General features: G+C 33.5%; 5 protein-coding genes, 2 long non-coding RNA genes and 1 other non-coding gene across 9 annotated transcripts; 3 read left to right on the forward strand and 5 right to left on the reverse strand.

Annotated features, from left to right (window-relative positions):
* The first annotated feature begins 11,023 nt into the window (after positions 1-11,023).
* On the forward strand, positions 11,024-14,048 carry LOC102624657 (transcription factor bHLH63-like). 2 transcript variants are annotated; one of them, XM_006469083.4, is made up of 8 exons: positions 11,024-11,399; positions 11,500-11,998; positions 12,121-12,366; positions 12,467-12,601; positions 12,707-12,778; positions 12,905-13,126; positions 13,226-13,307; positions 13,845-14,048. In XM_006469083.4, exons 2-8 carry the CDS (start codon positions 11,519-11,521, stop codon positions 13,880-13,882), a joined length of 1,275 nt encoding a protein of 424 aa, XP_006469146.2. In that variant the 5' UTR covers positions 11,024-11,399; positions 11,500-11,518; the 3' UTR covers positions 13,883-14,048. The 2 variants fall into 2 exon arrangements, with proteins under 2 accessions (XP_006469146.2, XP_006469145.2); XM_006469082.4 differs by having other exon boundaries at positions 11,024-11,998.
* A 2,570-nt stretch (positions 14,049-16,618) lies between these two features.
* LOC102624375 (universal stress protein PHOS34) lies at positions 16,619-19,218 on the reverse strand. Its single transcript, XM_006469081.3, has 5 exons — positions 18,803-19,218; positions 18,097-18,176; positions 17,417-17,535; positions 17,016-17,092; positions 16,619-16,924 (listed from the first exon to the last, which is right to left on the reverse strand). Exons 1-5 carry the CDS (start codon positions 19,038-19,040, stop codon positions 16,899-16,901), a joined length of 540 nt encoding a protein of 179 aa, XP_006469144.2. The 5' UTR covers positions 19,041-19,218; the 3' UTR covers positions 16,619-16,898.
* Positions 19,219-20,400: 1,182 nt separating this feature from the next.
* On the reverse strand, positions 20,401-22,243 carry LOC112496714 (uncharacterized). Its single transcript, XR_008051320.1, has 2 exons — positions 21,598-22,243; positions 20,401-21,464 (listed from the first exon to the last, which is right to left on the reverse strand). It is a non-coding gene; the product is annotated as an uncharacterized LOC112496714 (long non-coding RNA).
* LOC112497378 (small nucleolar RNA U30) lies at positions 22,001-22,086 on the reverse strand. Its single transcript, XR_003064176.1, has one exon. It is a non-coding gene; the product is annotated as a small nucleolar RNA U30 (small nucleolar RNA).
* Positions 22,244-28,887: 6,644 nt separating the features above from the next.
* On the forward strand, positions 28,888-29,601 carry LOC127899132 (uncharacterized). The gene is made up of 2 exons (XM_052432109.1): positions 28,888-29,205; positions 29,278-29,601. Exons 1-2 carry the CDS (start codon positions 28,888-28,890, stop codon positions 29,599-29,601), a joined length of 642 nt encoding a protein of 213 aa, XP_052288069.1.
* Positions 29,602-38,576: 8,975 nt separating this feature from the next.
* LOC112497318 (uncharacterized) lies at positions 38,577-39,376 on the reverse strand. The gene is made up of 2 exons (XR_003064097.2): positions 38,978-39,376; positions 38,577-38,880 (listed from the first exon to the last, which is right to left on the reverse strand). It is a non-coding gene; the product is annotated as an uncharacterized LOC112497318 (long non-coding RNA).
* A 12,121-nt stretch (positions 39,377-51,497) lies between these two features.
* Positions 51,498-53,217, forward strand: LOC102621445 (putative pectinesterase 11). The gene is made up of 5 exons (XM_006469248.3): positions 51,498-51,847; positions 51,954-52,113; positions 52,202-52,390; positions 52,511-52,746; positions 52,862-53,217. The coding sequence occupies exons 1-5, from the start codon at positions 51,597-51,599 to the stop codon at positions 53,070-53,072; spliced, it is 1,047 nt and encodes a 348-aa protein (XP_006469311.2). The 5' UTR covers positions 51,498-51,596; the 3' UTR covers positions 53,073-53,217.
* Positions 53,218-62,205: 8,988 nt separating this feature from the next.
* On the reverse strand, positions 62,206-63,680 carry LOC102621163 (putative pectinesterase 11). The gene is made up of 5 exons (XM_006469247.2): positions 63,427-63,680; positions 63,141-63,300; positions 62,859-63,047; positions 62,529-62,764; positions 62,206-62,413 (listed from the first exon to the last, which is right to left on the reverse strand). Exons 1-5 carry the CDS (start codon positions 63,678-63,680, stop codon positions 62,206-62,208), a joined length of 1,047 nt encoding a protein of 348 aa, XP_006469310.2.
* Positions 63,681-72,089: the final 8,409 nt, after the last annotated feature.

The following is a 72,089-nucleotide window of genomic DNA, read 5'->3' on the forward strand; positions in this document are numbered from 1 at the left end:
AGCTTTTAGCCTTGAGGAACCCACAATATTTTATTAGCTTTCCCAATCTATGCACAGCCCCATTGTACTATCAAAACCAAGAAATCAATACTGAACATTTTTTTTTCTTTATTGGGGTCTTAGAGGAATCATTTTACAATCAATGAGCATGGATTGATGATGGAACGAATGAAATTTATTTACAATTGCGTCGGTTTTTTTTTTAAACTTAAATTAGTTCTATTATGTTGTAGTTTGGACATATAAGTTCAGAATGATCAGATCTATTTTTAAAATGGAAAATCTACATTGATAATAAATGTTAGACAACTCGAACTTTGATATAAAAAATAGAGTGAGAAAATACCCCGCTTGACTGAGAAAAGTGGTTTGTAGAATTGCATTGTTTTTGTAACTCAAAAAGAAAATTTTGATGGTTCATTGAACACTGCTCAACTTGTCGAAACTCTACACCTATGGGGCAAAGAATGGTATTTGGTGGGTGGGATTTCTCATTTTTATTTAAACCTTTTTTAGGAAAATAAATCAATTAAATTCGATTACCATAATTAAACATGCTATAGATCTAATAATCCTACTTTCTGTATTACAAATAATTGGGATCCCACAAACTGTATTTGTATTGATATCCTAACAAAGCTAGCTACTTGTGGGAATCGCTATTTGCTACCAAAGGGCACATAATTATGAGTTTAAGCCATATTGTCTAAGTTGTCATAACAACTCTACCTAAATAAATCTGTACAGCATTGTGAATTCATTGTTTATAATTTCATATTTGCAACTCATTTAATTAATAATAACAGTACTATGAACATAACGTGATAAGACTAGTTAATAATCAAATGGGTCAAATAAATACAGTATATGAAATCTATCTTTTAATGTAAATTGATTTTCAACAACCGTACCAATATATAATTAGATCAATACATAGACCATTATTACTACTCCTGGACTAGCAATTAAAGGATTTCAATTCTGTGGAAGTGGGGTAGAGGTGAGCTATATGTATTTGTGATTGTAGTTGTACAGGTTAAAATTTCTGACGCCTAATAATTTAGGACATATGTACCAATGCTACTGAGAGAATGGCCTTTAACATTAATGCATTCAAATTGAAGGCAGAGGGCAGCATATGTTGTAAGTCTTATCTAGTGGACATGCTTAGTTGTTGCTGATACATGTTGCGATTTGCTGCTGCCATAGGACAGCTTCACAAGTTTGTTGCCTAAATGTTTTCTCTTCTTCATGTGGTTCAGTAAGTTATGTTAATATTTTCCGCTTATACATAATTACCAAATTAAGAGATGAATATGTAATTTTCGCCAACATATAATATGCAAATTGTATTTGTTGGCACTTAGTGATCATTGGTAGGTATAGCGGTTTGGAAGGGGACATAATCAAGTTAAAAGAATGAGTTGGTGCAAGTAAGATAAGCAAATATTTGAGAGATTTGGTGGTCTGAACATGCCTAAAAAGAAAAGGAAAATAAAAGGAAAGAGGAAACAAACCCATATGGCCTTGTGAGAATTGCAAAGATCCTCCAAACAAACCCAAAGACCTAGTGGTCTCCTCATCTTCAATCACTTATCTCCTCATACTAAAATATTCCGATGTTGCCTCAATGGTCTCACTACAAAAATCCTCTTCATAAATTTTATGTCTTTTTTCTCAATCCTTAACTAAAGACCTCATGTGATTATGTCTCTCTTATATTGCTTAATACACATATACATATATTAAAAGATAATCCTAAGTTTATATTATTTATCAAAAAATTGGGTTACCTTCTTTTTCTGTCTTTGATTCTGGAAGCACCCTTTAAGTTAATTGGTTGAAGCTGGCATATCTCAAAGCATTTCTACTTTTATTAGGACACCTTTTTTAAAAAAAAATTAAGTATATATTCACAGATATATGAATCTACAATCACTCTGCAACTCCACCCGAAAATAAAAAGTTAAGTGAATGTGAATGTGAATTATTGGAGAACTAAAGAAAGCCAATTGATTTTTATGTTTATGAAGCCAATCCCTTTTAAAGCTCCTATATATATCTATATATATATATATATATATGCGCTAAGCTAGCTGGGAAGATTGATTCCCATTCCCTAGCTGGGTGGAATGTTTAGCTTCAGATTTTATATGAATGCGTCTCAGATGAAGATTTTATGCCATATTAATTACTTTATCTTGACACCCATAACTCCATCTTATTCTTGTTCTCTCAACGAATCAATAAAGTTAATTATCCTGAGATCAATCCATTACCTTATAATTAACTACCATATGTTACAACGATCGTGTATGGAAAACTTGAGGTGTACAATAACAACTTGAGATGCTTATAACATAATATATAATGGTTATAACATTTTTCTAAATAAGCTAAAGGGAGTAATTGTAAGACATGATATGGAGAAGTTAGGTCTAAGATACGGAAATTGTCTTGACTACTGTCTTTCGATATTACAGCTGGCAAATGGCATATATTGTCTTTGACCAGTCCATTCATCACATCGAATTCTTGACTCATTCTGTATCCATGCATGTATCCATGCATGTGTATTGTATTTTCTGAAAAAAAAAAAGTAATGACGCTTCTTTTGCAAATGTGTCTCTTCTCTTCTTATCCTTATACTATTCATTTTTAATTCTTTTGGCTAACTGTGAAATTTTTTTTATTTTTTATTTTTGGGAAGCCATAACTTTCCCCTTTTTCTTTACTTTATTTTTGATATATTTTCCTTTTCTTTGGTAAGTCAACTTTTATATTCACATTTCATCAAATTCTACTGCTTTTAATTTGTCCCTTCATTAAAATAAAATTTAAAAAATCCTCTACTTCTTAGTTTGTACAATCTTATGATAGAATTATAATTTAAACTATTTCTTTTTTTTTTTAATGTTTAATGATGAAAAATTCTTCAACCCACATTTTTGATAAAATTAGGACACATTATTGTATTAGTAAATCACTTTTTAATAACACACAATAATGGAGGTATAAAATATATGGGAAGACCTACCTTAATTTATCATAATATAAATGAGCCTAGAAACCCAACTTAAGATCAACTCCTAAAGAATGAGAAAATTTTACTCTCGTAGCATTTGAAAAAATTTGAATTCTTAATCTCAATAATGTGGGGATGAGGTACTCACCACTCGACTAAAGAGTGGTTTATTATTTAAATACATTCGTGTATAACTTATTCTATATTGATATTTTTAAGATTAAAAACACACTCTGGGATTAGTATAATAATTAATTGGATAATTTGCCACTTCATTGATCATTTAATTACATAATTAAATGTGAGATCACTAAAGTTTGTAGAAGTTTAAATCGCTTTTGTTTTCATACCTTATAAGGATAAGAGGATACACAAGCGCTCGAGGTTTACAACCTATCAACAAGGCTAGGTACCAAGTAAATCTAGACAAGTCTTTTGAAACGACTAGGCTAGATAATAAAAGGCTTATTATTCAAGAGAGTGGAATCTGACATTCCCCATTTAATGGGGCCGAACCTAGAAATTTCACAAGTTTAGACTATGAAAGGTTGTTTTCACTAGCTTTTTACAGGAACATGATTTATATTAAAGTCCATAATCGCAAAGAATGCTGTAGCTTACTGCCTTAGCACACGACCCTCTCTCCATAGGCCACCCAGTCTTGTCTGAGACCCTACTCTTGCCAAAATGTCACAGAAATATTTAATAAAATGTGAAAGAAATGACTGATACGAAGAAGATGAAATTCATCACAACCCTCCTTACATCATAAGGACTAACTGCACAAAAGGATGAATTTTCGGTCCAAATGATAAAAGATAAAATACAGAGAATTGTGTAAATTTAAATGTATTGATTTAGTAATCTTTTAGAGCTTGAACGTCTGTATTTTATAATATTTGATTTTTTTTTAATTTGATGTTAAATATGGCCTGTCGGAAGCGACATAAAAAATGTAGAAAGAAAAAAAAAGGGAAAACTGAAAAAAAAAAATCGTATTCGGTGGCTTGGCCTTTGAGTAAATGGCACTGCTATATTGATGGTGGAGGCTTTCTCTGTAGATAGAGGCATCAAATGTTAGAATGTGTTTCTTCGCCACTTGGAATGCATATATTATTAATTATTAATGCATGATGAATCCATTGATGCAAAAGTGCAAGTTCAGATTCAATTGATTATAATTTCAGATTTCAGTTGCACAATTTAAATAATGATTTTAGTATAAAGAAGTCCATCGCCAACTTTATACTTAAAAATTAGTTCAAGAATGCCTCAAGGTCATATTATTATTAAGTAAATCCTCTGAGTAGTAAAATAATATCCTCAACACCCTTTATTATATTGATGTGACTTGTGAGCTCATGTTTTGCCTGGTTCTTATCAGGTAGTAAGTTAGTGTGAGCTTATTATGTGGGAGATTGTCAATTTCTCTCATACAGTAATTAATATATATCATTCACCCCATGTTATTTTTATAATAACTAATAACCCCCTTGACAGTATAAGTTTATAATATTTCCTCAATTTTTAAATGCACTTTTATTTATATTTATTATAAATTAAATAAATCATATGAATAGAAAATAATTAAAAATTAAGTATTAAAAACAAGAGATATATGTTTTGATGTGAACAAAAAAATTAATAATAAAATTTTTTCTTGTACTTTTTATTTTGTAAACATTTTCGTATAATAAATAATTTATAATATTTTAAAATTAAATGTAAAAATTACAAGAAAAATATTTTATTATTTATTTTATAATGATTTTTTATTGATCATTGAAGTTTTCTTATAACATTTTTATCATTTTATAATAATTTTCTTATATATTTATTATAAGAAAATGTTTATAAAATTAAAAAAAAGTACATGAAAACTATTTTATTATTAATTTTTAATTTTTTTCACATCAAAACATATATTTCTTATTTTTATACTTAATTTTTTATTTTAATTTCCATTCACGTGATTTATTTAATCTATAATAAATATAAATAAAAGTATATTTGAAAATAAGGGTACTATTGTAAACTTATATTGTCAGGAGAGTTATTAGCTCTTATAAAAACAACGGGGGGACAAATCGTACATATTGATTACAGTGGGGGGAAATTGGCAATCTCCCCTTATTATGTTGTTAGTTTTAACTTATGTCAAATAAAAGCTCATAGACTTAACTCTTACTCAAAAACTAACTCAAGAGTTGAGGATTACCTCAAGCTAATTTTATTAGCCCAGTATCTATTTTTGAATGTCAGATAGTATCATCAACATAATATAATAATACTAGCTTATATAATTGATTTAATTTTATATAAAAGTGGTCTTTTGGAATGTATAGTCTGGCATAATTACTTGATTATCATATCATTATTTTCTAATATTAGTAAATAATGATTCTCATGTGAACAAAGTTCGAACTTCACCTCTTGTATTCTTAAAAAAAAAATTATTATTTCAATTAATTGATTCCTATATCATAGAGATCATTATTACAAATATTATCTTAATGTCAAAACAATAATGTTGATAGACAAGACAATTCTTAAAATTATTTTCAATCAGCATTCACTTATTAATAATCCATGATTATTATCACCGATTCTAATAATAGTCGACATCCTCAATGGTATTTTTTTCCATTAAATACGTGTAAGAATCGATCGCAATAACTTCTAAACCAAAAAATATCTTAAGGGGTATAATCAATTATCACTAATTAGCGGAATAAGTTCAAACATTGAAATATATAGAAAAAATATATATATTATATCTTTCATTTATATCCTCTAATTCATAAATGTTTCTATCCAAATCTCTGAAGTAAAAACCTAGTAGAAGAGTAGAACGTGCGGTGGCTAGTGATAATTTGAGCCGGCCATTAATGTTCTGAATATTATATGAATCATGCCAGTAGGTAAGGTGTCATTACTTAGGGCATGCCACCTAGCATTTGTTAACACTAAAAGTAACTGGGGCCATTCCTGAGAAATCTCGTCAGTTAAAAGCATTTGTGTATAACAAATAAAAGAAGAAAAAATAAATTTGAATGCACAAAGCAAAATTAACTCCTATTTCTATTTATATATTTCTTTTAATTAGAAGAAAGGATTGATAAACGTCATCGCATCACAAAAACCCACGCGGAGGCTATGAACAACAACAAAGTTTCGAGTTACTTTCGTTTATATAAAGTACAAGAATATGATGTGAACATAATAAAGATAAGCTCGTTAGTTTTTGTACTTGAAGCTTTAATTCTTGGAACTTTTTTCTTCAAGTGTTTGAATCAACAAGAAATGCTACCTTGTTTTGCGGGTTATTGCCTGCTTCACCGCTATTTCATTGCATAAATTACGGGATAGTATTTGGTTGATGCTGAAAAGAAAGATGAGGCCAAAAAAAAAAAAAAGGCAGCAATTATATGTATAAAGATTGATCATAGTACATAATAAGTTGTGGACTTGTGGTACCAGGATTCTGGGTCAACAGTACAGAAGTCATAATAGAGAAATTATAAGTTTAGATTGTTAGAATGGGAAAAAAAAATGTAAACTAAAAGGGGTCCTGTATCTGAGGCCTCAACATAGCTCCGCCTATCTTTCTCTTTTTTTTTTCAATGCTAGTTAGACAATTTAACTATATAGGAGAAATAATTGATGAAAAAAATAATACGGGCATTTGATAATTATAATTTGTATATATTAGTTAGAAGGAAGAGTTTGTTTCCTTAATAATATTTTATTCTAAAAACCCTTGGTTCTGGTATATCTGGTCTGGTGACACACATCTTTTTAAATATTATAGATCCTTCACTATGCACATAAATGATGGAACTTGAGAAATGATATTCATCTATTATTAATGATGAAGAGATGTTCAAACCATCCATTATGATAAAAACCATCACATATTTTGTTCTTAAAACGAAAAAGAATGAAATGATAATAATGAAGAAATGAAAATGAAGCACATTGGTGCAATAAAGGAAAGCAAGGTAGCCCATGTAATAGGTGCATAAATGATTAGAAATAATAACAGCCGCTAGTGGAGTGGATGGAGCAAGAGACACAACAATCACCAAACTCCCAAGTTCAGCTGATATAATTTCTCTCTCTTTCTCTCTCTCTCTCAATAAATCTGCTATATATAATATTAATAACGAGGGCGCCCAAGAACTATGATTCCCTACACATCGGATCTGCTGCAATCTCTCATTGCCTCTCAATACACCCATCTCTCCCCTCTATTATTCTTTGCCGATTTATCCATTAAAGATAAGATTGGAGCTCGTACTATCGAATTTTGGGCACATTAATTATTTATATATCATCATATTTATCAAGCTTGCAATAGAGAGACTACAAAAGAAATATGATTAAACAAATCGTGCAGGGAAAATTGATCTTTCGTATTTCGAAAGGTCACATAATATATATTTTTGGTGGCTGCCGTATGCCTCATTTTGGTTGCATGGGGATTTTTTTTTTGCATCAGTACTGTATTTGCCCACAACGGAGAAGAAGCTTGCTCGCCATACAATTTGATTGGACCACCGCGGCATATAATTCATATGAATTATATAATTAAGGCCGGAGAATGACATTTTCATCATTTTTTAAATTGTTTTTACAACTTGAAGTCTTGATAATTTTGAGTATCTCATGTCAACAATAGTGATAGAAAAACTATTAAAAGGTAAATGTAACATTTTATATAGAATTATAAATTAATTACTCAAGACCTCTACAAATTAAAATTAATTAATTTGTGTGTCAAAATGTCACATTTACAATATATTTTTTCTGCTATATTATAACATCAGTGATGAAATAGAATATTAAAAATTTATTAGTACCTAATTGGTAAAATAAAAAAATAAAGAGGGACCAAAGCGTCATTCTCAACATAATTTAATGGAGTCATGAAAAGCAATTATTACTAAGTGAAAGAAATATGAAGAAATAACTCAAAATGATGAATATCAAGATAAGCCCACTTGCCTAACTTGATTTTAAATGGATCCTACAAGGAATAATAGTCACTGTAATTGATGGTATGAAATCTAAATAGAATCCAAAGGAAACCATTAGGGATTAAAACACTGTACGGGAAATATTAGTCAATCCAAATATATTAAAAGTAGAAAGGAAATTGAGTGATCGTGAAAATGAAAGACACAATAAAAAAATTGGGGGGACACCCAATGGATAGTTTTCTGTTGATCAAGACCACATAGAAAGTGACATAAGAATTGAAATGGTGAAAATTAGGCCCCATTTTGCCTTTAGTTGTGGTACAAGGTCATGTGTATGTATATGCAGCTAGAGGGAGACTGAGACTTACTCATAAAAGTAGAGAGAAAGATGGAGTGAGGACCCCATTTGGTGATAATGCAAGTAGCCTTCATCCTCCCTGGACTTGTTCCCACAAGTCCAAATTAAATATTGTACACCTTATATTCCATATAATGCTTCAAAGCTATTTCAAATGATGCATAAATACTCAAGATTTGAACTTTAGGGTTTCTAATTGTCAATTCATCAAGTGGCTGCATACATTATTGTAGATGTGCTGCTTATGGTATGAGTACTTTTACTAGTAATAATAAAGGATTATAATTATTGTAGATGTGCTACTCATAAAGGATTATGAGTACTTGAAGAAGTATTGGAGGAAATTAAGTACGTAGTACAGTAGCACTCTCGACTATGCTACAATTAGTGAATAAACATGATCATTATGTCATATCATTATGGCAAGATTTTTCTTTTTTCTTGTAACATTACTGCGTAGCTAATAAGTCAATGAGAGTGATTGATTAGCTCATGAAACTGAATTTCAAATGTTTTACTAGGTAACATGTGGTGAAAAATAATCAAAATTAAAAAAAATCTCAAAATATATTTTAATTGTAAAAATACTGATGTCGCTTTTCTAGTTTAGATTAGGTATCGCTTCAAACCGACTTTTAGATTATATAATTTTTTTAATTAATCAATCACTTTCTTAGTCCTCTTCTAAATTTGAACTATAAATTTAAAAGTCTTCCTTAAAATTAATATGGATAATGTGAATGAAGTAAACTCCCACACAAAAAAAAATATGAGACTTAAATCTATCAATTGAATCTATCATATTCATGTCAATTGCCTTTTACATACCTTAATCATATTTTTGTTTTTGTTTGATTCACGTCGAGCAAAGACCATAATTAATGAATTTCAATCAAATAATTGGACTTAAACCCATTAAATATATATATATAAAAAAGAGGCAGTTAGTGCTTTAATTAGAAAGTTGGTTACATAAGCATACTAATCATTAACAAAGATACAAAATAAGTTAATAATAATAATAAAAGCAACCTGCTATTTTAGGAAGGGGCTGACAAATCCTTAATACGCACAGAATCTCAAGCCGAAGCCTGTAATAGTACTTTTGTTGTAAACACGCGCTTTTTGTACTCGTGAAAAGCACGTGACCAATAAATAACAGCAGTGAAGTACACCTACCCATGTGTAGAGTGGGAGGAATCTGTCAACAGTTAAGCTCTTACAACTTCCCAGGTACGAAACTGCCAATCACGATACTCTAGACCCCGTTTGAATGCGTCGAGTGACACGTCGTCGACCTGATATGTCAGATCGGAAGCACGAGAAGGTGCCACGTGTAAGAATCCATGTGGTTGGGGACGTAACAGACGACTGGTTTCCCGCCATCCTTCTGGGGCCCAAAATCCTAAACACACTGCCGCATGCACTAATTATAAGATGATCCATTTGTGAGTTCCCATGCAACTCCATTAGTTTTTATTTCTCAAAAAATAAAATAAAATAAAAGGGGAAAAAGAAATGATACCATTGTTGGGAATCATGAATCTTCGTGATCATTGAATAATAAAATATATTTGTCACAAGGAAGGATACTAATTCGTTCTATTCCGTATTTTTGAGTTATTTTTTTTAGTATTCTAACTATTCTCACTTGTATTTGGTATAAATTTCTGAACGATGCTAAAAAGTCTATATAAAATGATATTGTGATTATATGGACTTACACTCTCGGTAGACGTACGCTTGATTATAATGAGGATAAATTTAAATTAAACTAAAGAAAAGAATCTTTAAAGTGATCAAATGATTCGATTAATAAATTAATTTCCAATAATTATCATCTCAATCTAATCAACTAATATATTTGTGCTAAATAATGCTAAACTCAACCAAATCAACTAACAAATATGCCTTTTAAAGGTTTTATAATAGTTTGACCTATCTCTTTCGTGCATGTAAAAACGAATAATTTTTATCTATCTGTAAGTCAAATTCAAGATGTTAATATTTACGCATCTCTCATAACAGTCATTCTGCCGCAAATTTTCTTTTTTGAAAATCTAATTATATCTGTCTATCTTGACTTTGATTTATGAGCAATACGAGCACTCATCAGCAGATATTACAAGCTTAGTTTAGTAATAATGGATTATAAAGTTAACCAACATCAAAGACACATCACTTAAAAATATTTATATCAAATTAGATGCACCGATTTCATAATTCTTTCATATTTTTTTCCATAAAATCCTTTATAAACATAACTTTAAATATATTCCTTGAAATTTTCAAAGACCAGAGAGATGCACAAAACATTACTAAAAATTCAAATTTTAATACCCACTAGAATTTCTTTTCGAGAACTCCACTCATTTTTGTTGTTGTTCTTCTTCTTCTTTACCACGGTCAATGCCAAAGAAACAGCAAAAACTAACGCGACTTTCTCTCTTACAATTTACAGCTCAAAGCAAAGCAAAGCAAAGAAGTGGCAAAAAACCAAACCCAACCCCTCTCTTATCTCTCCCCACCGTCCATGCTTCGGACACTCCCACGTGGCAGTCATGTCAGTGGGTCCCATCTCCCACGGCCTCCCTGGTTATGGATGCATTCCCATGACTCTCTCCCCCATTTTCCCCCCCTCTCTTGTCTCTCTCTTCCTCCCTCAATAAATATTAAATAAAATACATACATTAAAAAAAAAAATCTTTTTTTTTTCATAACATTAATAATAATTCCGGTGGAGTTTCTGTCATATTCCGGCCACTCACTTTTTTTCTTTCTATATATACCCCACATTCACTTTCCCATCAATACCCTCACCATTTTTTTCTCTCTCTTTTAATTCATTCCATAAAGAGCCAGTACACATATACATGTATGCACATATATGTATATATAACACGCCTGGGGCTCTCGGATAATATATAGTACAAAATCTCTTCTTCACAATGAACTCGTGTTAATGTGTTAAAGCTCATCATCATCAGCAGCAGCCTTACGATATCGTACAATCACAAAACCTAACCCACCCTTGGTCGTCATCACCATTTCAACTTCTTCTTTTCTGTTTTCTTTTTGATTCATAATAATATTAGGAGTCTTGTAATTGTTTTATTTATTGGAATGATGAATAGAGGGACGTTGCTGCCAGAGATGTTGCACTGTGCGGACATTACAGTACTTGAGAGGCAACGTGCCCGCTTGAAATGGCAACAAGACCAGCTTCAGCAGCCGCAGCAGCAGCAAGAGCTTCAACAACAACAACATCAAGAGCAGCAGCAGCAGCAGCAGCAGGAAGTGCGTTACTTTAGTGAGTTGAGTCAGTTGATCAGCCAGGGTTTTGACGAGTGTGGCTTGATGATGGGACAACAAGTGAAGCCCGACCCGGCTTTTGAAAACGGGTGGCCTGACTTGGGAAAGATTGTTGCCCCTGCTGCCGGCTACGGATTTGGGCCTGGTTTTGAGGCCAGTTATGCCATTTCAAGAACCTCTAGTTCCCCACCGGCGGTGGTGCCAGAGGCCGTGGATGTGAAGGGGAAGGTGTCAGTGGCTGCTTTGAATGCGAAGGTGAGTGCTGCGGTTGGAAGAGAAAGCTTCAAGAAGAGGAAAGCTGATAAGGTTCAAAACACAAAGGTTTGTTTGACCTTATTTTTTTATTATTTTTTTGGCCTAATTTAATTTTATATGAATTATAAGGGAAAGTTTTGACAAGTTTGGTCTCTATAAATGCTTATTAATTGTTTAATTAATTATAGGTTGCTGTAGAAGAGAACACTAAAGACAAAAGGATGAAAGGATCAGCAGAAGAAGGAGACTCGTCAAAAATCACAGAGCAAAACAACAACAACAACAGAAGCAACAGCAATACTAATAATAATAATAAAAATAATAAAGAAACTTCTGCTGATACTTCAAAGGCTTCTGAGGTTCAAAAGCATGATTACATCCATGTCCGGGCTCGCCGCGGCCAAGCTACTGATAGCCACAGCTTAGCTGAAAGAGTGAGTTTTAATTTCACCAGAAAGTAAAATCTTATGAACAAACTTAAGTTCATTAATCTTGCTCTGTAAACAAGTCTAATTCAATTACCTGTATTGGCAGGTGAGAAGGGAAAAAATCAGTGAAAGAATGAAGTATTTGCAAGATTTAGTACCAGGATGCAACAAGATCACAGGGAAAGCTGGAATGCTTGATGAAATTATCAATTATGTTCAATCTCTTCAAAGACAAGTAGAGGTAAAAAGAAAATTAAATAAATAAAAATAATTCATCTCAATATTCATTTTGCTTATTTCTACATATTGTTAATCTTTCTAATCATCTATCTCAATAATTGAACAGTTCCTGTCGATGAAACTAGCTGCTGTAAATCCAAGGCTTGACTTCAATGTTGACAACTTATTTGCCAAAGAGGTGTGAGGCAACATTTCAAACTCAATCTCCCATGTTACATTTATATATAATTGCTTATAATTGATTGATTACTTGTTACATATATATTTATTTTCACTAACGTTTGATATTAATTTGACTCATTAGGCCTTTCCCGTTTGCCCATCAAATTTTCCCACAATTGGAATGTCATCAGAAATGACCCATCCCGCAGCCTATCTTCATCAGTTCAATTCTTTACAACAACAAGCTGTTTCATGTTCTGGTTTGGATTTGGGAATCATTAACCCTTCTGAAATGGGGCTCAGAAGAACCATCAGTGCTCCTGTATCGGCCCCGGAAACATTTATTGACTCATCTTGCTACCCTGTAAATAGTTTCCTCTCCACTCTTTAATTTTCTACTTTTCAATTTCTGTGCTGTATTAATTCTTTTTACTCACATAGGTAACACTTAATTAATTTACAGCACTTACAGCCCTCTTCAAATTGGGATTCTGATTTCCAAAACTTCTACAATGTGGCATCTTTTCCATCTCAGCAATTTACAGGTAATTAACTAAAGAGAAATTGCATATATGTGTCTTGTCAATCTTTTCTGTTGATTATTTTTCACGTTTTAAGGCAGAAATTGAATCAACATAGTGGGTTTAATTTAACAACGGACGATGGAGACCTTATAGAGCCCCACAATTGCTAATGATTTCACTTTGGAAAAAATTGGGTCCTCTTGCAAACTTTTAAATATCTTTCTCATTCTAAAATCATTAAACCCATAGATTTTTATTGTTTTTAAAATTTTTTGTAATATTCCCACAAATGTTTTTCAACAAAGGTGACATTAAAGGTTGTCGTGCATCTTGGCTACCCCATGACTCATTAACTATCTATCACTACCTATTAATGGTGGATGTACAATATACAAAGACATAAAGCTAACTGGGGTCCCCTTTTGTATAAGTGCTAATTCCATTATATAAATTATCAAAACGATCTTAAAAAATTTGATGAAATTTTACATTTCTCAAAAATTTCTAAAATGGGCATTCGTGAAAATGATCTAACTCAAGTCAATTGACCTCATGCAGGTACCCTTGAAGCTAGCAATCTAAAGATGGAGATGTGAATCAAGAGTATTCATCACACGATTTCTTATGACAGATTATTGCAGATGCCTTTGATTCAAATTCTTTTCTTCTTCTCTAAGTACATAGCGTATATATATTTTGTATGTATACTTGAGACAAGTACAACGAATAAGACTAATACCTATTAACTTTAACCTTTTTTCATTCAATTGTGTGATCACAGCATGCTGAGTTTTAGTTAAAATTGAATAGTTGAATGCAGTTAAAGATGAGAGCGATGGGATTTCAAGAAAATAAAATAAATAAAAGATGATAGCGATGGATGCAGGGGACCAAAGCTTAAGCATTAGTGGGGTTGGAAAAAAAGACTTGAGATAGGAAATGCAAGCAGGATGAGACATCTTCAATTCACATCCTCTGCAACTTATAATTTTTTTCTTTCCTATTCATCTTCTTAATTTTTTACTATATGCAAAATCATTTTGTGGACAAAATTACGCATGGAACATTACAGCAATCTAGTTCATTAACTTCGCCTACACCACTTTAATTTTTTTAAATTGTTATAAACTATAGATATATTACAATTTTAGGTATATACGCTTTGTTGTACAATAGAGAAGTCTGCTAAGCATTACCTTTAAAATCTGCTCCCACTAATGCTTGAGGAGTTATCTTATTCAAAGGGAATGAGCTCCATGGGGCTCAAACATATTCATGTCCTCAATATGTTAAGGACAGGAGTATTACAAACCCAATGGCTAAGTGTCACGTTACTTGAAATGAAATTTTTTTTTGAAACGTTATTTAAAGAAGCACAATATTTCTTCTTAATTTAATTTATTGTTTATCTTAGTTATCTTACTTAAAAAGAAAAAAAAATCATTTTTTTTTTTAAAAAGTATGTCTTTCATTAAAGATTAATACTAGTCAACAATACAGGACCAATAATAACCAACAATACATTGCCACAAGTGCGTAAATACAAGGCCACATGAATGCACGATTTTACTAAATTCTTGATGTGTGCATTTATATCTCGAGTCTCAACCAATCATAATATAACAAATGCGCACATGGTAAAAATTAAACTTGTGGGAATGTGGAGTGGTTTAGACTGCCAATCGATAAACCATGTGATAAATAAATAATTGAAGTAACCAAAGCTGTCGAGAGAGAGGCCTTGAAAGAGCTTAGGGTAACTATTTAGCCAAAGACGAAAAGCTTGCACGGTACTTCTTTTTTTATGGAGAGTTTGTACTGATGTTAATTGTCATAATGATGATAAAATACTACTGTTATCTCACTAGCAAATTGGCTTTACATCTTATATTACACAAATTTACTTTAAATTTCAAGTTTTACTTTTCATTGCAAAATGTTCCATCGTAAAATTTTGATGGTTGTATATGTATTTCATTTAGAAACTTCATTTATTGAGTGTTGTAACTTTCAAACTACCGTTATTGTGAAAAAAAATTGTAATTATAAAATAAAAATATATAGTGTATTGTAAATATATAACTTTTAAGTAATAATTTGGACAAACATAGTAAAAACATTATAGATTTTTTTATCATATTAGCGTGCGCTAAAATCAATTTAACTTTCAAGTCACAACTGTTAATTTTTACCGAATACTTTAGTGTTGTAGTTTAAAATTCAGTTTCAATACCAAATTGGGCATTAATGAATGAGAAAGGGGCTACTCGTGGGCTGCGGCGAGTGGGGGACCAATGAGAGTTGCACAACTAAATATTGAATGCATATTCTTCTAATTCTCACACAACAGCCTCAAGGTTTTATTTCATTTTCAAGCCATAAGTAACACCGAAGGAAGTGGACCTGGCCTCATCCACAGGCAAGATCTCTCTGATTCTCTTTGTTTTCTGTGGATGTTGAAATATGATATTGCCTTTTCAATTTCTCGGCCCCAATCCAGCTCTCTATGAAAAATTTTTCCATCCAATATAATTTTTGAGGTTTCTCCTCGCCTTTTCACATTGTGCAATTCCAAGGTTTTAAAAATTCAAAAAGAAAAATACTTCAAAGATTCTCTTGGCTATGTGTGTACTTTTGTGCAAGTGTGCTACGACAAAAATTTGTTTAAAGCAAGTAGCAATGAGCTTAGCCTTAGCCCCCCAAGTTTGTCTTTACCTTGACACAAACTCAATTTCTGCAAAGTTTTCATAGACAGAAAAAGCATAACTTTTGATTTATATAACCCAACAAGAAAAGGGTAATAAGGGTGTGCAAATAATGCTTTTTCTTTCTCACTTTTTGGGCAGCTGGAGGCAACTGAAAAACAACGGGCAATCCCAAAGCAATTATCTCTGCTTGGATTAACAGGATTGAGAGAAAATATTGAAGATAAATGTATGACCTCTAAAGGCACTAACATACAACAATATAATATCATTTTGCTTGCAGGTAGGATTATATAGGCACTAGAGCAGCATCTGTTGACAAGAACTCCAATGGTGCTCTCCAAACGAGACAGACACAGAATGCTTATGAGCATCAAAAGCAAGTGATATTGAACGATCGTCTGTGTAGAAAATACAAACTCTCAACTAAATCCTAGACTAAACAAGTGATTCGATAATGGCTTCTGAAGAAGGTAGAACAAGAAACAAAGAAGATCTATTTATTCAAGTTCAAAATGATACTCTGCTAAAACTAGACAGCTACAGTTCTGCCGTTTGTTCATAGAAGCTTAGCTGATCTAGAAATTATCAGAATGCAACTGAGTTTAGCATCAGATAATGAGAAAATGACAAGACACATGAGGCATTTATTAAAAAGAGTCATAACAGAAAATATATTACAAAGTTTTGAACTAAATTGGTGCCATCAGATACTTAAATTACAAATAATCAAAACTAAAGTATCAACAAGGAAAAAAAAGGACAATGAAGTCTTCTTTAGATATTACAGACATTCTTCCATGCAGCTTTCTTCCTAACACTAGCTAATAAAAACAATCAATTGAACGATCACACAATGCACACAAAGTTCATGACCTACAGATCCCCAAAAGTGTAGCTGGTTCCATCATATCAATGATGCATCTCCGGCTTCTGCCAATCCACAAAATACAATTCTACTTAAGTTACTCCTACGCTACAAAGCCATCTTATTAAAAGCAGGGAATGCAACTGGGACTAGTACCTTTTCCAGGAACAACTATAATAGGAGCAGTTTTACAATGGTGTAAACAATATTCACCCACACTTCCCTGCAGTACACTGTAGAGCAATCCAGCAATGTTAGAGAGGGGCATTAACACAATATGAAAAATAAATAAATAATTAGAAAAGAGGGATGTTCCAATAAAGGTTCTCCTAGTTTATTAAAGTAAGGGATCCCCTAAAAGACATGAAAAACATACACTCTAATGCAGTGTATTTTGTCCTATAATGTATTGGAATACCGTGTTCTTCTGTTTTTAACTTGTCCCTTAATTTAATAAAGTAAGGTCACTGTTACTTGATAATGACTCATTAGAAAAAAACATGCACATACACAAGAAGAGATAGAGAGAGAAAATAGATGGTAGGGAGAGAACCTACCTCTGTATTAGGCCTCTGCCTCGGCTACCAATCACCACAGCTGCTGGTTTTAACCTTTCAGCTTCCTTGCAAATTACCTTAGCTGCATCCCCTTCCACAATCCGAGCCTTAGTCCTCACCTGCTCCATATAAATTATTTGAGATTGATGCTAATGCTTCTCAAGACACCAACCTTGAACAATTATTGATTTGTCAAAAGTCATAATCAGTGTGCTATGCCTATTTGGCTATGAGGTCTTGTATTCCAAATTAAAAAAACTAGCTCTATTATATTTGTTACCAAAATAAAGGAGGAAAAAGAAAAAAAGGTAATGCTGGGGATGCAAACCATTGTGTACAAAATAATTTGTACCCTTAGTATCATCCAAGGGAAAATCTTATATTTAGGTACATGCAAGATGCGACAAAACAGTATGGGAAACAAATTCTGGTGTTGCATGCAAAGGATGCTTTTAGGAGCTCAATTACGATGGTAATATCATAATCAATCATCTTAAACTATTGCAATCAATGGTGTTTCAGAGAAAAATCAAGTTCACTGAAGCTGAAAAAGACAGGTACTGAGTTCACTAGTGATTCAGGGCCTCTCCTAATTCAAGATTTACATTTCTAACATCTTTGAAGCAACAATAAAACAAAGTTTCACCAGATGGTATTGAGAAATACTCAAAAGGACTGACCATAGCAACATCCATAGCCTCTATAGCAAGCTTCTCCATCAGCCCCTGGCTCATATCATAAACAATTTGATTCTGCACACCTGAAAGGATAAAAGCCATATGCCCCCATTTTTCATTAAAACTAGTAGAACATACAATTATAAATTCAATGCACACACGTCAAGATTTTAGTAGCAAATTCGCCCATACAGTTCCCCCCCCCCCCCCCCCCCCCCGGGGTGCCTCTCTCTGTCTATTCTTAAATATTAAATGACACGTAACATTTACAAATGGGGATGATTAATGACCATTAGAGGCATTGTTATAACAATTCATTTGTAACAAGAAGATAATCAAATTCAGAACAAAGAACTAAAACCCACAAGAACACAAAATAATCAAGTTTCATGTCAAGATTTTAGTGATGAACAAGAGCCTACACAAACAAGATTTCGGATCTCTCAGTTGTTTTCCTCTGTCTATTCTTGACTTTTAAAGATGAAATTAATGGTATGTTAAACTACTTAACTTTCCATTTGTAACCCTCAAATTTCTCAAAATTATTTTTTATGCATCTCCTTCATCATTGCTCTCCTGTACACATCTCGTTCAGGAATAGACAAGAAAGAAGAAACAAAGCATTGGTATGAATCCTTTTGCAACAAGATTGTATGTATGATAATAAAAAAAAAAGGGGGGGGGGGGGGAGGGGTAAATTTAAACATACTGGAAACAGCATGGACAAGATGGATGGTGTCAGCGAGTCTGCAGAGATGGATGAGGGCCCAATCGAAGGCGTGCTTGCTGTTGGGACCATGATCGACGGCTATCAATATGTCTCTGCCTCTCCTTCTCTCCCCTGTCTCTCTCTCAAGCTCTGGTTCTGCTGCCGCCGTGGGCGACAGAGCCGGCAGATTCACCTCTCTCCAGCTGTAAACTTCTTCCTCTTCCTTCACCGGTTCCATTGTCCCTGTTTCTCTGTTTCTTCTCTCTGTGTTAAATGGAAAGAAAAATAATAAAAAGAAACAAACCCCTTTCCGTGATTTCGGTAAAAGACACGTTCGATAATCTCTTATCGATATTATTAATATAATAATAATTTCAATACATTAATGGAAGAGTCGTGTCGAGCTGACCATCTTTGAATGGTCTTCTCCAAATGTGTAAAATAAGTGTTGGATTTGTTTACGACAAGACAAAGTCTGTGAGAGCGCGGGAATCTAGAAATTTTTTGGCATCTAAAACGGTAAAATTCCTCGTGATTTTGGTAATTTTATTAATTTATCCTTATCTTTGGTTAGAACTTAGAAGAAATGATTAAAAAAAGAAAGAGTAATTAAAAAAAAAGGGAGAGAGAAAGGAAAATACAAACTCTCAACTTATATTATTACATTTTTATTCTATGAAGTACATGCTCATCCCAAATACCCCTCACGGAGGAGGGATGTCTCTACTCCACTCGCATTTCGCAAGGGAGAAAGACGTTTATGGAAATCTCCACACAATTATATTTAATTGGAGGAGGTTGAGTCCGTGGGGACTCGAACCATTGCCCTCATAGTCATGCTTAACTTTGAGGGCAATGGTCCACCACTGGGCTACAAGCCCAAGTGGCTCTTACTTTCGTTATTTAGTTGGATAAAAGATTTATATTTCTCTCCTCTTTTTCTTTCTTCTCCTTATATTTCTTTAAAATAGTTCATGCCGTCCACATATTTCTCAATTCTAACACTAAACATATTTTTAAAAATTACTTAATAATTACTTTTGTTTGCCACATCTTAAATGTTGATTGGTGTTAGTTGACTTAATTTTTTATTGTTAATGTAATTATCTTATTATATCTATCCACGCAACATGTTAAATGTTACGTCACTCGGTATTTTATTTTTAATTATTGATGTAACTACTTATGTTAAATGTTACATCACTCGCTATTTTATTTTTAATTATTGATGTAACTACTTTTGAGGATTACGCAACTGTCCTCACTCCCCGACCCAAATTCAAATTGCTTATTTTATTGACTTCACCTTTGCTAACAGCGTAAAATGTGACAATAGCCCACTTAATTTGACAACTTAGGCTCGGGTAAGCTAAATTCACGCTTAAGATTTTGGTAGATGATCAAACAATCATTTATTTAAGAATTTATGAGATTCTCGTAAGTACATATGAGTTGTCAACTTATTTTAATCAAATAAAGACGATTTAAATCGTTACTTTGTACCCAATACATTAACAAATCCTCATAAGACTAATTAATAAATAATATCATGTCCAACTTAGTCCAATCTGACATACCAAAAAGTGTAAAGGTCTTGATTACATTAAAGAGCCATGTTAATGTAGATTTATTCAAATTTCGTATGAAAACATAAATATATTATTATTAATGTCATTAATGGGCTTATTTAAATAATTAATGGGCTTATTTTATAAGAATAAATATATTAATAAATCTATCCAATTTTTTTTTTGAATTCAGGACTCCAATCTTCTGCATCCCGATCTACAGTATGTTTTCATCTCCTAACAAAATCCGGCAATAATATGTTTTCTCTGAAGCAGTTGTGATTGCGTCTGCCCAAATCCATCCAATGACACATCTACAAACAAATATTGAAGCTCTACCATGTGATATGCACTTTTTGCCAGTCCAAATCCTTTTCCTCAAACAAAATTCTATCCTCAGCCTGCTCTCCAGCTAAAGATTTAAACTTGAAATATTGCAGTCCAGCAAATGCAAAACATAGTACTTCTAGTTGTCAATGTACTACATTTTTCAAATGCATAAACCGACTCCAGGTTCGAAACTATTCAAGTCATGGCCGGAGCCGGAGAGTAAACTTGCCAAACCAATCACAACATTACAATTAATCAGCTTACCCTCCGAGGAGGAGCTACACAGATGCTAACCCACTGATGTAATCATCACACATTTCAGTGCAGGCGAGTTCTAGTTCTGTTTGAAAACAGAACTGCAAAGCCCGGGTGTTAACTTGCAACATTGGTTGTTCTGCCTACAATGGGTGCAAGGATTCTGCCGTTGGCAATAACGTGTCCTCTTCATACATTCTGAAAAGCCAATCATCTGGCTTCTCCCTTCGTGTGTAATTATGCAATGCACAGGCAACCACTACCAACTTCACCTGTGTTTGTAATGGGCATGGAGGAGCAGACAACAAAATGGTGAACTGCCCCTTTAGGGCCCCAAAAAATACGATCAGTGGCATTCCGTAATGATGAATACCGTTGATTAAATAGCTCTTTGGCATCTTGTCGATGATAACCGCTGGGAATTTGGTTTGTGCGGTAGGGAACACCTTGATATGGGGCAATGAAGCCTGGCATATTGGCGTACTTGTTATCCACAAGGTAGTGCTTTCCTGGATCATTAAAGGTTTTATTCAATAAGAACTCAAGAGAAGGGACTTAAAAGGCAAACCCATAAACACATGCCACTCTCTCCGCTATCGTATACGGGATCCCAGGGCCTATAGAATTGTCCCAAAACCTTACATATTTAAGCACCCTAGACCTCATCATCTTCTGTGTTTGTATGCAATTAATTCGGATCTGCAAAAAACATTCTAGTGAGTCCCACGTAACCATAAACAACATCCTGGGGGACCTTACTGTATATTGCGTCTCGTGAGCGCTGAATTTAGAACTCGCAAATCTGACGCTGAGCCTTCCCAACCAGCCAGGGACATAATGAAACTTCAAATCAAATGAGCAAGCCGCCGGCACGTTTTGCAGAAAGTAATCCACTCTGGTTACGGAAAGGTCCCCGCTCGTCTACACGTACCATAACTGGAATGTGCATACCCATCAACGGCTCCAACACAATCCTGGCATAAGATCGTTATTATTTAAAAAAAAAAAAAAAGAGAAACGGAAAGACTAAAGAGGAAGAGAAGGTGCTCAGGATAATTAAGAATGGATTGGAGAATTTTTCCTCATGTTAATCTCAGATTAACGAGATTAATTTCACTCATCATCATCGCACTTTCTCTTCCGAAGAAGTATAAAATTAAAAAAAAAATCATATTAAGAAAAAAAAAGAAAGAAATTTTGAGAAAAAGTATATACGCAGACGGCTGAATTGGGGTTTAGGGTTTCGCTTTTCGCATTACTACTATTTATAGGCAGAGAGAGGAGAAGAAGACTGGAGGAGGCGTGCTCATAAATTTCATTGATACCCTTTTGTTTTTATAATTCGTCAGATAATTATAGAGTTTTTATATTACTTCTTAGTATGTCCAAAATTCAACTCTATTTTTTAATTAGAATTATAGATTTTTTAATTAGAATTATAGATTTTTTAATAAAATGATTAAATTATATATTTATTAAATAAACTGAAATCATTAAGAGGATAAAATATTATTATTTCTTTAACTTATTATAAAAAAGTATTACGAAAAAAAGTATGTCAATATATTATAATATCGTTACTAATATTTGAAAGTTACAGAATAATGCAGTAACAATTAACAACATTTTTATAATTTCATGGCTTATTTCCTTCACAATCATATATGCTTATTCTTTTTCTTCTTATTAAATCAAATTATTCAAGGATTATTGCATTGTTGTTACTCTTTTATTAAATATACGTTTCGAGTGCTTTGATGGTATATATGTTGTATTTACTCTTTCATATGGATCAACATTCACACAAATATTTATTTATAAATCAGCCTAGGTAATAAAAAGTCCTGTATTTTCTTTTATTTAAAACAAAGTAAAATAGAAATTCAAATTTATGAAAAAAATGGGGTCTTTTCTAATAGAAAATTCAACATTCATTAACTCAAAGAAACAATAATATATAATTTCTGTTGCGAATGAACATTATCACTCTTTTTTATTGTACTTAGAGAATGCCTTTTAAGGAATGTAAATGGTTATCTATATAGCATCATTCTCACTTTTTTTGTGAGACGCTCTAAAGTTAAAAGTAGCACCATATTTAACCCCCTCACTTTATCTCATTAATCCCTACTATACAATTAGTTATATTTATTTTCAAATTATTTCAAATTATCTTTACTTATCAATAACGATATTCATTTTTAGCATAGCATCGAAGAAACAAAACATAGATCAATAACAAATTTGACACAAGTAATACAATTATTTAATTTACATTACAATAGAACATTTTGCAATCACATATCAGACCCATCAGTAAGTGTGCGTTAGGAAAGAAATCTATGCAGCAACAAGATAATGGAAATTGGTTGAGAAATTACTTAGCACAAGCTTATTTTAGGGCGATGTTGAGTCAAACGCCAGTGATGAAAAACTTATTGATGAAATCTTACGTTTTGATGGCTATGACCATACTATCATTTTTGTGTCAACTGATAAATTACTAAAATCAATTTTCGCTTGAGTATTACTTCTTAAAGTCATGATGCTAATATTGCACTTGAAGAATTAGTATAGTCTTTTAGGCACAAAAGCACAAAGAAGGGACGAGGTGTCATGATAGCCTCACTCCATTCTATTCATCCAAAAGGGTAATTTTCAATTTTATCCCCTGAGGTTTAAGGTCCCTTCACTTAGATAGAATGTATAAGGCACCTTCCTTTTATACCCTTACCCTTAGTATATAGTTGATTATATATTTAGGCTCCGTTTGGTACAACTTATTAAATAGAGCTTATAACAGTAGAGCTTATAGCAGTAGAGCTTATACCAATAGAGCTTTTGGACAAAAAGTCATTGGGTGTTTGGTTGGCAATAAAAAAAGCACTTTTGAACTATTAAAATGTGTGATATTTTTTATATTATATATTTTTAGAAAAGCTCTATAGCCTTTACTCCCAAAAGCTCAAATTTTGGGCTTTTACTAGTAGAGGTAAATTAACTTATTTAAGCTAAAAAAACTCTATTAAAAAAATAACCAAACACCATAAAAAATTTTAAAAAGTGCTTATACGATTAAATAAGCACTTATGGCTTTTAAATAAGCCATACCAAACAGGCACTTAGTATGTGAGGGCATATAAATAATTGCATGCTAAATTGCTTAAATACTAAAACCATTTTGAATTTTTGCATTTTGGACACTGTCTAAAGCATCATAATGCCCGCTGGGTAACAATAGAAGCATGATGATGTCCAACAGTCTTTACACCAAAATAAAAACAATGATATGGGTAACTTTCATCTTCACAAATCAAAAACACATATTCAAATCACCATTACAATTCTTAAGAAATGCATTGAGGAAACTCGTTGTAGGAATTAAATATACCTAAAAAATAGGATATTTAATAAAATATACCACATGCTTGATAATTATGTGGATATGTCATTTTGTGTGATGTATTATCTAAAATGTCTTTAAAGAAAAATATAAAGTACACACACAAATCACCTCCAACACACACCCTTTTACTTCCACACTATTTCACTCTTCATTCAATTTTACTCCACACTCTCAAAGTCACTCCACACTCTCAAAATCACTCCTGAACAACCAATGTATTGAGATTTTGGTTTGTAATTAGGTGCATTATTCATTCAATGAATAAGGTAATTAAACTTTATATTTATTTTGTGTTATTTATTCATTTTCTTAACATTATATTATTTTTAGGGTTTTATTTGATTTGTGATAAACAATAAAACAACTCACATTTTCATTACATTTGCATCATATCGATGTCTTGTAATGGATTTTCTAACTATATTTGTTGAAATCTCATTTTGTTCTCAAATATTTGTTCTGCACATGATTTACACAACAACAATTGTGTATGTATGAATTTACATGATTACGGCCGTACAAGTGTGCAAAATGTTCCAATTATTATGAAAATTTGCTTACCTTTTATAATGTGTGTATTCAAAGTGATCTTGTGCTTGCTAATGAATTAATGCAAATAAAGGTTTAGGTATTCAAAGACAAGAAACACATCTATCTCACTCCTCTATCTAGCAACCTACATCCAAATTGTAAAAAAATTTAGGCAAAAAAGTTGCTAGAATCTTAGTAAGATCTATTCAGGCAGTCTTCCAATTATTAAGCATATATTTTAGAATAGAATCAAACTCAACAATGTATAACTGTTAAGTTTGGATGTGGTAAATGACCTTTAATTTGGCCAATTTCCATTCAAGACAGTAGATTTGTGGTGCTAGAACAAGCAGTAACAAAAGCGTGAAGTAACAGCAATAGAAGCGTTGTGAGTGTTGGCCTCATCTAATAGCCCATTGTTGAATACTGGAGAATGCATATTTATACAGGAAAAATTATCATTTTATGCTCCAAGTCTCACTAATATTTTCACTTTCACGTGTTAAAATACTCTAAGCTTTTATTATGTGTGTTTTATTATAATTTAAGTATTTTATGTATTTCAGAGATATTTTGGCTATTTCACAACTAACGAGAAGTTAGACAGCGAAACATATGACATTCTTAAACTTGGAACGGTCGAAAACCTCAGGAAAAGCATAAAGGGTATTAAGTACTATTCACGTATACAGTACTATTCATATATACGACATTATTCATAAATATGGTACTGTTCACATATACTATACGATGATGTGGCATTGACTGATGATGTGACAGTATCCTATTAGCCAATTGATAAGGCATTGGTTGATTATGTGGCGTTGACTGATGACGTGACAAAATGCTATTAGACCAAAATATTGATGTGGCATTGACCGATAATATGACAACATCTTATTAAACTGAAATGTTGCTGTCGTGTTGACTGGTGATGTGTTCCAACCAATCAAAACTTGCCACGTGACGCAATCATGAGCGTTCGAATTATTTTTATCCAATGGCCATGGTTTATCCATCATATCTATAAATAGAGGGCTCCTCCCCTCCTAATTTGATACCCTTTAATCTATTTTTAGCTCCATTTTCTGTAACTCTCTCTCCATCTTATAATTTCTATGTATTTTAATAAAATTACTATTTTATCCATAGTTCAATTATGAGTAATTAGTTTAGTTTCGAGCTTGGGTTGAATATGAAGTCTCAACATGATCAATGAGTTTAATTAGGTAAGTTTATTTTCTTTTCCTATCTAATTTATGTGGTTGTTTTGATCCATTGTCAACATATAGTGTATTCTGTTTAGATTTTGCACAATATACCGGTTCTCTAATGGAAGATCGTTACTGTCTGGAACAATGAGCATTTAGCACCATATTAATTAGAGAGAAAGTTTTCCTTTAGTATTTTGTGTGTTGTCTTGATTCAGTGTCAACAAAGAATGTATCTAAGCTATTTAATGGATGATCTTGCCACGTTGTCGAGGATTACTATCGTATGGGACAACGTGTTCTTGACACCACACTTAGTGGAAAATCATTACCTCTGGCACTCTGAGTGCTTGATACTATATTTATTAGAGTGAGGATTATGAGGAGTGGAAATACCCCCCTCATGAATTAATTAGAACTAAAATGGAAATATTAAGCTTATGGTGAATGTTGAGTGTGAATCTAGAGACTCAAGCGTTTTATTTGCATTTGTTTCATATTTAATTCATTCTCGTCATTTTAAATTCAATCTTAAGATTTAAAAATTAAAAAAAAATTCACTTCCAACCAACTTACATTTACACCAAAAAATTAGCCTTTTGGCATAATTAAATCTACCTCCTCGTAAGATCGACATTCGTCATTACAAAATTATTCTACAATAGATTCGTGTGCTTGCGAGTACAACAAAATTTGCACAACATCCGTTAGAGTGTCTACACTAAAGACCCTAATGAATGACACTTCACTCTTTTTCTCCTATTTTTTAGGTATGGTGGGGACAAATTCCTAATTCATTAGTGTGACCAATAAGATGTCAGGGAAGCAATCAGAATTGACCATTAGAGTTGGCAAAATACAGGCTTGGGCCAAGCTTTTCCAAGCCCAGGCCTAAGCCCATATTATTTATAACAAGCCTAAGCCCTTCAAAAGCCCATCCAACTAGTGTTAAGTCAGGCCTAGGCATAAAAAAATATTTAAATAAACAATATGTATCCAATACATAATAGAATAATAGTCTAATAAACAAAATATTAGTAACACAATATAATAAATCACAAATACTAATATAAAAAATATATTAATTTAAAATTTTGACTTTTTCTTTTTTTATTAAATTAAATTTATTTTTTATTTATAAAATAAAAAGCCCATGCTAAGCATGAACTTTTTTCCTAGACCCTTACCCAAGCTCAATCTGTGCCAGGATTTATATTTTTTGTCCCATATCCATGCCCAACCCATGTGGGCCAGGCTTTAGACCCCTAGGCCTAGGCTGAGCCGGGCTTTTTTGCCAATCCTATCGACTACGACAGAAACTGATGTAAGAGTTCGAAATAATTCAATGGCTATCAGCAAATACCGGTGATGGCTAAGAATTGACCAACTCGCAATGAAGCCGCATGCCAGGTAACCATTGTTTGTTGTTTTTTTTTTTTTTTAATTTTACGGTGTTGAGATGAGCTAAAATTGAAGTTAAGGTTGTATAATATTACTTATATGAGTCTGCAGAGTTGAGGCATGTGCGTCTTTTCTTCAAATCATCAAAATGCATGACAATATTTGTTATTTTTGTTGACTATTGTTTCGTTGGATAATGATTTTGGAGGCTGATTACTACTAGAATTAAGAACTTGGCATGACTATGTTGAGATGGGTTATACGCTTTGTTCTTTAAGATATGAATATTCATGACATAAACAGCTGTTTGGTTGGTTAACACCTTGTTGAAGAAGGATATTTGAGACAAGATTTAGAGCAATAACATGGAAATTGCATGGGTTTATTTAAACTTGTAAATGGTGTACCCAATGTTATGTTTTTCTAAGTGATGTTGGTTTGTGGGTGGAACTGAGGGTTTGATCTTTATTTCATAAACTTAATGAAGTAGAACTAATGTTTAAATTGTCTTTAAAAATGATTTTTGCTTTCATTTTGAAGATGACAATGCTGCTATTGAATACATGACAATTAAGTTTTGTTTATAAATGGTGCTTGAGTGAGTTGTTAGGTTGACTAAGTAGTCACTATGAAGGGTATATTCATCGTTTGAGTCTAGAGTTGTTTGGATTTATTTTAGCTTATAAATTATACACCAGATGTTCTCTTTTTGTGAGTAGTTGATCACTGTGCAGAGTGCTAAGCTTAGTAACGTTAGTTATTGCTGGGATTTGGAGATTGAGTTTTATTTTTATATACTAAATTAAGTAAAACTAGTACTTATATTGTCTTTACTTAAGCTGCCTACATCCATCCTCCTCTGATTCATGCCAACTTTTATCCTTTGTCCTGTATAGCTGAGCATAGTTGCTGCATACTTAAATGAACAATCTTTTACCTTTTGATCTCAATTTGGGTACCTACTTCTTTACTAAGCACTACAAAAAATGCCCAAATAGAAGAAAAAAGAGTAAAGCAAAACCCAACAAGTTAATCATGTCTTTATTTGACTTTATATCAGGCTGATAACATGCATGAGGTAGATTTATTCAAAATTTTAGATATCTAGTTAGGATGTTAGTATCCCAGTCTCGTCAGTATTGCTTGTGGTTAACATGCCTTTTTATAGAAGTAAGTATTCAAAATTGTTATGTCTTGATGGGTTTTTCCTTCGAATAGCTCTCTCTCTTTAGAGAGGCTTGAATGGAAATATTAAGGGGTCGTAAGGACTCATGTGGTCACTCCTAGTGAGTGGAAAGTAATCCAAACCAGCAAGCTGTTGGGATTGGTGTGCTGGTGGAGAAAGTTTCGAAGAGCCAAAGGTAGTGTAAAGCGTTATTTACCATGGACACTGAAGAGCTAATTCGCAAGTGTCAAGCAATAAATATCAGAGAGGAAGACAAAGCCAAAATAACACTGGAGGTGAATTTGGAAAAAAAGAAAGAACTAATGATGGAAGGCTGCTTAGTGGGTAAAGTAATGCTCACGAAGGGAGTAAATAAAGAGGGTCTAAAGGCTGCGTTACAGCAGGTGTGGAGGACCTTCAAAGAAGTCCAAATCGAAAGTGTGGGAAACAACATCTTCATGTTTAAATTTGCTGAGGAAGCAGACAAGAAAAGAGTGCTAAAAGGGGGACCATGGCACTTCGACAGGGCATTGATTGTACTCGCTGAGCCAAGGGGGATTGGGGAAGTCGCAAAACAATCCTTTACTCATACATCCTTTTGGGTGTAGATTCGTAATGTTCCACTAGCGTGTATGGATAAAGATTTTCTCCGGGAGCTGGGTGAGAAGCTAGGATCAGTTGAAGAGGTCCAAACTGATGATAATGGAGATTGTATTTGGGAATATGCCAGAATAAGAGTTTCAATTAATATAACACTGTCGCTAGAGAGGATACTATTTCTAAAACGAGAAGGTGAAACTGATATCCCAATGCCAGTGGTCTATGAACGTTTGCCGGATTTTTGTTATTGTTGCGGCATCATAGGACATCAATACAAAGAGTGTGGCAAATACCAAGACCAACCAAGAGAAGATTTACCATATGGGAGCTAGATGAAAGCGATTACGGTAGGGGGCTTCACAAAGAGGAATCAGAACAAGGGAATGTGGAACTATGGGGCTGGAAAATCGGATGAAAAATCAACAAGCTCAGAAAATCACAGCTTCCAGCAGCAGAAAGGGTAAAACAAAGAAAACCCGATAGAGGCAAACGGGTCGGTGCAAAGTGAGAAGGAAATGGGGCAAACCATGGAGCATGCTAAGAATGATGTGATAGGAGGAGTAACTGAGCAACAATTAATGCAAGGAGGGACACAGTCAGCGGACAAAGAACAAAATGACGGCCACAAGCAAGCTGAGAAAAGTGGCAATGCAACAGTCCCAAGGAAAATGGGCACACAAGCGGGAAACGGTATCCTAAAAGAGAGTGAAAAAATGCAAATAAGTCATGAAAAGGAAGCTGGAAAAAATGATGGGCCGGAAGTCTCTCAGCTACAGCCCAATAAGAAGAAGTAGAAGAGATTAATTAGCGAGCTAAGTAAAGGGGGGGAAGAAATGGAGGTACAAACTCGGAAAAGGCCAAAGGGGAAAAAACTCGGGCAAAGCCCAAGGAAAAAAACAAAACTCTCTAGCTCAAACAAGCTCGAGACAAAAAATCTGATGCATGGTTCTTCAACAGCAAGCCTTCAGCTGGGGTGGGAACCGCTGATGCTAGAAGAGATGGTAGTTATGGAAGCAAACAACATGGAGATATCGGCGGAGGCTGGTGGCCAGCCCCGCCGAAAACCATGAATATCCTCAGCTGGAATGTTCAGGGTTTGGGGAATCCCCGAGCATTTCAAGCCTTACGAAAAATCCTCCAGTTGCATGGTGCTCAGCTGGTGTTTTTGTGTGAAACAAAGGTATCAACCATGCAAATGAATGTAATTGCAAGTAAGCTGAGCTTTGAGAATTGCCTTGCGGTAAACGGTAATGGAAGAGGAGGCGGAATAGCAATGCTCTGGAAGTCAGATATTGAGGTGCAAATCAAATCATACAGCCAACACCACATTGATGCCGAAACTCAAATGCGAAATGGGAATCAAATGTGAATTACAGGAGTGTACGGGCATCCGGAAATAAGCCAGAAAAAGCACACTTGGACGCTCCTCAGGTGGCTGGCGGTTTTATCTTCTAGTCCTTGGTTGTGTTGTGGAGACTTTAACGAAATTTTACATCCGGATGAGAAGAGGGGCGGCAATGACAGAAATGTGAATTTAATTAATGAGTTTAGAGAAGTCTTGAGAGATTGTGGCTTAAAGGATGTCGGGTTTCGGGGGTATGCTTTTACTTGGAATAATGGAAGATATGGGGAGGGTTTTGTGGAAGAAAGGTTGGACATATTTGTTTGCTCTAAAGCTTGGAGTGACAGATTTGTGGACTGTGCAGCAGGTAATCTGGACTCCTGGACTTCGGATCATTGTCCCGTGCTGATGGTTGTTCAAGAGAGAAGGGAGGGTATGATCCAAAAGGGTAGACATTCCTCGCGAATCCATTATGAGGATATGTGGAGCTCGTATGACAGATGCAAAGAGATAATTAAGGAGGAATGAGGGCTGTATAGAAACTGGAGCAGTGAAAATTCAGCCCAATCCTTTCAACAAGCAACAAAAACTTCGATGGGTAGGCTGTTGGGGTGGAGCAAGAGGGAATTTAGAAAGCGTGACAGAAAATTGGAGAAGCTAAGGTTCCAGCTGAGGGAGTTAAAACAAAGAAGGGTGCAATTTGTAGATGGTGAGGAAATTCGGAAGATGGAGAAGCAAATTCAAAATATTCTCATGGATGAAGAAATCTACTAGAAGCAACGTTCAAGAGCAAATTGGCTCAAGGAGGGGGACAAAAACACAAAATTTTTTCATGGCAAAGCGACGGCAAGAAGAAAAAAAAACAGAATTTGGGGGATTGAAGACAATTTCGAGAGATGGATTGAGGAGCCAATCAAAGTAGAGCATGAGTTTTGCAACTATTTCACCAAGCTTTTTACATCAACCCAGCCGAGCCAAGATCAAATTGCAGCAGCTTTGGAAGGAATAACTCCAAGAGTTTCAGCCAGTATGAATGAAAGTTTGGGGGCACCTTTTACAGCCGAGGAAGTGTTGGAAGCGCTGAGCCAAATGTGCCCAACAAAGGCTCCGGGGCTGGATGGTTTGCCAGCCGTGTTTTACCAAAAGCATTGGCATACGGTCAAGGAGGGAGTGCTCACCAGTTGTCTGCATATCCTTAATTCTCAAGGTACCATAGGCCCTCTAAACCACACTTACATTGCTTTGATACCAAAAATCGGAAAGCCTAGGAAAGTGACAGATTTTAGGCCTATTAGTTTGTGCAATGTCAGCTATAGAATTGTTGCTAAAACAGTTGCTAATAGATTTAAGCAAGTTTTGCACAAAATCATCTCTCCGTCGCAAAGTGGCTTCATTCCCAATAGGCTGATCACTGACAATATAATAGTTGGCTATGAATGTTTGCACAAAATTAGGCACTGTAAAAGCAAGCGAAATGGATTAATTGCCTTAAAGCTTGATGTTAGTAAAGCTTATGATAGATTGGAATGGAATTTCTTAGAGCAAACTTTGGAAAAATTAGGCTTCTCGCAGCAATGGATTAGCTTGATTATGAGGTGCATTAGTTCGGTTTCATTTTCAGTGTTAATAAATAGTGCAGTGAAAGGCTTAATTAAACCTCAAAGGGGCTTACGTCAAGGATGCCCCCTCTCCCCATATTTGTTTATTACATGTGCAGAGGCCTTTTCATCTTTGCTGCAGCAAGCTGAGCAACAACAGCTCATTCATGGGCTATCTTTTGGAAGCAATCTAAAGATTTCGCACCTCCTTTTTGCTGATGACAGCCTGGTCTTCAGTAGAGCCTCCATGGCCGACTGTCACAACTTGAAGATGATCCTTGAGTGTTACTCCACAGCTTTTGGCCAAATTTTTAACTTCGAGAAATCTTCCCTTTTTATCAGTGGCAATGTACAGTAAGATCAAGCTGAGGCTATTGGGAATCTATTTCAGCTCAATATTGTGTCGAGACATGAGAAATATCTAGGCTTGCCATCGATGATTGGGAGAAAGAGAAGCAGCTTTTTCAATGACATCAAGCTGAAGGTTGCTAATAAGCTTTCAAGCTGGCAGCATAAATTCTTTTCTTGCGGAGGGAAAGAAGTCTTAATCAAAGCGGCTGTTCAAGCTATCTCAGCCTACGCAATGAGCGTCTTTAAAATTCCAGGGGGTGTTTGTGATGATATTCAAAAGATGGTGGCAAAGTTTTGGTAGGGCTCCAAGAGGGAAGGGTGGAGTATTCACTGGGCGAAGTGGGAAAAACTGAGCCAAGCCAAGTGTTTAGGAGGGATGGGATTTCGTGACTTCTCAAGTTTTAACCGAGCTCTTCTAGCAAAGCAAGGCTGGAGGATTCAGCAATGTCCAGATTCGCTGGTGGCAAGGGTCCTGCAAGCTAAATATTTCCAGTCAAAAAATTTCTTGGCTGCTAAACTCGGCTCAAACCCCTCATATATTTGGAGAAGTCTTCTGTGGGGGAGGAAAATTATTTGTGTGGGCTCTAGGTGGAGAGTTGGCAATGGTCAGAAAATTCATGTTCATAAGGCTAATTGGATCCCACGGGCTTCAACTTTCCAGCCAATAGTTAAGCCATCTTTATCCCTTGATGCTATGGTCTCGGAATTAATAACTGAAGCAAACTGCTGGGATGAAAAAAGGATTTATAAGCATTTTGACCAAATGGATGCTGATTTAATTGCTAAGATTCCCCTGCCTCGAAGTCCAAGGGAGGATGAGTTGATTTGGCATTATGGAAAAAATGGCCAATTCTCGGTTAGAAGTGGATACTAGACAGCTCTCCAAATGAAATTTCCAGCCATGGCTTCAAGCTCAGTAGTTTCTAAAAATGAGTGGAATATTATTTGGTCCCTTGCTTTGCCTCAAAAGATCAGAATTTTTGCTTGGAGGGCAGCCAAAAACCAACTCCCATCAGCTGAGAATCTGTGGAGGAAAAAAATAATCCAGGATCCCACTTGCCAAGTCTGTAAAATGGGAACAGAAAATGTCTTTCATGCTCTAGTAGCCTGCAAATCGGCTGAGAAGGTGTGGAAGCTAATCCATTTTGATGATGACATTCGTGCAGCTCACAGTCAAGATATTCTAAGCATACTTCATGCTATGAAAAGGATGAGAAACAGAGACGACCTGGAGCTGTTGGTAACAATTTTTTGGGTTAAATGGAATGCTAGAAATCAGATGATCTTCAAAGGGAAAAGGGAAACCCCCCAGATCATGGTAGCTAAAGCTGAAGCTTTGATTGCTGCTTATAAGAGGGTGCATTCTCCAGATGAGGCCTGCAGTGAAACAGAGCAGAAAGCACCCCCCCAGAAATGGAATCCCCCTCAAGCTGGTTTTGTAAAAGTAAACACTGATGCAGCCATTTGCTTTGAAAAGAACATGTAGGGCTGGGGGCAGTAATCAGAAATGTTTTGGGGCATGTTACAGCAGCTGCTATCAAGGTTGCTAAGTTTCATGGAGATGTTTCTTATGCAGAAGCAGAAGCCATGGAATGGGGTATGTTAGTGGCGAGAGAGGCCAACATGAAAGCTGTCATCATGGAATCAGATTCTCAAGGTGTGGTCAATTTAGTTAACAACAAGCAGGGCAGCAGATCAGAGATCTATTGGGTTGTGTCAGAAATTCAGAATCTAACGGAAAGCTTTGAACGTGTTAGCTTTAAATACACGACTAGATCTTGTAATGTTATTGCCCACTCTTTAGCTAAACTAGCTTTAGAGAAGTGCGAGAATGTTGTGTGGAAAGGGTCATACCCTTCACAAGTGATGTATCTCTTTTCTTCTTTAGTTTAATGGAAATCGCTTTTCAAAAAAAAAAAGTATTCAAAATTGTTAAAAAGCGAATGGCAGTGGCACTTCAAAAGTAGCTATAGTGACTATTCTCTGAGTTGTCTACGCCTAGCTTCTTAGTTTTCTCCAAGGATAAGAATATGCTCTCTAGCTTTATTTTGTATTCTTTATTCACATCTTCGTTTATTATGTTTTTGTAGGAACATAAGATGCATCTTGGAAATAAAGCCAAATTTCACCTTGAGGTACTTAATCTTTCTAGAGATTATCATGAGACAATCTACTACTGGCAAGTACCGTGTGACCACCAATCGACAGCATAATAATTGAACTTTACTGGCTTGAAATTTTCCTTTTATGGGCGTGATCTCTCTTTTTTGAGTTTGAATGTTTCTTTTGTCAAAAAAACAACTCCTCTTGATCTTATTAATGCTTCATTTACTGAATTAGAAGTTCACTATTTGTAATACAAATTTACTTGAAGTGGTGTATTTTGCTTTTGTGATGAACCAAATAACCTCTCTAACGGTACGCCTAGTGATAAATTTTTGCAACATTTGCGTCCAAGATCATGAATATTTATAAGGTTTTCCTTATAGCAACATTTGGTTGAAGACTACATCACATTTGTCAGAGAAGTTAGTTTCATTTTACTTGATTTTAGTGTTCATCAGCCTCTTTTAATTGTCCTATGAAAAGTGCTTTCTCATATTTGTCGGTAGACTAATTTTGTTCAACTGAGATGTTGAGGGCTCTTTATATTTATGTCTTTTTGATTTATAATTGCATTTGACAAATAAATAGACTAACCACACTACTTCCCTCAATAAATCCAATACTAAAATTTGAATTCTATTTAAATTTTATATAACCTACTTAATCGTCAAATATAGCCTTTTTTTGTCTTAAACTAATTTTAGTAATAGCTTTAATTTTTTTTAACAATTGAGCATTTTATTATGATTTGGCGTCAAATTCGTTAATGATCTAGTGCCAGTACATGTCTAAAATATTGTTTGCATATTGCTGACGCAAGGGTATTTTAGTCATTTATTCAATCAATAAGCAGTCAACTAGAATTTATACTAACGGTAGGGGTGCAGAGTAGCGATACCCTTATACAATCTATTCAAGTGAAGGGATCCCAAATCTCATGGGAATGAAACTGAAAATTACCCTCATCCAGAATCTCACATTCAATTTTGAAATCGAATTACATAGTTCAAATATGCCAACTGCCATAGGGTATTCGTTATTTTCATCTCCAATCCAAACACAATTCTTATTTATTTTTCCCCTTAAATAATTTTCTTTTCATTCCCCCCTTTTAAGCTTTAAAATTGGTCTACACTTTATAATTCTGGGACCAAGTTTCTCTAGACGTTGAAATAAGAAATACTTTATAAAGTAATTTTGAAAACAATTGAAAAATTGGGTGTTGATGAGATAATTTAAAGAGATCATAAATGACTACTCAAAGTTAAATTTACTTTGTTGCCCAAACCACAAAAATTTAGAAAAAGTCAAATTTAATATGTTGCCCAAACCACAAAAATTTAGAAACAAAGAGTTAATAGGTTATATTTAGAGATGGCAATGATAACCGCAAGCTGGCAAACCCGCCAAAACCTGTCCGCTGTGGATAATTTTGTAGGTTGCGGACGAGTTTGTTATTATAAATTGAAACCCATACTAGGTTGCCGGTGGATTTAATATTAGTCAAATATCCAGTATATACTTGCATAGATATCTGCTAACGCTCAACTTTTTTTAAAAAAGTATCTTTAATTTCATTTTAATTGAAAAATATTTAAATCTAAAAATATATAAAGTAAATAATGTAAAGTGCAAATGTGTATGCAAGTTGCAATGTGTGTAAGTCCTAACAGGCTTTAATTTAAGAGTAATGATACAGCCACAAACTCTTGTACAAACTTATTTTGTACAAACTGACGTGACATTAATTCATTGGTTGAATGAAAATATAAATTAATAAAAACAAATCATGTGGGCCAAGTGATATTTAATTCAACCAATCTTATCATGCCACATCAGTTTGTACAAAATAAGTTTGTACAAGAGTTTGTGGCTGTATCATTACTCTTAATTTAATGCATGAATTATTATATACTTATTATAATTTTGTATGGACTATTATTCTTTAAATTAATGTATGGATTATTTCATTATTATAATTTTGTTCTTTGGATTTGTATTTAAAAAGTATTATTCTTTAGAAAACATTCATTTTAATTATTATTGTAGGAATTGTGTTGGATGGGTGCTAATGGTGGTGAATGAAATGAAGAGTTCTTTTGGAGCTTGTGTTGAATGATAATATGAAATGATAATTGTTATTTTTAAATACTAGTTTATGATTTTTTATGAATTTGTGTAAAAATTTGAGAATTTGAGTTGGATTGACGTTGAAATTTTAATTTTCCATTTATATTGGTTAAATTTAGAATTGAGTATGTTATGTGAAATTTATATTATTATTATACATTTATATATTGAACATTTGTGATTTTAAATGTGGAAACCCGTAAAAAATCTGCCAAATACCGTTGCGGATTTGGTAATTGTCAAAACCCTCAGAGGATGAATTTTCTTAAAAAAATAAAACCTGTAGCGGGTTGTGGGTGGGTTTGGTAATTTAAATTTTATGTAAATTTAGATTTGGTAATGACAACCTACTGCGGGCGGTATCCATTGTCATGCTTAGTTAAATTTACTTTTGCAGTCGTTATTGTATTTAATCTTTTTTAATAAAAAGATAGGGCTGTTTAACACTATTTTTTTATACAATCAACCCCATTTTTAAGATCGTACTGTTTAACTTAATTTTACAATGTATCATCAAGTGGTTCCCAGTTTACTCTTGAGAAGTTATATTTCAAAACCCAGATGAGAAAATCTAACGCCACAAAACTAAAATCCTTCTCCATTACACAAATCCAGCAGGTTATTCTTTAGGAATATATTTTCATGTTGGCCTCAAACAAAGCCAACATTGCAAGCAAATTCAAATGACAATTTTTTTCATAGCGAAACTGCCAAGTCATCCGTTACGTGCTTTTGTTTTCTACACCTAATCACCTATGGTGAAAGTCTGAAAAAGGACCATAAGATAATTATATGAAGAATTCATTTTCGTAGTTTTCACGAGATTATTATTATTATTATTAGTATTATTTTTTATGCATGAGATAAACGTTTAAATTATAAAAAAATTGATATGTAGGGTGTGAAATAAAAGGAGGAAGCTAAGTAGAGCCACTCTAACCCAAATCACAAAATTTAACTCTTTTAACTAAGGTCATCCCATTAAGTTTAGTAAAATAATTCTTAGCAATTCCTCAATTTTATTATTATTATTGTTGTTGTTGTTTTGAGTATACCATTTTCAGCCAAATCAATAATAAGGTTTTGGGGTTATTTGGAATTTTGTTGCACACAAGACTAATAGAAAGAATTTTTTTTAAAAAAATTAATAAATACTTATTAATAGAAAGAAAATTGAAATTATCTAGTGTTGAATCTGTTTTCCCCTTCTACGTAATGCTAAGATGATTACAGCACAACATCAGATATATGGATGGGAGACTTCCACATTCCAAGACCAAAATTTCGTTAACTTCACTTATTTATTAAAATGATTAAAAGTATTATTTTATTAAAATAATTAAAAATATTATGAGTCATAATAGAACCACAACTATTTTATATAAATAAACGTGCACAAACTGATGTGACATGGGGAGATTGGTTGTATAAAACCATCATGGATTCATATAATTAAAAAAATTATTGTTATCACTTTTCAACCAATCTTTTCATACTACATCAATTTGTATACAATAATTTATATAAAATTATTTGTGACTATCATTATTGAGAAATTTATAGTGATTTATGGTGGAAAATCATGTTGGTATATAAACTTACTTAATAACATGACTATTTAAAAGGCTGAAATGATAAATTTACATTATACATTTAATAAATTATGATCCACGAATCACATGCTAGCTACAAGAATTGGATAATCAATTCATGGAGTTTATTGTAGAAAAATATTCAAGAAGAGATTCGAGAAGAGAGAGCATAATATAGATCAACATAATTAATTTTAAAACATTGGCACACAACAGATTTTATTTATTTATTTTATTTTTAAGAAAACGCGGTACATGTAAATAAACAAATAAAATCTCTTGAATATCTCAAGAGATTTTATAGCAGTACCCATCATTTTATTTATTTAAACATAATATAAAAAAGTGAGACTTCATGCGCTTAACCAGTGTGGTTGGAATTTCTTCCATATTGAGGAGGAACAAGAAGATCAAGGCTTTCATTCACAATTTCATCATCAACGATACTGCCACATGGTGGAAATTGGAGACCCTCCAACCAATCATTCTTACCTGAAAAAAATAATTACATATATTAAAAAATCACTCATAAATGCGTATATTAGAATAAGAATTTTAACTGATATTCAACTGAAATTGGCTAAAAAACCTTCGCAAAGAGATTCCATATTCTTCAAAGCTTCTAGTGAACCGTAATGCAAAGTATAAGAGCTGCTTCTGGACTTGTTAGCTTCTGGTTTGAGAGTATATACACACACACACACACACACACATTCACACAAGTAACTGACGTGCGCGTGATTGGGGCGTAGTTAATGCATGCAATGTTAATAGATAAGGAGGGTCAAATGGTGCAATTAATTAATCAATTGTAGATGATAAGATATTGAATGGAGGCTATAACTTAATCGCATGGTTCCCTTGGCTTGCTAATAAACTAATAACCGTAGATAAGAAGATGATACTGAATGATATAAAGTTTGTCGGCAATAATTTAATTACAAGACAAGCTAATACATAGTAATGGACACACTATTTTCTTCCAGAATGGAATGATGATACGTTGTAATTCTTGCGGAAAGATTAATTTAAGATACAGGACGAAGTCGTGATATATAAGAGGCGTATATATAACCTAAAAATATAAATAAAGCATATCTTATTAAATGAAGATATGGGACCATAACAATTTAAGTAATAATTAATTTTCTTAGATATAGATATGACTTCACGTAATCAAGTTATTGGATAAAGTCATAAGAGGTAGTGCATGAACTACCACGTACATTAACCTCATCATTTTTATTTTATCAAGTGAATGCATTGGACAATAATGATATTATTGTATGACCTATCTATCTCGTAAGCCATATATATGAACGATTGAAGATATGATATTTGACAGCAAAGCTAGCTAAAAACTATATCCTTTGTATAATAGCAAATATATAAATTGTAAGTCCTTAGATTTAAACAAAATAAACGGCTGAGATCTTATGGATTAGATGATATTACATATCAATTTCAACACATTAATTGATGCTATGACCTTTAATTTTCTTTATCCCCTCTCCTCCTCATCAAAGTTCTTCTTTTTCTTTATTTTTTCTATTGTTTTACCTCTCTTTTTTTACAACTTCGTTTCTTCTCTATTTTTTTCCTCGCTCTCTCTTTTTTTTTTTTTTTATAATTTCATGATCTGTTTCCTTCAAAAATCATATATACCTATTATTTTTCTTTTCATTAAATCAAATTATTCAAGTATTATTGCATTGTTGTTATTCTTTTATTAAATATACGTATCTAGTGATTTGATGGTATATATATCGTATTTACTCCTTTACATGGACCAACATTTATTATAAGTCAGTTCAGGTAATAAAAAGTCCTGAATATACCCTGGTAGTATCCTAAACTCCAAGTGTATATCATTGTTAATTTTCTTTATTTAAAATAAAATCAATAAAAATTCAAATTTATAAAAAGGAAATAGGGTTTTTTAATAGTAAATTCAACATTCATTAACTCAAAGAAGAGGGTAATCAAGTATATAGTTTTTGTTGGGAATGAGCATTATCACTCTTTTCGAGTGTAACTTAAAGAATGCCTTTTAAGGAATGTAAATGTGTATCTATATAACACCATTCTAAAGTTTAATTTTTGTGAAATGCTCTAAAGTTAAAAGTGATGATATTTGACACAAATAATACAATTATTTAATTGATTGAGAAATTACTCAGCACGAGTAGGTGTGCATTAGGAAAAAAATCTTCGTAGCAACAAAATAAAGGAAATTGATTGAGAAATTACTTAGCACGAGCTTGTTGTAGGGCGACTTTGAGTAAAACACCAGTTATGAGAAACTAATTGATGAAATCTTACGTTTTAGTGGTTATGACCATATTATCATTTTTGTGTCAATTGATAAATTACTGTAATCAATTCACTTGAGAATTACTTTTAATGCTAATATTACACTTAATGGATTGGTAGAGTTTTTTATGCACAAAATCACAAGGGAGGGATTGGGTGACATAATAGCCGCACTCCATTTTTTTTTTTATATTAAACCATCTGGTATCCGAAAATTAAATTGGACCATAACTAATCCATATTCCAGCCAAGTAGGATCATTAGGGTGGCAAAGCTTTTCCAACAAGTATTTAACGCATCTGCATTCTCAGACCTCGAATTAAGACATTGGTTGAGTTAGATAAACAGCCCCATGTTAGTTGATTTATGTGCTTGTTGGTGCCGCACTCCATTATATTCATCCAAAACCTCACATTCAATTTTAAAATCGAAATACACAGTTCAAACATGCCTACTGCCAATGGGTATTTGTTATTTCCATCTCCAATTCAAACACAATTCTTATTTATTTTTCCTCTTAAATAATTTTCTTTTCGTTCTTCCTCTTTTTTACGCTTTAAAATTGGTATACACTTGTGGATTCTAGGACCAAGTTTCTCCGGACTTTGGGATGGGAAAAGCTTTATAAATAAAGGTAATTTTGAAAATAATTGAAAAATATGGGTTGATGAGAAAATCTGAAGAGATCAAGTGTGGTCGCTCAAAGTTAAATTTACTTTGTTGCCCAAACCAGAAAAATTTAGGAGTGAATGGGTTAAATTTACTTTGGGGGGCTTTTTTTAGATTTGGGTTTGAGTTGGTTCGTATTTAATCTTTTTCAATAAAAAAAGGTGGCTGTTTAACCCTATTGATCCTTTTAAGAACGCTCTATATAAATTAATTTTTTCAGTGTACTATCAAGTAGCTCTCGGTTTACTCTTGAGAAGTTATATTTCAAAAACCAGATGAGAAAATCTAATGTCACAAAACTCAAATCCAAAATCTCATGCCACAAAACTCAAATCCTTCTCCATTACATAAATCCATCAGGTTATTCTTTAGCAATACAATTTCATGTTTTCCCCAGACAAAGCGAACATTGCAAGCACATTCAAATGACAATTTTTTCATAGCAAAACTGCCACGTCATCCGTTACACGCTCTTGTTTTTTTTACACCTAATCACCTATGGTGAAAGAGGACCATAAGATAATTATATAAAGAATGTATTTTGGTAAAAAATTCTTGTTGTTGTTGTTGTAAATAAGTGTGTACAAACTATGTGGCATGAGGAGATTAGTAGTATAATTACTATTATTTTTCAACCAATCTCTTCATGTCACATCAATTAATACTCAATAATTTATACAATTTTTTTTTGTGACTCTATCATTATTGAAAAATTTATAGTGATTATGGTTGAAAAGCGTGTTGGTATATATAAACTTACTTAATAACATGACTAGTTTAATGACTATTTTAAAGGCTGAAATGATAAATTTACATTATGCATTTAATAAATTATGACCCATGCTTCACATGCTAGCTACAAGAATTAGATAACCAATTTGTGGAGCTTATTGCAGAAAAATATTCAAGAAGAGAGAGCATAATGTAGATCAACCTAATTAATTTTTAACACATTGACACACAATATTATTTATTTTTTTTTTTTTTTAAGAAAACACGGTACATGTAATAAACAAATAAAATCTCTTGAATATCTTAAGAGATTTTATAACAGTACTATCATTTTATTTAATTAATTATAACATAAAAAAGCGACACTTCATACACTTAACTAATGTGGCCGTGATTTCTCCCATACTGAGGAATAACAAGAAGATCAAGATTTTCATTCATAATCTCATCATCAATGATACTGCCATATGGCAGAAATTGAAGACCCTCCAACCAATTATTCTTGCCCGAAAAAATTTACATATATTAGAAAACTTACTCACAAAAGCATATATTAAAATAAGAATTATCAATGATATTCAACTGAAATTGGCTCAAAAAGCTGCGCATAGAGTTTCCATATTCTTAAGAGCTTCTAGTGAGCCGTAATGCAAAGTATAAAAGTTGCTTCAGTGAGTTCTTGCTAGCTTCTAGTTTGAGAATATGTATATATACACACACGTTGATGTGCGCTAATTATGAACTATAATGGTCGGTTATTATTTGTGTACGGTTTCTTGTAATTTTAATGTTGTAGTTATATTGCAGTAGTGGTTTGTGGTAGTTATTGTAACTGGTCTTTTGTAGTTATCTTATTAGTTGTATTAAAATGGATGGTGAAAGAAAAGAAGTAGAGAAGAGTTTTATTATCTATAGACTGTGTTTCTTATCTAGAGAGTGATTATCTCAAATCAACCTTCTTTATTTAATTTTTTCTCTTATTTTTAAAATTTACATAACACACGTATACACACATTCACACAAGTAGCTGACGTGTGGGTGATTGGCGCGTAGTTAATGCATGCAAGGTTGATAGATAAGGAGGATCAAATGGTGCAATTAATTAATCAATTGTAGATAATAAGATATTGAATTAAGGCTATAAATTTAATTGCATTGGTTCCCTTGGCTCACTTATCAACTAATAATCGTAGATAAGAAGATGATATTAAATAATATAAAGCTTTTTGGCAATAATTTAATTACAAGACAAGCTAATATATAGTAATGAACATACTATTTTCTTCTAAAATAGAACGATGATGTGTTGTAATTCTTACGGAAAGGTTAATTTAAGATAAATAATAAAGTCATGATGCATAAGAGGTTCATACGGAAAGGTTAATTTAAGATACATAATAAAGTCATGATGCATAAGAGGTGTATATATATATATCCTAAAATTTAATTAAAGCATATCTTATCAAGTGAAGATATAAGACCGTGACAAATTAAGTAATAATTAATTTCTTAGATATAGATTTGTCTTCACGTAATCAAGTTATTGGACAAAGTCATAAGAGGTAATGAATGACCTATCACGTAAATTAACCTTTTAATTTTTATTTTATCAAGTGAATATATTGGACAATAATGATAATTAATGTACGGTCTATTTGCCTCGTAAACCATATATATGATCAATTGAAGATATAGTATTTGACAGCAAAGCTATCTAAAAACTATATCCTTCCTATAATAATAATGGGACAGATTCAAGAGAAGTAGATTTATACATAATTTCATATATAAATTGTAAGTCCTTAAATTTATACAAAATAAACAGCTTAATTGATGCGACCACATTTCGTTTTCTTTATATCTTCTCCTCGTCATCATCATGAAAGTTTTTCTTTTTTTAAATTTCATTTATTGTTTATTTACCTCTCCTTTCTTATAACTCCCTTATCTATTTTTTCCTCTCTCCTTCCCCTCAACATTTTTCAATTTTTCTTAATCTCAAATGTTGAAAATATTTTCACTTGCACTGTTGCACAAAGCAAAATAAGATCCAGTGAAATGACGAAATAAAAAAAAAAGAAAAGACAAATCCATTGATTGTTGAAGTATGTAACTTTCAGTTAAATTTATATAACTTTCATATTTATATATATACATATGTTGTGCAAATTCCTCTCTATGCGCTTAAGTTAATGAATTACTTCTCTACAGAATTCCATTATCTTTAAATTTCCTTTAGTGATACAGCTGTTTTTTTTTTTTTCCCTTTAGGTGAAAACTGAAGGGAATTTGCATGGGAGAAAAGAAAAATGAAAATATAAGAAAATAGATGAAAAAATGGTTAAGGAGAGGAGAGATCCCAAAAAAAGAAAAACAAAAACGCTCTATCACTAATGTCATGTAATCCATTTGATCTCAGCCTTTTATTTTATTTTTTAATCTAAAAGCTCGCAATATATGTCTAAAATTATATATAAAATTTTGTCCCTTAAACTTGCCCCAATAATAATGTAGGCTTTGATATAGATCCATCTAATTAATTGTTTTGGGATTCAAAATGTGACTATCCTTCACGTTATTGATGAATATCCTCTTTGGAGGTCCTGAAAATCGTAATTAAGAAAATAAATAAGTAAATTTATTGTGATTTTTTTTATTATTCAATGGAACCAGGAGTGGCAAATGGATGGGCCAAGCTGAGCTAGGCCAAGCCCAGTCTAAAGCCCGTGATTAAAAAAGACCTAAGCCTATGTAGGCCTATCCAAGTTTACGGGCCTCAACTTCCAAAGTTTTCAAAAAAAATTTAATAGTTCAAGTAAATAAAGCAGAGGCTAATAGGTAAAAAACAAATCAATTGAAGAGAATTTTATTAATTTTACTTCCGTCAAACTAATTAAACAGTAACATTTATTTAAATAGATTGACATAACGTCCAAAAAAAAAGGGAATTTTGAAACATTTATAACATGTAAAAAATAAGTTTTTCTTAAGTGCTCAAAATAAAACGAAGAAAAACAAAAAAACAAAAACAACACGATTATATTAACATCACATTCCAATACTCGGATTTCCATAAACACTAATATACCAATTGGCAAACGCTAGCGAATATTAACATCATAAGTTTCTAGTTATAAACTCATAATAAACCACAATCCACATACACCAAAGCTTTTTTTTTTTTTTTGTCCTTCGCCCTTTCAAGGTTTGGTCTAATTCACAATTAGTTGAACACCTGATGGAGAGCGAATTACGAATGGAAAGACCAACAAAAAAAGATTTTCATGAATTAAAATATTAGGTTCAATCAGAATATTTTATTATAAATTGAGCTTGAGATAATTATAATGTGAATTAAAATTTTTAATATTTAGTAAAATAATAACAAATTTCAAGCATTCAATATTATATTTTAATTTCTTTCCATCATCAAAATTTGTGTAAAAAGTGAGAGGATATGACAGAGTAGGGAGCAAAAAAATAGAGGTGAGATATATACAAACAAAGAAATATAAATAGAGATGGATTCTATTGCTCAGTTGTTGCTTATGACGGGTTCGTGCCAAGATGCGATTTGGGCCATTTGGCTAATCATAGCATTCCTTCTGATTCCTATCAAGCTCTTAAATGTCAAAGTCTTCATTCACGTAGTCTTTCTTTCGTTTGGCGTAAAGTTAACACTGATGGCCTCTCTAAAGACAATTTTCCTGTGCTCAGTCCATGATGCCATTTTATATAGGGATGGGGATACGTGCACTCTAAAAATTAGTCTGAGTACTCTATTATTATATACATTTATCTGTTAATTTTAAAAGAATGAATTATACTTTGTACACTCTTTAAAATATTAAAAAAATCCTCACTTAATTCTTTTTAAATTAATTATCTTTACTAACTCTACACACTCATGAAAATGCTATAGTCAAATAAAAAAATCAATTGATAGTTCTTCCCATGCTAAAGGTATTGTTCTTGTGAGGTATTGAAGTTAAACAACCTAACTCTGCTATTCGTAATTGAAACTCAAGAAATATTAATACACTTAAAATAAAACTTCTTTTTTTCTTTCTTTCTTCCTCAGAAAAATTAGGGTGAAGAGAAGAAAGAGGTTGATTAAAACTCATTATGGCTGGAAACAAGCAAAATAAATCTTCTCTCTCTAGGCAACATGTTCAAATCGCGGAGGACTAATCGAAGAGGGGAAGATCTGTGGGATGATGTAGGAAGCACAACAAGAAAAAATTGCCCAAGTGATGAAGAAAAAGGTGCTTATGTTAGGAAATTGAGCTTCCTCCCAAAATCATTCCAACCAATTTATCAAGTAATAAATTAACAGAAAAAATTAAATGGAGAATACACCAATCACACAACACAAAATTTACGTGGAAAACTTTAAATCCATAGAAAAACCACGGCTGTTGTCAAAAGACAACCAAAAAAAAATATTCACTATGTGGAAATTTATTACAACCACACTCTCAGAAATAAATTTATCTCACCCAAGTCCCAAATACATAATCCTGAGAAATATCTCTTAACAAAGCAAACCAGTAATACCCATATTGAGGAGTCAAATTCTCCTTCAATATAACTACATGGTTAAGAACATTTCTCTCTTTTAATTTCTCACCAAAACTTGGATTCCTTATCTGGGATTTGGGATACCTAGCTTTCAAATGAGAGCTTCCTTGTTATAGGCAAAATTTTGCCTAAAATCAAGCCAATTTTTCAACATTCAATAGCCACCATTTCAATAGTTTTGACCACTTCCAATTGCTTGTCAAACTTCTCCACTATCTCCAAATTGAATTCAAATGATATTTTCTAAATTGACTTTTCAACTCTTTTTTTTTATAATCAATTTTCAACAGCTTATTGGGTTGCTGAGCTTGGAATTGACAGAAAAGCTTGAGCTTTTATTGCAAAATTTCATGAAACTCTTATCTCAGAATCCGAACACCATGCAGGTTATCAAGCTACCAAGATTTGATGACAATAACGCTGATTGTAGTATGTATATAACCTTAATTCTAATTTATGTTAATTTTCTTGTGTTTTTGGTACTATTTGTTTCAAAATATGTGTATAAGAAGCTTGTAAAATCACAATAATAAAATGTCCTTAATAGTAATTTATGATATGGATATCTTTGTAATAAATTTTTTTATAAAAATATGAGTGTTCACAGTAAGTTTTAGAGTGTATATAGCTCCATCCTTTATATAATTATGTTAGCAATTATCTGCATAGTTTTGGTTTTCCTTTTGGACATCAAACAGCTGTCTATGCTAAATTCATGGCTGTGATTTAGCAGCTGAGGAGGCTTTTAAATATTGACGGTTTTATTCGTATCTGGTTAGAACGCCATTCAATTCTGGTATTTCAATATCTAAGACGTACAACTTCTATCTAGGGATGACAAATATCCAATTATGGATGGATATTATACAAATCCATAATTATACATAATAAATCTATCCATATCCATATCCAGTATTTAATATTGGACATGGATATGGATTTTATCCATATAGCTATGGAGATCCATGGATATTAATGGATATTTTATTTTTATTATATAAAAATAATAATATAAAATAGTTAAAATTCCAATATCAAATTTGGCTAATAAACTATTTATATTAGTAATAATATATATATATATAATACAATGGCGGTCCGGTGGTCGGTGACGGCGGTCCGGCAACTTTCCGGCGAATTTCGGCGGAGGTCCGGAGACCTTCCGGCAAAGCCGACGGTGGTCCGGCGAGGTCTGGCGGTAATTCCGGCGACATTCCGGCGATGTACAACGGTGGCCCGGCGAGGTCCGGTGGTGGCCCGGTGACTTTCCGGTGGAGGTCCATTTATAATATTAAATTAATAAAATAAAATAATAATTATTAATAGTATTAAATAAGTTAAAAAATTAAAGGATAATTTTGAAAATTTTAGTTTTTAATATAAGAGGAATTTAAAATTTTCACTAGTTAATATAATATTTTTACAATTGTTTGTTTATTATATCTTTTATTTTTTATTTTATAAAATTAAAATTTTTTAAACTTGTGTTGGGTTAAACAGATATCCATTGGGTAAAAATAATTATCCATATCCATCTGGATATAATTTTAAAATATCTATTTCAAGATCCAAAAATTTTTGGATGGATATTATCCGATCCAATTAGATGGATATTGTAGATATCCATTATGGAGCGATCCAGTTGCCATCCCTACTTCTATCCCTCCTTGGACTTTGAGGATCGTTGGATTAATTGTCAAAATCTTCTCTTTAAAATGAATTTCAAGCTTAAAATATAGTCAATGAAACAACTTTGCTTTGGCAAAATAAGCAACCTTTCAATCTATTACTTATTGTTTCATAAGATCATGCTTGGACTAATAATATGGTTCTTTAGTTGTTTGAATCAATGCCGTTTAGAGTATTCATGTCCTCGTCATATTTTGAGGACTTGAATTTAAACTCCACTGGACTCATTACTTGGCATACTTCTGAGCTCTATCATAAGGGTGTGAAGTATTGGGGAATCAAAAGGGAATAATGAGAATAATTTCATTGTTTATTTGCTTCTTTTTTATTGGGGAATGAGAATGGAATTTGTGGGACTCAATGAATTTGAAATTAATGAATGTGAATTCTATTCTTCTGGGGGTGTTTGCGGATTCACACAAATTCAAATTCGACTCACAATTTTGTGGAATGTGGTTTGACACAATCCACGTCTAATCTATTATTTTACAGATATAATATAAATTAAAACTTTTTCTTCCTATTCAATCCACAAAATAATTAATTAAAAAAATATAATATAAAAATGATTTTACTATAAATCAAATTCAAAATTAAACAAGATCTAAATAAATTAATAGTTTAAAATGGTGCATTCACGAAATAAAAATCAGAATGAATTAGAGTCAGAATGAGCTGTATCGCCATTGTTATGTTTACTTTGTCTTGAAATTAGAATCAAAATGAGTTAGATTATTATAAATTACTAAAAAATCCTTAGTTAATTATTGTCATAATAATTATTTTATATTTTAATTACTGTAATTATTATTATTATTGTTATTAATTATTGTTAATAATAACATTAGTATAATAATAATTATCATCATCATCATATTGGAACGTGATGGTTGCAGCTGCCGGTGGTTCGACTTCCATGATGTGACGGTTTGTTGCTTGTGACTGCTACTGCTTGTGACACAATGACTAGCGACTAGTTGTTGCTCCACAAGGGCGACAATGAGGGAGCTGTTGGCAGTGACATGTTTGTTTGTTTTTTTTAAATATTATTATTATTTTTAATTTAAACAATGACATATCATAAATTTAATGGGGTAAAATCGTCAATATAAAGAATGAGAGATTGATTTCTCATCCTTTTTTCTTGGAATAATGTCCCATTCCTCATTCTTAATTTGAGGTGGGCCCTATAATTGCGATTTTAATTCCCATTCTTATTTTTTTAAAGTAAATACGGTTAATAATTTTGATTTTGGATTCTCATTCCTGATTCTGTAAGTGAACACATTATAAATATATTTCGAAACACAATGTTCATAGGGTCTTTATGCCCTAACGCAACATTTATTAATTGGATCAACATATGTTTGGAAAAAAAAAAGAATTTGGAAGCCGCATAAACGAAAAGAAGTTGGATAGCAATTAATTTTGAAAGTCCAATCAACCTCCATCAACGAAGGGAAAATTGCACAGCTGAAGCTACCTCACGAGAAGACTGGAGTACAATGGAATAATGCTTTCTCAGGATTCAGGAGACTTGTTTCACAAGCCAAGACTGGATTGAGCTCTAATCGATTTTTCAATCATCTTGTGCAGAACAAGATACAACACTTTGGAGCAACTTACAATTGCTTAACTAATGAAGAGTTTTGAAACTTTTATCTAGAATTATATATATATATATATATTTTATATAGTCATCGTTTTTAGTCCGGACTTCAAATTGATATTCAAAGTTTATGTACCAATAAAAAAAAAAAAAATCCCAGTCTTTGTTGAACAATAGACACTTTTCCTTTAATTTCTTTGTCTATGGGGCTAGGAAGTATACAATTATGCCTCAGGAAAATCTTGTAGAACACATAACATAATGGCCAAAATAGATGCATGCAGAAAAATATTTTGCCAGCAAATTCCTAAGTTGCAGAGGTAATTGATTACGGAGGACGGAGCCTGGAATGAACAACTGACGCCGTAATGTATTTGGCTAACTAACAAAACTATTCATTCTGAGATGTATGCGTATATGGCTGGGATCAGCTCCTGCTGAAGTAGCAAACTCGCTATAATGTTGTCCAATAAAATTCTGTTTTCAGAAAATAAATAAATAAACGATAAAAAGATAGTTAAATCTCAATTATATATAATAAACATGAGACATGATATCTTTCAAACTTCAGAAAAGTTCAGATAATGAGAGGATCCTAATTTAGTTAAGGCATAACTTGTTCCGAGAATTTCTTACCAGCCAAACTGAACCAGAAAATATTCTTCTTTCGACTAATTTATTTCTACCTACTGTCATTGCTTCTCAATTTGACGAAAAGATTTAGGAATAAACCTAAGTGCGCTTAACATGTTGCCACATATGATCGAGCCAACCAAAGTGGTGGACTTTATTGTCCTTATTCTTAGGGCAAGTAATGTGCCTTTAAACTACAATTTTCTTGTTGACATTTTTATGGCTCTTTACCTCTGGTTCATCAGCATCCTTAGAACACAAGCAACAAGACTAGCTAATTTTTTATGCAGTTTAATTTTGGTCTTGCTTACTCTTCCCCTTTGTAAATGCGTAGTTGTTTCTTATCTTCTATCCAAATTATATTAATTTACAAACCTATGACTTATGTATGAGCTCTTCTAATGTTAATGTTACGCGACCTTGCTCATTTTGATTGTTCAATCAGATAACTTTAATTTATGTTGAAAGCCCCAGAGAATGAAGAATCATTATGTTAAGATCACTATGACATGCTCTAATTAATGCTAAATATGTAGACCAATTTATTTTTCCGTCCAAGTTTTGAAGTACATGATTTGCTGGATTTTCATATATTCATTTAAAACATATTCATTGTATCCTAAAAGCTGATGGTTAAACTTTGGTTGAGCTATAATGTTACATGTACCGCGTAGAGTAAGTTTTCAAATAGTTTATTTCTCGCGCTCAACCGCAATATGCTAGCAATGCTTCTAGTGTACTTGCATGTTTACGTTAGGACAGCCATCTTTAAACTTCAATTGCAAGAAATCGGCTTCAGGCCACCAATTCAGTTGACTTTCATCTGGGCAGGCCATATATAATTAGGTCTACAAGCTTAATGTATCAGCAAATTCTGTTTAACTTTGCTTCATTAATCCTTCATTTAAACCATAGTTTATTGAAAAGTTTGATATTCCTTCACCTCCATCGAGAAAGGAAAAGTTGATTATCACATGCGCACATGGGTTCTGCTAGAATGAAGATTTATAGTCGTGTTAACCCTCTGTTTGTTGCAATCATTATTGTTTTTGCTTCATTATTCATGGCTACCAGCTCTGCTGCTACAAGCTCCATTGATATGTCCACTACTATTCTCATTCGAGTTGATCAATCTGGCCGAGGAGATTTTAAGAAGATACAAGACGCAATTGATTCTGTTCCTTCGAACAACTCAAAATTGTATTTCATTTGGGTTAAACCGGGAACTTACAGGTCTCCACTTGCTGCATTCCTTGTTTGTTAATTACAGGCTTTTCTTTTCCTTTTTTTATTTTTTTCCAATAATTGGAACTTATATTTTCTTCTATTTTACATGCAGAGAAAAGATTGTTGTGCCAGCTGATAAGCCCTTCATAACAATAAGTGGCACAAAGGCTTCTAACACCATAATAACTTGGAGTGATGGCGGGGAGATATTTCAATCTGCAACTTTCACTGTGATGGCTTCTGATTTTGTTGGACGATTTCTAACAATTGAGGTATTCTGTTTTGCCTCACATTATATTTCAAAAGAATCCTTGTCAAAACCCCAATTAGCTAATTTATACCTCGATCAATTTGTTACAGAACACTTATGGATCAGCCGGCAAAGCTGTTGCACTAAGAGTGTCAGCAAATCGAGCAGCATTTTATGGCTGCAGGATTCTATCGTACCAAGACACTCTCCTGGATGACACAGGAAATCATTACTACAGCAGCTGTTACATTGAAGGAGCCACGGATTTCATCTGCGGAAATGCTGCCTCCCTCTTTGAAGTGAGTATAACTGTAAATTAATTCTCCTTAGGCTACCAAGTAGCAAGCTCAATGCTATTCGTTTCAAATTTCCAACATATACCATTAATAAGTTTCAATATTTATGACCTTAATTTACAGAGATGCCATATACATTCTCTGTCCACGGGGAACGGAGCCATAACTGCTCAGAAAAGAGTGTCGTCAGAAGAAAACACTGGATTCACTTTCTTGGGTTGCAAGATAACCGGTGTTGGTAAGGCAGTGCTTGGAAGGCCGTGGGGTCCTTATTCTAGGGTGGTGTATGCCCTGACTTACATGTCCGGTCTGGTACTGCCGCAAGGATGGAATGATTGGCATGACTATGCCAAGCACACGTATATCATCTATCTATCTATTCCAAACAATATTCGTTTTACCAAAATTAATGTCAAAATGATCGCAGTGGATATTTATTAACATGTTTCTTTTTATTAATTTGATGGTTTGCAGTAATGTCTATTATGGGGAATACAAGTGTTATGGTCCGGGAGCTGATAGATCAAGTAGGGTTGCTTGGTCACTAAGCTTATCAGAGAATGAAGCTGCAACATTCTTGACTAAGGACACGATTGGAGGAAGAGCTTGGCTTAGACCGGCACCATCCAACTTCAAGAGAGGCGCCTCTGCAACCATTGCTGCAAGAACTGATGAGAATAATTAACTGAGGATAGTATTATCATTTGTTTGTGAGTCATGGAGCTCGCAATTTATTCTGTATTAATTCTCTGTAATTTCATTTAATTCATTTGTACATTATATTTTTAAAAATACAATAGTTCATTAACTAATTAAAATAAAAAAATGATAGCAACATCAATGGCCACAACTGGAGCACTATCAGTTTCTTTTTTAAGTAACTAGTTATTTATCCACTCAATCTAACCAATGACAGAGATTTTAAAATTCAAATTCAAGGGTCCACGATAACCCATTACTAAGAGAGAAATTTTTATTCGGACGACTTAGAATTTTCTAATTATTATTTTCAAAGAGCAGTCAACTCCCTAGAACTAATAACAGTATGGCTGCGTTTGTTTTTTTGTCTGAAATCTGAATAAACTTGAATTAGTCTGAATTCTAAATAAATATGAATGTCTAAATCTGAATAATATGTTTGTTTTTTCGTCTAAATTCAGAAAATAAGTATTAAGTTGTTTGTTTTTTTTCAACTGAAAAAGCTGAAAATATGTACTTTTACATTTGTATCCTTATTAATTTTGAATGTCAAATAAATAATATATTAAATACCACAATATTTTAACATTTATAAGTAAAACTATATTCAAGTGAATACATAATTATTTTAGAATTTTAATATATAAAATACCATAAATTTCAAATTTTATCGTATATAATATAAGAAAGAAAAAATAGAGATATTTTTATGTGGGGTAAATGTCTATGGGTGAGTTTTGGGATAGACATGAAAAATAAATTATAAAACATTGATATTTTTGACATTAGTAAGTAATTGACTTAATTCAAATTTCCCCATTAAGTAAAAAGCCAAAAAAATTGACTTATTTTATTAAGTCAAAATTATCTAAAAAATCTCATTAAGTTATAAAAACAAACACATCTAATTAACTTAATTATTTAAGTTAAGTCACTTTAAGTCATTAAGTTAAAAAATAAATGCCACCTTAGAATTTTCTAATTATTATTTTCAAAGAGTAGTCAACTCCCTAGAACTAATAATAGTATGGACTAATATAATAACTAAAAACTGTATGTAAATAGTAAATTTATATCCTATTTATTATTAAGGTGTTGTAGCTTTCTAAGCTACAACTACCATAGATAAAAACTTATAACTATAATAAAAGTTAATAGTATATAATAAATATCATTTTTAAATGATAATTATGACAAAAGTAGTAAATATATTGTAAATTTTTTATCATCCAAGTTGTAGATCAAATCTACTTAACTTTCAAATTATAGCAGATAATATTTATTAAACACTTAAATGTCGTAATTTTTAGGCTTGGCGAGCAACGGCGAATTAACGAGGTGCTCCTTTAGCTTCTAAAAAGCCTTTTCGCAATCGACGGTCCATTGGAGTTTCTTTCCCGCTTTCAAAGCTTTAAAAAATGGCTTGCACCTATCGGTGGCCTTGAAGATGAAATGACTCAAGGCGGCTATCCTGTCAGCTAAGCTCTGGACTTCCTTGATAGTACTTGGTGATTTCATCCCAAGAACCGCCCAGATTTTGTCAGGATTAGTCTCAATTCCCCGCTGTTGTACCATAAATCCAAAGAATTTACCAGAAGTCATCCCAAATGCACATTTCTCAAGATTTAGGCGCATCTGATGCTTTCTCAAAATATTGAAGGTGTCTCTGAGGTGCCCCGCGTGATCACTGGTGTACACAGACTTTGTTATCATATCATCGATGTACACCTCCATGGTACGACCAATTTGCTGTTTAAAGACCTTATTCACCAAACGCTGATAGGTGGCGCCCACATTCTTTAAACCAAAAAACATAACCTTATAGTAGTATAACTCACGCTTGGTTATGAATGTCGTTTTATCTTGATCAGGCTCGTACATTGGAATTTGGTTGTACCCGGAGAAAGCATCCATGAAACTAAGCATCTCGTGCCCCGCCGTAGCATCGACCAACTGGTCTACCCGGGGAAGCGGGAAGCTATCCTTAGGGCAGGACTTGTTTAAATCCATGAAATCTACACACATGCGCCATTTCCCGTTAGACTTCTTACTAATACAACATTTGAGACCCAATCGGGGTACACTGCCTCCCTAATAAACTCTGCTGCTAGCAATCGGTCCATTTCTTGTTCAATGGCGTCATAGCATTCCTGGTTGAAAGTTCGACATTTTTGCTTGACATGCCTATGATGTGGATTGACATTGAGCTTGTGACAGGCGATAAAAGGCGGGTTACCCAGCATGTCTGCGTAAGACCAAGCGAACACATCTAAGTTTTCCTTTAAGAACTCAATAAGTTGCTCTCGGTGTTGGTCAGAGAAGTTGGAGCCTACCTTGACCATCTTGGTTGGGTCCTTATTGCAGATCGAAACAGACACAAGATCCTCAACCAGTGCTCCTCTCTTTTCCTTTTTCGGTACCCGGGGATCTAGGGGTACCTCGACTTCTCCCATTGATGCTGAATTAGGACTTTGGGGTACTTGTGGTGCCCCAAGAGCTACCACATCCACTTCCATTGGCCTAGTTTCATATGGCGTTTGGGGTACTTGGGAGTTCATGGACCGTTGAGCTTTCTTACGTGCAACTCTCCGGCGTCTAGCCAATGCCCGCTTGGATAGACTGGTAAATGGCCTTATGCTGACGGGGTACCCCTCTAGGAATATATTGGTGGCGATTTGATAGCTCACTTTCGATGCGACCGAGTAACACCCTCGAGCCGATTGCTGATCCCCTTTGATTGTGATAATTTCCCCAACGGTTGGAATCTTCATAGCGAGGTAATGCATGGAGATTGCCGCTTTAGTTGTTGCTAAGAATAGTCTTCCCAAGATGATATTATAGGCACCTAGGTGATCCACAATAAGAAAATCAATCATATGAACAACACGGTGAGGTTCCTTACCAAGTGTAACGGGCAGCGTAATGATGCCATTTGGGATAACCATATTGCCGGCGAACCCAATAAGAAGTGTAGCACATGGGGTGATCTTTGGCAATTCAATCAATAGTTGATCCAAGACGCTTTTGAAAATGATATCAACGGAGCCGCCGGTGTCTACAAGAGTTCTTGCTACCTTACCAGTAGCAACCTTCAACGTAATTACTAAGGCGTCGTCATGGGGGTACGAGACATCTTCAGTATCTTACTCTGTGAAAAGGATAGACGGGGAATGGTGGGGTACCCCAGGTACCTTAAGTTGATTTTGACAAGCGAAGTTCACTTCTTTTCTAGGGCGATCCAAAATTGGTGGCTTGCTGTAATGTTTGATGGCCCGTCTAGATTCCCCCGCGAGGGTATGACCCCCCGCTATCATTCGAACATACACGCCTTTCTTAGACCCCTAGGGTACCTCAGTTTCGGGATTAGGTTTAGCAACTTGTTTACCCTTATCTTGCTCCGAGAAATTCCTTGCCTCATGCATATCAGCCACAAATTCCTTGAGATACCCACTCAGAATTAGTGACTCAATTTCTTCCCTTAAGTGAAAGCATTCGGCGGTGCTATGGCTGAAATCTTCATGAAACTCACAATACTTCAAGCTACGCTTCATATTTGGGTATTTCTGAATTGGCTTAGGTGGGCGAAGCATCCTCGTATCCCTAATATGGTAAAAAATATGTTCTGGAGATTGATTCAAATGATGGAAAGAGTCATATCGGGGTTTTTGTGGCGCTTCCTGTTGTTCTGACGGTACCGGTGGGCTATGTACTTGGGGTGCTCGAGAGGATACCTGAGGTACCCGGGGTACACCAGGAATATTCAGTCCTTTCCCACGTGGGGTTGGACGAGTTGAGCTGTGTACCCGGGGTGCTTGAGAGGGTACCTGACTTACCTCAGCTCTCTTGGGTTTCTCCTTGTTTCTCACAACTTCGACTCTGTCTTCGTCCCGCTTTAGGTTACACTTCTTATCCATTTCTATTTGTTGCAGGGCTCGAGAACGAGCTTCCCCAAATGAAAGAGGGCGGTGTTTTTGAAATGACCGCCATAACTTCCCCAAACACAAATTCTTTTCAAAATGAGTAAGAATATGTTGGTGACCAAATATACCGGTACGCAACACCTCTTAGTGGAAGCGGGTTACGTACTCGGCTAAAGACTCTGAATCCATTTGGTTGATGAAAGCAAGCTTGGAGAATGTTATATCTTGGGCGGATGCATAACCAAACTCATGAACAAAATCTTTTAGGAGCTGGTCTAAGGAGGATACACTACCTGCCTTCAACGATCGGAACCATGATTTGACTGGTCTGGTGAGGGTATGCGAGAACATCTGGCACATAGCATTGTCGCCCACTCCTTTAATCATCATCTGGTCATGATACAGCTCAACATGTTCCACGGGATCTGAGGTACTCGAGTATTGTTGTATTTGAGGCATGGTGAATGCTTCCGGGAGAACCGCTATCCAAATCTCCATGGTAGGGTTTTATTTTTCAGAAATGAGCTTCACTTGAGCTTCGAGGTACTCCATTTTTTCCAGGAACTCGCGGGGTACCCCAGGTGCACCTGAGGATGCTGCAGTTGTTTGGGAAACTCTTTTGGCGTTCAACTTATGCCGGAGATCTTCATGGACTTTTTGTTTACATTTGGTACCCTGGCTGCTACGGGAATAACAAGAAGCAGTGGAGCGTTCTTCCTGAGAGCCGCTGGTTTGATATTTAAACGGGTGCTTGACGGCCCGTGCTTTGCTCTACTTCCCTCCGGTATTTCAGATCTTGATACGATATGCTTCTCACCGCATGAAGGCGGAACATCTTGAGTTACGGGGGAAGTGGCTGCTTCGGGTACCCGAGATCCTACTGCTCTGAGAATCGCATGAGCCAAATCCTCAAAGTGTTTATGAGTAACGGGCTCCTCGTCGGGTTGAATACCAGCTGATTGCTTAACAGATTTGCCTTTCTCTAGGCGGGATGCCCTTCTAGTCGAGTCACCCCTCTCATCACTGCCATGGTCCTCCACTCCATCATGACCTAGTATTTGGTTATCAACGGGTATGTCGGGTGCCATGGTTGCGCAAGCGCACGTACCGACAAGCTTAACACCGTGAGGAGGCTTTTTGCATGATCCCCACAGACGACGCCAATTGTTTGTGGCTAATTTTTGGGTCAATGAATAAAAAAAACTACTAAACCAACCCAAGAGCAATAAATTTATATTTTTGTCGGGAAGCGGGGTACCTCGCTTGTTCGGCACGTGCGGGCTGTTTAGGTTTTTTGTGGAGTTGAGGAGGGTTGAGATGACGGTGGATATGGAGGGGGTCTGACTTCAGGTGCGGAGGGCTGGTGAAACTCACCTTAAACCTGCGAAACAATAAAAAGAAAAAGAGGTCAGAGGTGGAGCCGGGGGTGGCTGGCGACCACACTCCGACGCTCAAGTCAGAGTTGGGTTATCTCAGGTTAGAGAGCTTGCAAGCTCTCGGTAATGGAGGTTTTGAGGTTGAATAAACCCTAGTTTTTGATGGTGAGTCTGTTAACTTCTTGATAAAAATCAAATCTGAGTATTTATATGGTGTACCCCAGTCGCCGTGCCACCTGGCACTATTTTAGTGGCGTTCCCTGCTGTCATGTCAGGAATATTCTTATTTTCATGCGCATGGCAGCTTAGACATTTCAAAAATATTAGTGGCGAGCAAGTTTGTGGCATATTCATGTGCTGGGCGTAGTGGAGTGGTCCCGCGTACCTCTGCAATTCCGTTGTAATTTTGCAGGCGTAGTAGGAAAAACTGGTGATCCCAACTGTCACAATATCAAACTTTTGGCGGATTCGCTGGCGTGATAAGCGACTGTCTCCTCTTTTGCGGCGCGAGGTTTCCTTATCTTTTGACGCGTATTAAACCGATCTTTTTGAGATTCGGGGCCCACATATCCCTTTACATTTTTACGAAGACTTTTTACATCTTTACATGGTGTACCCGAGGTACTCCCGGAGTGCCTAGGGTAGCCGGGGTACTTAGGGCACCCGAGGTACCCAAGGTACTCGAGGTAAACTAATTTCTTAAATATCGACACGTGGTGCTTCATCATAGGCCTCATATTTCCTTCCTAAATACAAGGTTAATTTGTTTTTTCTTAAATACTAATGTAAAATAGATTCTCTTTCCAAAAATAAAACAGACTGAAACAAATCCATGTGTGATGATGATGATACTTGCATTAAATTCATTTCTTTTAAAGTTTCCAATAGGTCAGAGAACAAATATGTTTAATTTGTATTTTTTTGAAGTACAAAAGCAAAACAGATTCTCTTTCTAAAGCAAAATAGTAATAGTAATACAGATCCATCTCACCATACATGCTTTAACATATTTTACTCGTGATAAATTCTTTTATTTTAAATTTTAATCAATTATTATTTGCCACCCCTTTGAACTCCTCTTAAAATCCCTTTTGTATATTTTTAGATTTAGCCTTAGCTAAAATTATACAGCTTTAAGTTAAAAAAAAAAGAGTTATAAAAAAAAGTTCGAGACAAAAAAAAAGAAGAAAATTAATATTTTTTGTATGGGAAAATACAAATTTATTTTAAATGAAATATCATAATATCTTAAACAGAAGATTTTGGGCTAAAATAGATTTTGTATCAAAAGTTGGGCCTTAATTAAAATAGCGTTTAATTTATTAAGCGGCCACTCAAGCAAAAATCTAAGTGATTTAATTCTAATAGATTTTTTATTATACATATCAGTAGACTTTTCAGCATTAAAAAAAAAGTGAGTATTGCACACATATACATACCTTTTTGAGCTTTTAAAGACTTTTTTCAAATTTGTTTCACACTGATTTCATTTATGGGGTAAGGCCCCTTTAGTAAGTTTAGTTGAAGATTCGATGGACTCTGAATCTATTTAATTGAGTGATGATATTTGATCCCTTTATTTTTTTCGCTTGGCCCCATTTTTTAATTAATCTATTTATTTTTAGAATTATCATTTTTATTATTTTTTATTTCTCTATCCTTTTCAATTACTAGCACCACTGAGATGTTGAATAACTTTATCAAATTTCAACTTCTTTGTAGTCATTGATTACGATTGTGAAACTTCCACAAAAAAATTTGTAATTGCCGTTTACCAAACCATGGATATTCTTATGGAAAAAGCGAAGAAACATTGTCACCGAATGTCTCATTTTTTAATCTTTCTTTATTTTGTTCATTTAATTAATGATCTACCAGTTCATGTGGTGTGCTTATGTGTTTTAGAAGATTTAGAGCAAAGTTGAAGCTTGATTATGTATTATTAATGTAAACTAGAATCTTATATGTTATTGACAATATCAATTAGGAATGACAAAAAGACCGGACTTGTATATTGGCCCAATTGGCATGACTCAAATTTTTTAGGATTTGACCCGATTTTAAGGATTTCGGATTGGGCTTAGGCCTAAATATCAGGGCCCAATTAAATTTAGGTTAGGGTTCAGACCTCTTTGCCCCGACTCGACCCGATCCGATTCGAACGGAAATTAAAAAATTAAAAAAAATAATTTTATTTATATAATTAATTATGTTTATTTTATTATTTATATAATTATATGGTTGAGACCTTGAATAATTTTTATGTTTATGTTAAATTTTAATGTATATGGGAGGTTATGTCCATTTTTTTAACATTTGAATTACTGAAAAATACAAAAAAATCTTTATAAAAAAAAGTATGGACTTGGGGTCTTTTATTTCAAACTAGAAGAAGATTATTAATTTAAAATTGTAAATTGTTGGTGAATACAAATCACTTGTTAATTGAAAGTAAGTCATTTTTTATATTGACTCCCTTGTAAATATGGAAAAATCACCCATTAACACTGACTTCCCTGCAACTTTTTTTCTTATTAAAAAAAGATAATTTTAGGATCTCAATCATAAAAAAAAGGAGGGATTTGGTTTAAAGATTTGATTTCTCCACTAAGGATAAGGATGCCGGTTAGAACATCCCATGGAGTAGATGTTTGTCTCGTATTTGAAGTAGGGTGATTTTAAAAATAAATAGAATAAATTAAAAATTCGGAGCTGTTAGAGATAAATTAAGGGATCAAATATCACAACTCCTTGTGGAGCTCATTTGTACATTATACAATCAATCTCGGGTATAAATAATCTCTATAAATGACTTGCATGCATATGTATATGGTTCCTTTGGACCCAATGGGTCATAAACTCCTTAGGCCTAGCGATGGTTTTTTTGGCCTAATAGAGGTCAAATTTGTGTTTTGTCACACAATTAAAGTTTACAAAGACTCCATTTAAAAATATGCTCACCCCAAAATTAATTACCAAAGAAGTAAAACCTAAATAATTATTTTGATTTGAGTAGTGCAGCTAATTGTTTTCATCCGGGTTAAACCCGGATAATGTTAAAAGATATAATGTGTATGTTTATTTCTCATATATATCATTTGTATGTTTATTTAACACATATGCCACATAATTGTGATAATAAAAATGATACCAAGAAATAAAATTTAAATGTTAATACAAAAATCCAAAAATCAATTTATAATTTCATGGGCAATGATAGCCAACTACCCCTTTAATTGTCATAATAATATTTTGGTCGGTATAACTTTAAATTTAGAAATACTAGCTGTAGTTCCTATTGCTAGCTCACGACCGTCGGGTATAATGTAAAGAGCTGACAACTCCTTGATACAACTAACAGCATGGACTATAACTAAAAACGGTATTTAAACTCACGGGGAAGACACTATCATTCTTCAGAATTAAAGGGTATCTAAATTGAACCAAAATCTTTTTGTTTATGTTAACTTTAGATTGAAATCTGGGGCTGAGATTAGACAATCATTAAGTTCTGTGGACATTACAAGTCATATGACTTGTGCAGGTCTAATGTATAAAGGTCTACAAATTAACCTTAATGCATCAGCAATTTCTGTGACTAATTTTGTTAATTCAATAGTCTATTCCCTTACAACTCCATGGACGCGAAAAAGGTTGATCATCAATTCAACATGAGTTCTTCACATGGTTTCTGAAGCCTTGCGTGATATTCCTCTTTTAATTATCAAAATTTTAAAGAATGGATGAATTATTTATATCTATTTTATAAATGTAATACAAAAATTAAGTGAAATGAAACAAAACAGAAAACCAACAAAAAATGCTATCTATTCCCTTTAATGTTTGCATCATTAATTGTAAAATCATCCTTGAATTTGAGAGCTGCATTTCTAAGCCAAGTCCCCCGACCAGTCAAGTCCTTGGACAAGAACGTAGATGCTTCAACATCTGATAAGCTGTTTGACCAAGCAATTCTTTTTGATCTATCAGCTCCCGGACCTGAACACCTGTATTCGCCGTAGTACAACTTACTGCACAATCAATACATCAAAAACAAGGAAACAAGTTAGACACTTGGCCTGTGTGTGATTAATTTCAATTTGGTGCACACACTATTAAAGCAGATTAATTGAATAGATTATATACTTGTGCTTGGCATGGTCGTTCAGGTCATTCCATCCTTGGGGCACTATCACGTCGGACATGTAAGTCAGGGCATACACAACCCTAGAATAAGCACCCCAGGGCCTTCCAAGCACTGCCTTACCAACGCCGGAAATCTTGCAATCCAAGAAAGTGAATCCTGTGTTTTCTTCTGATGACACTCTTTTCTGAGCAGTTATAGCTCCGCCCCACGTCGAAAGAGAATGTATAAGGCATCTCTGCAAATTAAGGCCACGAATCAACGTTGTGAAACTTAATTAATTAATTGTTTATGTTGGAAATTAAGGTAGCCTAATGAGAATTAGTACTCACTTCAAAGAAGGAGTTAGCATTTCCGCTGATGAAATCTGTGGCTCCTTCAATGTAGCATTTACTATAATAATGATTTCCGGTGTCATCTAGGAGTGTATGTTGGTAAGACAGAATCCTGCAGCCGTAAAATGCAGCTTTATCCGCAGAGACTCTTAGCGCAACTGCTTTGCCGAATGATCCATATGTGTTCTGTAAGATATTGATTTATCAAGGCATAAGTTATATACGTAAATGGTAGCTAGCAATCAAGGACTTCATCATATACGCAACGCAAATACGTACCTGAATCGTTAGAGATCGTGCAACAAAATGAGAAGCCAACACAGTGAGAGTTGCAGAATCAAGAATGGAGCCGCCATCGCTCCATGTTATTTTGGTGTGAGATGCCTTTGTCCCACTGATTGTTATGAAGGGCTTATTAGCAGGCACAATAATCTTTTCTCTGCATATATATGGTCAAGCACATGTAAACATATAGAAGAAATTGTGTAATGAGTTCCAGCTATTGAAACCAACAAAATTCAATTGAAAATATATAAAAGGAGAGATGTAACGGTTAATTACTCACTTGTAAATTCCTGGGGCAACCGAAATGAAAACCAATTCTGAGTTATTAGCTGGTACAGAATCAATGGCTTCTTGTATGGTCCTAAAATCTCCTCTGCCATATTTTTCAACTCTAATGAGAACAGCAGTGGAAAAATCTTTGGGGATTGTAGCAGTAAAGCCGCAGGTAGCCGTAATTGAAGCAAAAACAATTGCTGTTGCAACAAACAGAATGCTAACATTTTGACTGTAATTCTTCATTGTAACAGAACCCATATATGTTAACGATAAACATTTTCTACACCTTTTAATATAGGACTTGCCCTGCCCCCAGAAGAAATTACAGATAATCATGTACTTACTCTACTTAATTAGAAACCAACTAATAAAGATAGGTCTAATTAGAGATAGTTAATGTCATATGACTTGTAATGTTAACATCAATTGAGACTTGACTATTTTTCATTCTCAACCGCAGCTGTCAATCTAAAGTTAACATAAGCAAATAGATAATGACATAATTTAGATACCCTTTTAATTTAGGAGAATGATAGTTCTTTGCTGAAAGTTTGAATACCTTTTTTAGTTATAGTCCATTGACTGTTATTAGTTTTAGGGAGTTGACAGCTCTTGACTTTGAAAATATTAATAATAAAACCTTATATCCAGCGGTTGTGAGCTGACAATATTACAGAAACCAAACTATTACTATCACGTATTTGGCTATCATTTGCCCATGAAATTGCACATTCGCCTTTTGATTTTTGTTGTACTTTAAAGTTTTAATTTTCTTACTGAATTAGTATCATTTTTAATTGCCACAATGAAGTTAACTTTCTTAGGACTCGGGCTTGATGCTTTTTTCATGTGACACGGAATCTTTACTGATATATTTTGCGATCCCTACTATGCCTTGAAACTGAAAATTTTCTTTTGACATTTATTTGGCCCCTTACTTTAATTTGGTTCATCATCGGCCCCCATAAAACAGAAGCAACAAGGTTTGTCAATTACATGGAGTCTGATTTGGTTTGCTTCGTTTCTATTCCAAATTAAGAATTTTTAGTTGTTTCTTACTCTTTATCCTAATCAAAGTACCTAGTATATGGCTTTCATTCATAAGAAATGACCAAACAAATCCTTGTGCATAAACAATACATGCAAGCAAAAGTAGAAATGCTGCAAATGGCAGGCAGGTTTGATCATGTTCAATAAGCAACCAACTTAATTTAATGGGAAAGCTGCAGTTGAGTATGGAGAATAATTAAGTTAATTATGTCAGGATTAACTAACAAACACGACATGGCCTGATAGAAAATTTTCTGAGCTTTTTCTGTTGCAACTAATCTCATAGCTGATGGGTGATGACTGAAACTTGAATGAGTAATCATGCAGCACGTAAACTAAGATTTCACACACTTTAAGCAATCTTGTATTTCAAGCAAAATCAGCTACTGATGCTTTTTCTTACAATGTCCTTAATTCTCTAATGTACTTGAATGTTTACGTTAAGATGACCATGTTTTACTTCACCTGCAAGAAATCGGCTAGGCATGCCATATATAATAAGGTCTACAAACCTAAATGCCTCAGTAATTTTTTTGCAACTTTGCTTCAACCTTCACTGAAGCATATATAATTTATTGGAAATTTTATTCTTTCAGCTTCATCGAGAACCGTTAAAATTTGAGCACATGCACACGGGTTCGGCTACAATGAAGTATGTTAACATTATGTTTCCGGCTACAATTGTTTTTGCTTCACTTATGGCTACCAGGACTGCTGCTACTAGGTCCATAGATTTGTCTACTATCATAAATTAAATGAACTTAACTTTCAAGTTATAGTACTTAATGTTTATTAAATACTTTAGTGCAATAATTTTTAAGCTATAGCTGCCAAATCTCAGCCCCAAGCTGGGCTTAAGTGCTCTGATCTAGGAGCTGATAGATCAAGATGGGTTGCTTGGTCAAACAACTTATCAGACATACGCTGAAGCAGCACTAGTTTCATGCCTGACATTACTGGCGGGGAAGCTCGTCTTAGACATGCACCTGCCGAATTCAAGCATGGCTTTACAATCAATAATGCAAAAACTGAAGGGAATAGATAGGATTTTTGTTGGTATGTGAGTTATTATTTCATTTAATTTTTATTATGCATTACATCTTAAAGAATAGATATAATAATTCATTCAGTCTTAAATTAATGAAGTTGGACAACAGATGGCTTAACTGTGATCACCTCCAAAACTTCCATAATGCGTAATGAAAGTTCCCATCGAAAAAAGGGGAAAAAAAAAAGAAGGATGTTGTCGAAGAGTTTGGCAGAATAGCATTTAATTTTATTTGGCCGTCGCACGTAGGGCATTAATTTGGGCTGTACTCAGCTTTTTTTTTTTCCCCTCTCTTTTTGGCAATAAAAAGGTCATCCACACATATCTCAAAAGATATTACTTCAGTGGGGTGTGTATAATCCTTCTGACTTTTCAGTTTACATTGCAAAGGAGTCATCGTGTTTCTTCTATGCTCATTGCTTCGTAAGTAATTGAATTAACTTTCACTCTTTGAAAACTTTATGTTGAAATTGATAATTGGCTTTGTTGCTCATGAGATTACATTGTTTTGTGTTGAGTAGCAAGTGCGAGGAACATTCTTGCTAAGTTACTTTATTATGCAATGAGTTTATAATTTATAACTACTAATTAAATTCATAATTTATTATGGCAAGACTTTGAATGAAGAAGCTAAGAAAGCAAATCAACTCAACATTATGCGCCAAATCTGGATTCTTTAGGGAGGATGCCAAATTTTGCTTCTCTACTTTTATGCTTTGCGTTATACTCCTTCAATTGTGAAATACCTCTATTTATATAGGCACTAAGGTTTCACAAAAATAACAAGTCTTAAAAAACTTGAATTCTTTTTAAAATAAGAGTTTTTTTTCCTCTTATAATTCCTATGAATCTGAATCGGAACAAATCAGATATTCTTGCCTTACTTGTTTGCAAGAAATACTTAGAGCAGTTAATTAAATGTCCTGTTTGAACCAACTTCTTACTCTAAATAAATCTTACGCGTCAATTATAGAATCCCGTCATTAATTAACTTGCTAATTTAGAAATCTAATAAAATTAGGAAACAAATATTCCTAATAAATTAGTATCTCACTCAATTAGGGAATTAATAAATTAATCCCTATTACAAGATATGCAATAAATTAAATTTTAATTTAACTAGACTTACCATAAAATGCCAACTATATAAATAATGGACCTAACAAATTTGTTTTCTAATATTTTGACTCCAAATGATATTAATTCGTAACTACCAAATCCTTAATTCATTAAAAGAAATTATTGACTTGAAGATCTGGTCGTCATAAATTAATCAATAATCGCTCCAAATATTGGAAAATTATTACTTAGAAATTAAACTAAGCAATTTACTCTAAATTTATTTCAAAATAACTAATCAATTATCATCTCAGTTTTCAGGCGCTACAACTGCTGCAGCAATCTACAGAGAGCATGCATACAAATTATAGATGCAAATAGGATTTCCGTTGTGGCATGTATAAGCTATTGGGCACTCTTAGTGTTGGATGGGTGGGTCGTCTATCGACCCGACCTGTACTTGGTAACTGCTTTGCAATTACCATGTGCGTATTTGGAAGTTAAGAAGGAAGTTGATATAATATTAACTTTCCACTTTGGCAATAACTCCTAGAGAAAAATAATAACGTAGAGATAGTGTGTGTGTGGAGAGTGAATCTTTCATCTTCTTCTCTTTTTCATCAAGATCAAATAAGAACATTGAACAACTAATTAGAAAAAAGGGCATCTATACTCTGATCAGAGAAGGATTTCCACTTGTGATTTCTTTCCGACCATCAACGTCATCCAACACTTAATTATTCTGCTACTTAGAAAAAGGCATGGCTTCTTGAATTCCTTTAATTTTTCCTTCAATGATATCAGAACCTTTTTTGTGTTGGATTCGTGCAAATGGTTGAGTTTATTTCATGAAAATGCATGAATTTTATATGTTAATTATTTTTTCATGAAATGTATGATATGATGGTTGTTAAATTTATGTTCTGGAGTGCTAGAATCACTATAAAAAATTATGGAATTGAAAGATATAAAAACAGCATGGGTTTAGGTTGCTTGAACCATAATAAAACATGAAACCCAAAACTTTATTTAATCATATCTTATGATCTAGGCAATTTGACATTGTGAGTAAATATATCATTGGGAAGATCTTTTAGAGAGTTTTCTAACAATATGTGATTTGTTAAAAAGACTTAAAACGAGAAAGTTATGGCCAAAACAAGAATCTAGTCAGATTTTGGTTACATAAGTTCAGAAAACCCTAATTTTGGAGAAGATGATAAATAGTGCTAGAATCAATTTTTTGATGATTCTAGCTTATTTTGACCTCCAATTGAAAATATAATGGCACCACTGGATTCAGGACAAAAAATCGAGTCAGACGGTGCCGGACCCGATGTCGTCGAAGCAACGAACAGCGACACATGGGTCATACTCTCATGCTGTGTGTGTGGAGGAGCGCATGATACTGTAGCACACTGTATCGAAACTGTAGCATATTGTAGCACGCGTGAATAGCATGTGCCTACCTTTGCACGTGGGGATGTGAATCCAGATTAATGTTTTCCATGTATCTTGCTATCCGGAACTCCGATTTGAGCATTGTTTGCATCGTTTGATCTGAAATTTAATTTTCTATTTATTTTTAACATAAAATCGAAATTTCTAGTTATTTCTCTTTTTTAGAATAAAATTTTGGATTAAATATATAAAGTCTCATGGATGAGCATTATATGTTAATAAATATTTCACTTTAGTGGGAGCTCGAAAATATTTTTTTTTCATGGAAATTGGCTGAAATTTGATTGTATCTCATATTAATCGTTTGTTAATAATCACTAATATTAATTTTATGTTATTTGTCCTAGATGCCTCCCGTTAAAAAGTTGTGGACTAATGAAGAGAGGTTAATGACAAATAGAGCTTGGGTTTCACCTATGGATCTAATTGAGATTAATAATGAATTATCTTATAAAGAATTTATGAAGAAAATGGAGAATTATAGGATGAACCCTAACCGTTCTATATGCCTAAACAAAGAAGACAAATATGGGGTTTTTATCCGCTTAATGTACGGAAAAGTGGATACTAAGTATACAAACTGGGATTATTATCAATGGGTCCTCATAAATTCCTTACATGATGATGATAACACTGTGAGGTACAATTTTCTCACTTAAATATAGTAGATTTTATTTTAAGCTAACAAGCCCCTAAAGTTTATAATATTTAATTTTAAGAAATGATGACATAAGTAATGACATAAGAAATGATGACATAAGCGATAACATAAATGATGATGTAAGAAGAAGTATGTAGAAAAAGTTTAGACTTCTTGAATTTAGTAAGTTCTTTATGAAGATTAATCTCAATCATTGATCAAGAGTTGGCAAAATCCTAACCATCTATTAGCCTTAAGAAATTCTATAAATACCCCCCACCACCTCTCATTTTCAATGCAACGTAGAAATTTCATTCCCTTTTATTCTAAGTCATAATAACAAGAGTAGAGGAATCCTTAACTTAGAAAGGTCTAGAGAAGTTAAGATTAAAAGGTGAGTAACACTTCAACTGTAATGTAAGGACAAAATTCTTTTCATACTTAAGTTCAGTTTTAACAATTCCTTTATATTATGATGGCTATTATAGTGTGATTGGTTATATCTTTATATGGTCGGCCCTGCCGCCTAATATGTGATGTTATGGTCGAATCTGCCACCTAATATGTGATACTTATACTTCATTATGCTATGGTCGGCTATGCCGCCTATACTAAAGACTCTTGTTTTTTTTTAAATAATGTTGTGTGCTGATTTTGTTATGCATCGAGGAATTTCAAATGTTATAAGTTGCATTGAATGCATGCATATCATGGACTACATTATGAAGAAGACGTTTCAGAAAATGAATTTATGAAAAATAGGTGGTTTTACTACCACGTGGCAAAGTTCTAAGGAGGGCAAGCCCTCAAAGCTAAATTGAAAGAAATCTTTTGGGGACGGCGATACGTAATGCCCAAAAGATCAACTAATAAGGCCCAATGGCATACTGTTTAAAGTGTAAAAGTGCCAGCCTTGTAGTGCAGCATACCTAGGGCCCAAATAACGTTGTTTTGCATTTTCTAAGTTTATTTTAAGAGCTTAATATGGTCATCCATATGCATAATAATTTATACATGCATCAAAGTGTTATCTTACTGGGTATTAGCTCACTAAGTCCTTACATTGCCGGTAATGATGTGTAAGGCAAGCTGACGCCAAGTCCTAACCAAGACGAAGTGCATATGAGAATAATAGACCTTGAGATTTTATAATGGGCTCAGCTTTGTTTAAATAAAAATAAACATATTAGTTTTGTGTAAAATAAAGTTTTTATACTAAGGAGTTTCTGTATGACTCTTACTTTTTGTAAGAAAATTTTGTTTGTTGTAAACTTTTAGAATTCGTATTTATAGTAACTGTGTTTTTAAGTATTTTTTAAAAGTAAATAATATAGTGGAGTGTTACAAACATGCTTGTCTTTAAGGCTCGCATGTTAGAGGAGATTGAGAATCCGTTTAACACATATTATATGTTGAGGTGTGAAATTGTACTGATTGAGGAGTGTCATTTTACTTAAAAAATGAGGCAAATCTCAGTACTTAGCAATTACACGAACCTTCAGAATGGTAGGCCAATGATAACTCTATGAAATGAGAGTTGTTATGACACTTTTAGACTTAAATTAGTAATACTTAGAGAGTAAATGATATACTTTTATTGCATTTTAATTACAATTTGCATAAGTATCCATTTTAGTTTATTTTTAATAAATTGAGTTGTTTTAGAATAATTTGTGCTTAGATTATATGTATAATTGTAGGTGACCGAAAGCTCGAGTTATAAGGGAAGAATGCTGCTACAATAGACTTGTATAAATAGTGAAAAAACTTGACTATAGAGGAATTGAAACAAGTTTGGAACGACACAGATACTATAGCTGTTGCTGTAGTAATCCTAGAGTAATGACAAACTGGATTTCACGTGCAACAACTAAAAGATTGAGATATAAAGTTTCCAAAAATTGAGGATACACGCCACATGCTTTCTGTTGCCTTAATTCTGAGTTATAAAAGAAATACATATGAAAAGAAAAAGGGAGAGCCGTCACCCAAGGAGAATACTGAACATAAATAGTAAGAAAGCATAAATTAAAAGATAATTTTGAGGGTTGTAACAACATTTGAGGAAGAAATAGAGGCGAAATCATAAGGACCAAGCATATTTAAGTTCTTCTCCTTATTTTCTTATTTTCTATTTACTTAAGGGAATGTATTAGATGGCTATAACAATTTTGTTTGTTATTCTATCACAGATTATTCTATCACATTTTGTCTTAATTGTTTTCATTTAAATTCCTTATTCCAGCTGACCACCCATTTAGAGGATATTAGCTATAAAAGAGCCTAAAAAAGCTATGACTTAGTGGATCAAATAAAGATAATACTTAGTTTTAGATTAGGTTTCTCAAGTTGAGTAAATCTCAATTTGAATAGGGCCATATTTGATCTAAAATTAGTGATAAACTAAACATAGAGAATCATCTTGTAGGGTAAATGGAACCTAAGACGTTTAATTCTATATTTAATGTTGGGGTAACAAGTGGTCATTGTTAAGTTGCATTAGGTATAAGGTATCCAACAGGCGATAGCTAAGGATGCATGAGAAATTCTGCCCAGTGCCGTAGTAGATGTTGTAGTAATGGTACCATAATTGAAAAATAGTTAAAACTATTAAATGAGTTTATTCACTCAACTACTCCATTCTCATTAGTTACATCCTTGTGTTTGACGTGAGAGTTTTCTTAATTGAATTTTATTTATTGTGTTTTTAGTTTTATTAGTTTATTAGTTTTATAAATTGTCTTATTTTAATTTAGAATGAAACTTCACTATTAAGATTGCTATAGCAAATCTGATAACATCAATCTTTATAGAGACAATATGAATACTTATCAGTATATTACTTGTTAAATACATGTTGCTATAAATTCAAATGCTATTGGTGTCAATGTACAAGTGTACATAACAAGTACTATAATAATGAATATACAAGATCGTCTCTACAGGGATTGATGTTATCAAACTTGCTACAACAATCTACAGGGATTGATGTTATCAAACTTGCTACAACAATCTTAACAGTGCAGATTATTCCAAGGTAAAATGAGACAACTAATGAAACTAATAAAATAACTAAAATGCAATAAATAAAATAAATTAAAGAAAACTCTCACAGCAAACACAAGAATAAAATCAATGAGAATGGGGTAGTTGAGTGATTAAACTCTCTTGATGGTTTTGACTGTTTCCTCTAATTTTAGGCCTGGTTGCTACAGCACTAAGCAGAATGCTATTGTATCATCAGCTGTTGTATGTTGAATGTCTTATATCTATATGCAATATAACAGTGATCAATTGTTATGCCAACATAAGATATAACATTACATGTTTAGGTTCTATTTACCCTACAAGGTAAATCTCTATGTCTAGTTCATCACTAATTTTAAATTAAGCATGACCCTTTTAGAAT

This window comes from Citrus sinensis, chromosome 8, assembly GCF_022201045.2.
Source record: "Citrus sinensis cultivar Valencia sweet orange chromosome 8, DVS_A1.0, whole genome shotgun sequence".
Lineage (NCBI taxonomy): Eukaryota > Viridiplantae > Streptophyta > Magnoliopsida > Sapindales > Rutaceae > Citrus > Citrus sinensis.

What these genes read in the sequence shown, in the direction of transcription:
- LOC102624375 (XM_006469081.3), bottom strand. Translation starts at nt 19,040, where the DNA reads ATGGAACCGGTGAAGGAAGAGGAAGAAGTTTACAGCTGGAGAGAGGTG. An exon ending in TCTTGTCCATGCTGTTTCCA is followed by an intron (nt 18,177 to 18,802) that starts GTATGTTTAAAT and finishes TTATCCTTTCAG; the next exon opens with GTGTGCAGAATCAAATTGTT. An exon ending in GGCAGAGGCCTAATACAGAG is followed by an intron (nt 17,093 to 17,416) that starts GTAGGTTCTCTC and finishes ATTGCTCTACAG; the next exon opens with TGTACTGCAGGGAAGTGTGG.
- LOC102621163 (XM_006469247.2), bottom strand. Translation starts at nt 63,680, where the DNA reads ATGGGTTCTGTTACAATGAAGAATTACAGTCAAAATGTTAGCATTCTG. An exon ending in CACGATCTCTAACGATTCAG is followed by an intron (nt 63,048 to 63,140) that starts GTACGTATTTGC and finishes AATATCTTACAG; the next exon opens with AACACATATGGATCATTCGG. An exon ending in ATGCTAACTCCTTCTTTGAA is followed by an intron (nt 62,765 to 62,858) that starts GTGAGTACTAAT and finishes CTTAATTTGCAG; the next exon opens with AGATGCCTTATACATTCTCT.
- LOC127899132 (XM_052432109.1), top strand. Translation starts at nt 28,888, where the DNA reads ATGGACACTGAAGAGCTAATTCGCAAGTGTCAAGCAATAAATATCAGA. An exon ending in ACTTCGACAGGGCATTGATT is followed by an intron (nt 29,206 to 29,277) that starts GTACTCGCTGAG and finishes TTTTGGGTGTAG; the next exon opens with ATTCGTAATGTTCCACTAGC.
- LOC102621445 (XM_006469248.3), top strand. Translation starts at nt 51,597, where the DNA reads ATGGGTTCTGCTAGAATGAAGATTTATAGTCGTGTTAACCCTCTGTTT. An exon ending in ATGCTGCCTCCCTCTTTGAA is followed by an intron (nt 52,391 to 52,510) that starts GTGAGTATAACT and finishes CTTAATTTACAG; the next exon opens with AGATGCCATATACATTCTCT. An exon ending in CATGACTATGCCAAGCACAC is followed by an intron (nt 52,747 to 52,861) that starts GTATATCATCTA and finishes GATGGTTTGCAG; the next exon opens with TAATGTCTATTATGGGGAAT.
- LOC102624657 (XM_006469082.4), top strand. Translation starts at nt 11,489, where the DNA reads ATGATGAATAGAGGGACGTTGCTGCCAGAGATGTTGCACTGTGCGGAC. An exon ending in GCCACAGCTTAGCTGAAAGA is followed by an intron (nt 12,367 to 12,466) that starts GTGAGTTTTAAT and finishes CTGTATTGGCAG; the next exon opens with GTGAGAAGGGAAAAAATCAG. An exon ending in ACAACTTATTTGCCAAAGAG is followed by an intron (nt 12,779 to 12,904) that starts GTGTGAGGCAAC and finishes TTGACTCATTAG; the next exon opens with GCCTTTCCCGTTTGCCCATC.